The sequence below is a fragment of the Helianthus annuus genome, chromosome 4 (genome assembly GCF_002127325.2).
Source record: "Helianthus annuus cultivar XRQ/B chromosome 4, HanXRQr2.0-SUNRISE, whole genome shotgun sequence".
NCBI classification, from domain to species: Eukaryota; Viridiplantae; Streptophyta; class Magnoliopsida; order Asterales; family Asteraceae; genus Helianthus; species Helianthus annuus.
The window spans coordinates 13,109,472-13,181,560 of record NC_035436.2 but is presented as its reverse complement, the minus strand read 5'-3'; the positions used below and the strand labels follow the sequence as shown (position 1 = coordinate 13,181,560).

Here is a 72,089-nt window from a genome sequence, read left to right as displayed (position 1 = left end):
AAAAAAAATACGGGTTTGCTAAAACTTTTACAGTTTAAAAGTAGTACTACAAAATGTAATTGTGTTCGTCGTTTAAAAGTTACGACGTAACGTCGTGCGAAAGCTTTAATCCCGTGTGTTTAGTCCTTCGTTGAGCTTGATCTTCATCCGAGAATTCCTTAACATTTACCTATGACCAAAACCAACATAAAAGTTAGCTTTGGTAGTTAAATACATGTTTAAACAAGTCATATGGGTCAAAACAACAAAATTCAACAATTTTCGTAATTTAGGGCGCCGCCGTACCCTAAGGGGCGTCGCGCTACACCTAGGGGCGTCGCCGTACGCAAAGGGGCGTCGCGCTACACCTAGGGGCTTCGCCGTACGGTAAGGGGCGTCACGCTACACCTAGCCCCATTTTTGACAGAATGTTGCTTAATTGCAGCTGCAGATTTGCCCAGCTATGATTTTAACCGAAATATAAACTTCAAAGTTTCATAACTTTTTATCTACAAGCCCGTTTTACGCGATTCTTTTTCCTACGCGTTTGTAATTTAATTCTCCATCTCATGGAGTAAAAACCCGACATATAAATTCAAAAAGTTTTAGATTTCAAGCTCTCAGCTTGAAATTCAATTATAACACTTTTTGACCCGTTCGTGATTTTATCAAACAAACTTGTTTATTACCTTAAAAATACCATGGACACCATGTTATATCAGTTTGCTAATTTTCAAGGTTCAAATTACGAGTTTCTTATGCAATCTTAACCCATTTTGCATATATACTTGTTTTGACTCGTTAAGGGTATTTAACATTTTCAAGCTTTAAATCACGCTTCTTTTAGTTTACATCCTATCCCCATTTTTATATGTATCCTTAGGACTCCATTTAACAAAACGCTTATCACTAAATAACTCTTAAAGGTTGTTTGCCCAATTTACCCCTTAAGGGCTTTTTGGTCAATTTTAGTCCTTCATTTTGCGACGAAGGACTTTCGCTAATAGTTGACCAGAATATCGCTTCTAACTACATCCTTATATTTGCGTACCTGGCTCGGGTCAACCTATTGACCCATTTTAATACCTTGCTTCAACAATTTTCTATTTCATAGCAACGCTAATTCATATGCCGTTTTTTCCTGTAAGCATAAAACTCGACAAATGCTTATTAGTCGTGATTTGTCAAATGGTATCACTATTGCCATTTGACCCGTTTAGTCTAAATGACCAAACATTTTGCGCTTATATTCCAATGGTATTTGTTTACCATTTTATTAAGTAAGTCATTTTGGATTCCTTACCATTTAGTTATGTCTTTTAAATCCGTTTCTTACACGTTAACCCAATATGGCTTATGATACTTGGTGTCGTTTTAAACTTCAACCCTTATCCATTTATACATGACTAAATCACCATTTTCCATTTTTTTTATTCATTTAGGCCTACTTACAAAGTAGCCATTCAAATATTCATTTTAAATGTCATGTATGACCAAATTTTCATTTCGCATCTTTTGATATATTCCGACCCGTACCACTTCGTGTCAGAACCATAGTTCGAATACAACCTTTGCCGTAATTGTAACCGAGAATTAAATGCATATCTTACAAGAGGGTGTAAGCTTTACTTACCTCGTATCCGAGCTACGCTTTTCTTTTCCTTCTTGATTCGTTGACCCGTTTCTTCCCAAGCCTCCACTTTGCTCGTTAAGTGTCAAACTATCGTCATCATTCAAATTCAAAGGTGGTTAGATTAGTCATTAATAATCACGACTATTCCACCTTACGTATTTTCTATGTCGAAACTACCATTCGACCTCATTATTTATTAATTCAACTTATCAAAAGTTAACTACTTTTGATCACATGATTTACACAATTAAGTCTAGATTAACTTTATGCTTTGAACCCTTATCGGTTCATACTTCGCATAATTTGTCATATTATTCAATTACACGTTTCTTTCAAAATTTCAACATATTAGTGTTCGTTTAGACATTTTAACAAACATCTTGTGGGCTTTCATACTTTTCATAAATCAAGTTTCCCAACTAGTTATTTGCCAAGTTTCAACATCATTCACAAGTCTCTATGTCTAGCATGCATAACAACACCTAGACTTACTTCATAGGAATCAAATAACACCCAATTTATTATCAAGATTCTAGTGTTCATTATATTTCTACAAAACCTATTAAACACCTATAATGGATAATCATGAACTTCATGATTTAAACACTAATTCAACAAGTTTTTGACTAGGGTTTACTCCTAGACTTGTTTTCCTTACTAATTTCATCTAAGCATTCATAAATCAAGCTCAGATTTCGATTTCTAGTGTTCATCAAAATTTCAAGATGTAATCAAAAGACAAAATTTAACATACCTCGTGATCCCTTCACTTAAGTGATCACTAATATAAGCTTGGATTTCGATTTGGTAGGCCTTCCAATTTGATCGATTTGAGCAAAGCTAGGGTTTGAAGTTGAGAGCTCCTGGATTCTCTGGAGAGTTCGACCAGAACACATACTTAAAGTGTGTGTTTTGGTGTTTGGTATTTTTTACTTAATAAATCTTGTTTCAAGTTTGCTACATTTGGCCCCTATACTTTACCCATGTTGCATATAACATGTTTTAACCAAAGTTTCACATAATTACAAGACTTGTAATTAACTAGGTTATTTATTTCCTAGTTATTTTATCTTGTTTGTTTTTAAGTCCCTTTAACTCAGGCCTTTTATATACTTTGTTTTCTCAAAAACTTTTATTTCCTTTTTATTTAATATTAGGTTTATTTATTTAAATCCTAATACTTACCGGGTTAATTTCACCGCTAACGGTATTTTATCCGTTCAAAATTATTAACGTGGTTTGATTACCAAACCCACTTTCGAGGTGTTACAAACGGCTATGTTTTAAAAAAAATATTTTTTCACTATAAAACTCACATTTTTCTTCCTTTTTTTACCACATTCAACCAGAATACAGTCCACATCTTCTATACTCATCTCTATTCTCATTCCCCAAACCAAAAATGCATCCTCATAATCGTGGATGACATTGCATGCAAGTTAGATACATTCAACATATTCCAACAACAAAGAACCGAAATTCGAAAGAGCAAAGAAGCTAGTGATGCCCTGAAACAAAAACGAGATGATTTGAAATTTCTATCGCAGCCCATTGATCACCTAGAGGGTGAAGATATAGGTGTACAAAAAAACTGATTATTCAACCGAAACCGAAAAAAAAAACCGGAACCGGTTTTTTTGTAACCTGCTCAGTTGGTAACCGGTTATAAAGCGGTTAGAATATTTGCTTTTGAAATCGATTTTAAAACCGGTTATTAACCGAAGGAAGTAAAAAACCGGTTAACTGGTAACGGTATAATAAAAACCGTTTTTTTTTTGGGCCCAGCGAGAAAAAACGGTCATATGACCGTTAAAGGCTGCATTTAGCCGTTTTTTTTTGACCAAAATTCATCTCAAACTTAGTATAAAAGGGTGGTGGGTTTTTAGGTTCAATCTGAATTAGTGGTCGGCGATTTTATCTGAGAGAGGTAGAGAAAAAGTGTTGTAGAGATAGAATGGTAAAGAAGAAGTGGTGGCGGATGGTCATGGGAGTTGGTGAGAGAGAGAAATAGAGAGAGAGAGAGAGAGTGAATACTTAGGGCTGTGCAACGGTTCAGAACCGCACCGAACCGAACCGAACCGGAACCGTTAATTGCTAAATTTAAGAACCAGAACCGAACCGTATTATAATGCTTCCGGTTCGGTTCTGAATCGGTTAAACGGTTCTTGAGTAAACGGTTCTCGCGGGAACCGGTTAACAAATAAATCCTAAAATTAACAATTCAATAGAAACAAATCAAACCATTTAAAACATTAACTAAGAGTTGTAACATTCAAAGTTCAAACCAACCAAAATAAAAGTAGCAAAGCAACAATAAAAAATTTCAAGCAATAAACAATCTCTAAATAAAACTATTACAACCATCGTGTTGAGAATTAAAACAAGCGATACACTATTTATATACACATTTACAATTCGATCAACATTGATTTGATTATTTTTGTTCAATTTTTATTTTCACATACAGAAAACTATATGTATCAAGAAGCAAACATTTAGAAAGAAAATATATGCAATCATAGAAAAAGGTCATGTAGAATAGCGTACCTATATTTGCAGGGTGTTGATGGAGATGAACTTGTGTGATAGCAATTAGGGTTAGGGTTGAGAGATGGAGAAGAATTAGAAGATGAAAGATGAGATCGTGGAATGAATATAATAAGAGGGAATAAGAACTAGGATGGTCGTATTATGTTGAAAAGCCCATTAATAAAATAGGGTTTTAAATATTTATAATCCCAACTGGTTCTAGTGGTTCTTTAACCGGAACCGAACCGGGAACCGTTTTTATCCAAATTTAAGAACCGGAACCGAACCCTATATCCAAAAATACGGTTTGGATCTAGTGGTTCTGGTTCGGTTCCCCGGTTCTGACGGTTCTGAACCGTATACTGCTCAGCCATAGAATACTATGTGTGTGTGTTTTGAAAGATGATCTGAATCTATTTGAAGATTGATTTTAATTAATTAAATAATAATAATAATAATAATAATAATAAATATGGGGTAAGATTACCAAAACACCCTTACCTATAAACAACCGTTGACTGTTAAGGTCCAAGATTGCAGCGTTTCACATTCGTTGAGGGGTTAAACATGAAAAATTTCGTGGTATAGGGTAAGAGTACCAATGGGATATATCTCCAATGGTAAAATTGCAGTTTACTCTTTAATTTAATAATTAAAAGTAACCCACCGCCATTATTACTGGGTTGCTTTGGAATTAGGTGGGTGGGGTGCATAAAAGTGAAAAAGGAAGGAAGACAAGTGGCTCCTTGAATCCGCGTGTGAGAATAAAGAAGATATCGCGGAAGTTGCGTCATGATTTCCTGGTAATAAACTAAAGAGAAGAGCAGCTATAATTGGATCAAAACTTATCACCGTCCCTCAACAACTTTAAGCTCAACTCAACATACTTGAAACTCACAAAGAAAGGGAAGGTCTCTGGTCTGAGTATCTGGGCGCTGTTTCTTTTGAGCAACTATTTCAAGGTTAGTTTTTTTCCTTTAAATTAATGAAGTAGTAGTGATGGTTAATTATCTGTATTTTAAGTCCATCGATCGATCGATCGATCTACAGACTTTGGATAATGGTGCTTCAAACATCGTCACCAATTTCTTGTTATTATTTATTTCGCATCTTAATTTTCAGTGTTGAATCAGAAAGTAGATCGGGGGGTTGATTAAGGGGTAAATAAGAAGATGTTATACCACAATTTCTTTCTGAAATTGGTTACTTTAGAAACTCCCTCACAGATCACCAACCGACATAAATAAATTTATAGACTGTGTGAATTGTTAAACCCAATTTCTGAGACATATATGCAGGTCATAACATGCTTTCCTTTGTTTGTCAAAGGTTTGAAGTTTATTTATTACTATATTTTGACTTTTTTAAGAAAGTCAAATCTTGGTTCTAAATCTCATCAAACGCTTGAGTGAATGTCGAGTATCATCAAACATTAAACGGTCAAAGTCAAAGACATCATCTGAAATCATATAGACTGACATATCATTAGGTCCCAAGATCACCATTCTGTAACTATGTGCGATTGGTTTATCTGTATTGTAAGTCCATCGATTGATCTACAGACTTTGGATAATGGTGCTTCAAACGTCGTCACCAATTTCTTGTTATTATTTATTTCGCATCTTAATTTTTAGTGTTGAATCGGTAAAAAGAAAGTAGATCGGGTTTGATTAAGGGGTAAATAAGAAGATGTTGTACCACAATTTCTTTCTCATATAAATGTATAGACTATGTCAATTGTTAAACCCAATTTCTGAGACATATATGCAGGTCATAACATGCTTTCCTTTGTATGTCAAAGGTTTGAAGTTTATTTCTTACTATATTTTGACTTTTTTAAGAAAGTCAAATCTTGGTTCTAAATCTCATCAAACGCTTGAGTGAACGTCGAGTATCATCAAACATTAAACCGTCAAAGACATCATTTGAATTCATATAGACTGACATATCATTAGGTCCCAAGATCACCATTCTGTAACTATGTGCGATTGGTTTGACTTTAAGAAAGTCAAACTTTTGCATTTCTCTTGTGCTTTGCTTTCTTATTACACGAATTTCATAACTTTTTAGAGACATTTGAGGTGTTTGTTGCAACAAAACCAACTTGTAAAGTTAGTTAACTGTATAAATATCAAACCACTCAAAATATTATCATTTTGTTATAACTCAGTTAGCTTTGTGTGATAATCTTTTTATTAAAACCCCTTATAAATGTTGGATTCCTAAAGAATACTTTTAAGTGGAAATTACTAGTTCCTTATCACAAGATACACTTAAACGTGAGATCTTTTGTTTCTTTGCAGTCATCTTCGACAAAACATACCTCCAATGGCGTCGTCTTCTTCAACATAATCAATTAAGAAGAGCTATCAGTATGATGTGTTTTTGAGTTTCCGTGGTGAAGACACGCGTAAGAACTTTGTGGATCACCTTTATGAGGCTCTTCACCGACACGGTATTCACACTTTCAAGGACGACGAGAGACTCAAACAAGGAGAAGGCATCAATAACCAGCTTTTGAAAGCTATTGAAAATTCCAAGTTTTTCATCATAGTTTTCTCAAAGAAATACGCATCTTCGTCTTGGTGCTTAAACGAACTTGTAAAGATTATGGAATGCCAAAAGTCGAACGACCAAATTGCTTACCCTGTTTTTTATGATGTGGATCCCTCTGAAGTTCGCAAACAACGTGGGCCGGTTGGAGAAGCCCTTGCCGAACATACAAATAAAGACATTAGGAAATGGAGAGAAGCTCTGACAGAAGCAGCCAATCTGTCTGGGTGGGATTTAGAGAAAACTGCTGATGGGTAATTTTTCTTCATTATTTTCAAGATTGCACATTCTTTTCTAGAATAATTCCTAATTTGAGAAAAGCATGAATCGTATCAAAAGATTCAACATGAATTATATGTATTTTTCTGAATGGCCAACGAAATATATTATTACTCGCCAAATGGCTAGAGAGGCTACTAGCCTGCTGTACACAATGATACCAAAACATACACCAAATTTCCCAGTTAAGACCAGCGTGTTTCGACCTCCCTTTGACCCATAAGAGGCTTAGTGTCTTGACATTGCCCATTATCTTCTCCAATGACAATCTATTCTGCTTAAATACACATTCGTTTCGCGCTTCCCATATACACCAGATTGCCGATAAACACACCGCATGCACCGCCTTCTTAAACTTAGGAGACGAGCCAACAATATGCAACTCCAAAATATCTTTTAACCCCAAAGCATAGATAGGAGGTACCTTGCACCATGACGATATCGCCTTATCGGCCTGAGCGAGGCCGCAAGACACAAACAAATGCTCCGACGATTCATTCACTTCCCCACACATCGGCGAGCCCACGTTTGTATTTCGTCTCCTCAAAGCATATTTAGTCGGAAGCTTATCCAATTCAGCCCTCCAAACTAATATTTCTACCTTTTTCGGAACCCATTTATTTCGTTTCGGGACGTATAGAGCAGGAATGTGTTGTTGCCTTATAAGTGCAGCCTTGACACTCGGAACAGTGAACACTTCTGCACCATCTAACTACCATGACAACTTGTCTGACCCGCTCGTAGTCTCGGCAGCCCCAGAAGAGCATTTAGCTGCTGAAACTCAGCCGATTCAACCCCATTCCTCATATCCATCTTCCAATCCCACACCCAAGTCGTTCCATCTGCATCAACCTGCTCCCTAACCGCTGCATGTTTATGTTTTTCCAACCCAAACAGAGATGGGAATAGAAGGAATAAGGGCTGCTCTGTAACCCAACTATCCAGCCAAAATAATATATTTGACCCGTTACCTAGGATACCTTTTATCGCCTTCCGTATCTCGACACCATTACTTTCGACCTGCTCGATTGACTTGGCAACTTGTTTGGAGGGACTGGGTAAAGAAAGCTTAGTGGGGATAAAGTTCCAATTCCTAGAATTATTGTGTATAGCCCATATCACTCTCCTCCATAACCCATTTTCATCGTTTTTGTAACGCCACCACCATTTTGTCAACATGGCCAAATTCGCATCCCGAAGCGATCCAAACCCGAGCCCCCCATATTCAGTCGGAACAATTACTTTTTGCCCCGCAACCCAGTTCATTTTAGCTTTCTCATCCCGTCCGAGCCACCCTAAAAGAAAACACGCCTTATCCGGTCTAACGATTCTATAACGTTCTCTGGTGCTCTATATAATGTAAAGAAATAAGTGGGCAAGGAATTTAATACCGACTTGATTAGCGGCATCCAGCCGCCAAATGACAATTGTTTCGCCTTCCAAATCAATAATCTATTCTTGAATGTTTCTACAACGGAGTCCCAATTCCTACTAACATTCATGTTGGCTCCCACTTTCAATCCCTAAGTACTTGCACAGGAAGGACTCTATCTTGCATTTCAACTCATTTGCCATATTGACTTTTAACCCTGACACGAGATAAAAGCATCTAAGTAGTTTCCTTAAATTCTTTGCATTTGTAGCGGACCACTCCCCAAGAAAAACGACATCATCCGCGTACATAAGATGAGACAAGGTGGGGTCGGTGTTACCACATTGGATCCAATGAAATAAGCCCACTGAACACGCTTTTTTCATGATCCCAGACAAAGCCTCCATAGCAATGACAAAGAGAAATGGTGATATCGGGTCCCCTTGTCTAAGGCCCCGATGACAAGCAAACTCATTCGTAGGTGAACCGTTTATCAATACCGAAGCTTGAACCAAAGTTACAATAGCCCTCATCAACATCCTCCACCAATCTGGAAAATGCATTTGATCAAGAATAGTCTCCAAAAACCCCCCAACTAACAGAATGGTATGCTTTGTCAATGTCGTCTTAAACATCAACACCTTCCTCTTCATTTTCTTCATCCAGCTAATCAACTCATTCAACAATAATGGCCCATCCATTATACTTCTACCCATGGTTGCAAAAGTCGCTAGGCGCTCCCTAGTCGGATCCTGGAGTACTCGGGAAGTACTCGGCCTAGGCGGAGATTACTCGGGGAGTAATGGGCCTAGGTGAACGGTAATCGGGCCTCGACAGCCTACCTTGTAGCGAGTACTCGGGGAGTACTCGGAGCTTAGGCGGGACTTTTACAACCGTGCTTCTACCCGCCAAGAACGCCGACTGCTCGAAAGACACAAGTTTCCTGATCACCTACTTTTATCTAGCAACGAGTACCTTAGAAAGGACTTTATTTATGCAACCAGTTAGGCTAATCGGGAAATCTGAGAACTCCATGGGATCTTTTACCTTGGGTATAAAAGCAATAAATGAGGATGTGCATCTGTGTCTCAACGTCGCCGGCTATAAAAACCCTCAAATAAAGCCATAAACTCCTTTTCAACACCACCCCAACATCGTTTCAGAAATTTGAAGTTAAACCCATCCGGTCCCGGTGCCTTATCCCCATCACAGGATCAAACCGCATCCTTAATTTCACGCAAAGGGAACAATTTGACCAATTCATTTGCCTCTGAGTCTGATAACGTAGCTAAATTTGGGCAAGTTATAGGAGGTCTTGTCACTATTGGTTCCATAAATTTCTCAGAAAAGAACCAAAACGCCTTATCTTTGATAATAATCGGGTTAGTGGTCCACTCTCCATCCACCGCAATTCCACTAATCTTATTATTCGACGTGTTTGAATTTATAATACCATGGAAAAAACCTGTGTTTTCATCCCCCTCCAGCACCAATCTAACCCTCGCTTTTTGTCTAGCATCCAATTGTTTGACTCTATCAAAATCTAGGATAAACGCCTTACCCTCATTTCTCTGTTGGAACTCATTCGGCAATAACGGTCTTGATTCAGCCACCACTTCTAGACTTTCCAGCTCCACCTTCTTATTCTTATACACCTCCTCCAGCCTCGCTTTCTCATTGGCCACCCAAACTGCAATTCGGTTTTTGAGGAATTTAAATTTGGTGGCAATGGCTAAATCTGGTGGCCCGTGGAACACAAAAGAGTTGCATAAACCCATTACATACCATGTGTTATAAAAGCGAAACGGAATGTGGCCAAAATCATGTGCAGTGGTAGAAAGAATAATAGGACAATGGGCCGAAATATATCTAGACAAGGCTGTAACAGTTGCGTTTGGCCATCTCCCCATAAAATCACTACAAACCAGATATCTATCCAATTTGCTTAGTTTCTCAACATTGTCCGACATATATGTGTATTTGTGGCCGGTGGCCCCCCATTATTATGTTCTTGCAGACCCGCTATACGTATGAAATCATTAAAAATCCCAGCATTCAAAGGCATAAATTCTGAATTCAACCGTTCTGTACATCGGACTTCGTTAAAGTCACCTAGAAAAACCCACATACCCTGTATCAAACCTTTTAACTGACAAAGCTCCCTCCACAGATCCAATAATAGAACCTGAAACCACTAAAAAGCTCCTACTTTTGATAACCCCCAACTGTCGGGTCCCAAAGACTGACCAAACCCCCCGACTGCCCTTCCGAACCAACTTCTTCAGACGCAACTATAGTTCTGCCCCAGAAAGTGCTGAAATTAAAAGAGGTCCTTACCCCAACTTTGGGGTCTTGCATAGCCAGAAAATGAATCCCATTGCTGGTCTCCAATCCCCGAATCCAGGTCTGCTTCCTCGCATCCCTGACGCCCATGATATTTATCGCCAAAAAAATTCATTGCTGAACATTAGTTTCACCATCCCCATCTACCATGTTGTGCACCTCTTCTTCAAACACTAAGGCTAATTCCGACTACTGCCCCAACCGCAACCGTGTCAGTCACTTCTGGATCCCGATTTAAAATTTCAGTCGCCGGTGTTTCGGGTGCCAAACACGTCGGCGTCTCGTTGACCAAAACCGTCCCCTTGTCCTACGTCGTACTATCTTGTCCATCCTTGGAATTCCGACATGGATTGTTTAGGTCGATAGATCGATTTGCTCTTGTGCTGGGGAAGGTAAAGTTCCACTGTTTGGTTTTTTTATTTGAGTTATCAGATTCAGGAGACCTTAGTCCCCGAGTCCTCTTCCTGGGTCTAATTGGAGGCGATGGGTCCACCATATCATTTAAGCCCACCCTAGACTGGTCCACTTTACTCCTTAGGCCCACATTAGGAGTCCATCTGTCACAACCTTGGGTGGGGTCCCTGTGCTTTATTGTTTCTTCCAGAAGAAAAGTCCCCAGCTGTTTTTTCACCATCCCCATGCACACGTGCCTCCACTTCCCCGGTTTCCAGTGGCGGAGCCACACTTTGAACAACGGTGTCGTCCGACACCATTGTGTTGAAAATAATTTAATCAAACAATTAATTTATTAATTACCGAGTTATCAGCCAAACCAGTTTGTTCCAACTTGAGCAAACTGATTAAAGAAAGGTAGAAGGAGACTGTCCTGTTGTCGGACGAATTAAAAGAACACGCAAAATTAAAACCAACCTGGCGATTGAGATCGAAGATCTTTAAACGAGAAACTTGAACTGCACGGATGATTCCTGTCCTTAAAGGATTTTACGCGCTCGTATTGCTGTGAGCTGCAGCGTAAACTCCCAGGATTTAATGCAGAACTGATCTGGTATTCCAACAGCAATGGAAACCAGAAAACGCAGAAGCTGGAACGAAAACAGAATCACACAATAGAGAGAGAGAGAGCTGCGAATTTGAGGTGTGTAAATGGGTAGCAGGAAGCCTTTATTTATAGGTGTGGGTTATACCTGAGAATGAGAAAAATAGGGAATGATATATCAATCCCATACGAATTCGTAATTCTGTATACATATCCTATACGAATTCGATTTTCTATAGGATAACCCCCACTGTTTTCGAATCCATCCCTATCTCTTTCTTATCTCATCTCATTCGGTTTACAGATCTGACCCACCTGAAACCGAACCTTAGCTAAAAATAAAAGCTCCTCAGCTCCTAGCGACGATGCGTACGTGCAAAGTGCAAAGTGCGCCTCAAACGCGCCCATTCGCGCCTCAAACGCGACCATTCGCGAGCTCGCGGCTCGGCTCGGCTCGGCGCGCGTGTGGGCTTCATCCACTACTCAACCCATTTAACACTTTGGAGGCCCATAAGGGGTAATCCCTTATAAACCACTCAAGCTTCAATCACTCCACCAATGTGGGATGGAGGAAACATACCAACTTGTATGCTTCCTCTTTAATATTTCCAACACATTGAATTTTGTGTAGCAAATATAACGTATAATAGGAAAAATTCGAGCGACACCATTGTTTTTTTACGAGCGACACCATTGTCTTTTTTTACAAACGAGACCATTGTTTTGTTTCTTCTAAAAGAATTACATAATAAACAAATTTATATTTCAAAAATTAAACCCAGTTACTTGAATTTAATTAGTATACTTTAAATCATTGAAAGTCCATGCTTAATTTTTATTTTTTCTAATCCAGTAAGCATTATAATCCCATGTCTAATTGGTTTTGTTTCAATTGTTTAACCTAATAAGATATTTGATGATCATTTGAATGATACGTGCACTAGTTTGTTATAATGAAAAAGAGGTTTTTTTTTTTTTTTTTTTTTTTTTTTTTTTTTTTTGCAAGTTGGCATTGAAACATTATGAATCGTTTCCAAAACATGAAAATGCGTACAGAGCAACTATAAAATGCATTTTTTATATATTTGAAATGACTTTGTAATTTTATTATGTGTTTTTATTCAATGAAATTGTACTTCTACTATGATATTTGCTTTTATTATGTGATTTGACCCGACTAGATCCGAACCGATCCAAAAAGTTCGACTCCGGGTTGCTATAAAACGGAGTATCCGTAAAAAATGACACCATAAGAAAAAATTTCTAGCTCCGCCACTGCCGGTTTCGTACTTTCGTTACCCGATTCCCCCTGGCCAACGGACTTCTCATATACCATCCCCTGACTTACACACCACTTTGCCGAATAGTCCCCCAATTTCATCATATACCATATTATCTCGCATCTGTATCAGAACATCCATAATTTTAACCCATGCAAGTCGGTCGAAGTCAAGCATTTGGCCTTCCCCCAATACCACCGAGTTAAACACTACACCACACAACTCCCCCCTTGCCATGAATTCAAGAGCCGTGCTTTTATCTTTGAAGACCACTATGAACTTTAGACCACCAATATCACTGACGGGGATACTCACCTTTTTCTAACATTGGTTTTATTTCATCCGCCTCCTTTACCCCTTTAACTGTCATCATAACCGACCGCATCATACAATGATCCGGGTACAGGTTGTCTCGCTGCTGGAGATGGATAACCTTCCATGAGGATGCCTCCTTCTTTCCAACCAATGCTTCGCTGTACAGTACACCATCCCCCTTTCGACGAACCGGAACATATATGGGTGGTGGCTTATATTGATTCTGGTATTGCATCGCCTGTTTTTGTTGCATCTGCTGAACGAGCCCGCTTGCTACTTGTTGGTTTGTAAATCCCTGATGGTTTCTGTCATACTTTGCTAGTGAAACATTTAATCGTATCTTCACCGTATTCATGCCTCGCAACACCTCCATCACATCCGTGACCCCTTCATATCTGATAAAGCCAAAGTAGTTCCCCATCGAATCTCTTTTCTTTGCCACATACGCGTCTTTCACCACTCCAAAAGGCTGAAAAGCTCTACCTAGCATCGTGTTTGAGACCCCATCTGGTAGATTGGTAACATAGAAGGTTGTTTGTTGCAGTCCCCTCCTATCTTTCCAATAAGTCACGTCCGTCCATTGCTCTTCTCTCCCCTTCCTCTCCCCATAATAAACTCGTTAGTAGGTATGTTATTATATCTTACACTTTGTATATTATAGACCTGAAAAGTAACTTTTCATGTGGGTTCTTGAGCAAGCTAATTAAACCTTATATATAATTTACAGGCACGAGGCCAAAGTCATCAAGTTAATTGTTCAGCATATTTCACTTGAGTTGCGGTCAATCAATGTGAACCTTGATGATAAATTAGTAGGCATGGAACCCCGGCTACAGGACCTTGAGGAGTCTTTAGATATAGCGTCCAACGAGGTTCGCATGATAGGGATCAAAGGGATGGGAGGTGCTGGTAAGACAACACTAGCCAGAGCGGTGTTTGATAGAATATCGGTTCACTTTGAAGCTAAAAGCTTTGTTGAGAATGTCAGAGAAGTTTCAAAGGCGTCATTGTCCGGTTTGTTGTCACTGCAACAAAAGATCCTTTCAGAACTGCTAAATGGTCAAGGAAACAACGTAGGTAGTGTCCATGAAGGGACAAAGATGTTGAAAACAAAGCTGTGTAGTAAAAAGGTTCTTTTGGTTTTAGATGATGTGGATCTTCAAGAGCAACTTGAGTCATTAGCTGGTGACCTTAGTTGGTTCAAGCCTGGAAGTAGAATTATCATTACAACAAGAGATGAGCACGTGTTGACAGCACATAGAGTGAAATGGATTCGTGATGTCACTCTATTATCGGATGAGGAAGCGATTGGCCTCTTTTGTAAGCACGCATTTGGGAAAGATCTTCCAATTCAAGAGTATGAAAAGGAATCACTACAAGTTGTACGATATGCTGCTGGCCTTCCCTTAACAAACAAAGTTTTGGGTTCATTTTTGTGTGGTAAAGACAAGGATGAATGGAAAGACGCATTAGAAAGACTCAAAAGAATTCCGTTGAAAGAGACTCTTGACAAGTTGGAATTAAGCTATGAAAGTTTGGAGGATGATTACAAGGAAATATTCCTAGATGTTGCATGCATATTGAAGGGGTGGAAGAAAAACAAAGTAATAAGTATGCTTGAAAGTTGTGGATTTCAGGCTAGAATTGGTTTAAGAGTTCTTGAGCAGAGATCTCTAATAACTTTTCATGATTATGGTTTGGGCCCTTTCTTGAGCATGCATGACCATATTGAAGAAATGGGCAAGAATATCGTACGTCGTTTGCACCCAGATGAGCCCAACAAACACAGCAGATTATGGATTCAGGAAGAAATTGAAAATGTATTGGATACTGACTTGGTAAGAATCAGATTTACTTGTAACATAGGGATGAGACAAACACATTTTTTTTTACTTATGACATGAACTACTGTTGAATTACAGGGTTCTGAATCGACAAGGTGTATACGTCTAAAGCTCACCCCTAATACTGTTTTGGAAAGTCTTGGAAACATGAAGAATCTAAGATGCCTTATTGTCGATCATATTCATAATGTTCGTCGTCATGACCTTGTGAAGATTGATGAAGTTGGTCAATACTTTCCAAATGCATTACGATACTTGAATTGGCAATATTACCCTCATGGGTGTTTACCCAAAACCTTTCAAGCAAATAATCTTGTTGAGCTTCACATGCCTAACAGCAGAATCGAACAACTTTGGGTGGGGGGAAAGGTAGGATGATTGATTAATGATTTTAATTTATTTATTGATCAGTTATTAGTGTATTACATTCTTTTTGGTGTGATATTAGGTTCTTAAGAAGCTCAAATCCATTACACTGTCCCGCTCAAAGTTGAAGACCCTTGACCTTGGGTTGACTCCGAATCTTGTGAGGTTAGATCTTCAACTTTGTGATGCTTTGGTAGAACTTCATGTGCCAGTTGGATGTTTAAAAAGGCTTACGTACCTAAACCTTCGGTATTGTACGAGGTTGAAATCTGTTTTGTTTATCAAGGATTTAGAATCACTTGAGGTTCTTAATGTAAGCTTCTTACATCTAAAGGAGTTCGAGGATATAATCCCGAGCCACTCCAACAGTAATCTGCAACAGCTTTATTTCAGTGGCAATGATGTAGAAAACCTGCCTTCATCAATTGGAAATCTTCATAAGCTTGTTAATCTATCATTCAGTTGGTGTGTAAAGCTCAAAAGTCTTCCGGGAAGCATTTGTAGTTTACAACATTTAAGATTTCTTTCCCTTGATGGTTGTGGGATAGAGGAATTGCCTGAGGACATTGGCCAGTTGGAGTGTTTAGAAAAGCTAGATTTAACATGTTCAAAAATTAAACATCTCCCGGATAGCATTTGTAAGTTGAAACATCTTAAAACTCTCATTCTAGATAGATTCATTGAATAGACTAGATCTAAGATATTGCAAGATAAGAGATATTCCACCCACCATCTGTAAGCTAAAGCATCTCAAATATCTTAACCTTTCTAATTGTTCTGAACTTGAGAAACTACCAGAGAACCTAGGAGATTTAGAAAGTTTGAATACACTAGATCTAACATCAACCAAGATAAGAGATGTTCCATCCAGCATCTGTAAGCTAAAGCATCTCAAATATCTTCAGCTTTCTAATTGTTCTGGACTTGAGAAACTACCGCAGAACCTAGGAGAATTAGAATGTTTGGAATATTTATATCTAGATGATACTCCTATAAGTCATCTTCCCGATAGCATTTCTTTGTTGAAAGATCTTAAAATTACTGGATACGAAAGAAGGATTGATCCAGATGCAATTCTATTTTAAGAACAACATATTACATTTGCTCCCAAAAGGAGAAGGGCCAATACTGAAGCAACAACAAGCGATGCAGGTTTTTGTTGAAATATATAATGTTATAATTTTACTAAATAACATATATATTCTAGTGAGACATGTACTTGAAATATATTTATGGTTTTGTAGATGACAAGGTTAAAGAACGAAAGCTGGAGGATGAGATATGAAACTTTGTGAAAGACTAGAGCGGGATCAAGTGGAAGCTGGAGGGGCATAATGAAACGAGTCTTAAATCCGTGTTCAAAACATATAACAGTCATTCTACTGCTGGATGTTTGTAGTGTTGGTTGTGGATTTATGAAGATGATACCGAGCTTCAAGAGCAGATAAAAAGGATGAATGATGAGCTAGAAGCAAAGATGAATGATTTGGAGACTATGAATTAAACCCATGCGGTTAAGGAATGGCAAAGTACTGTTGGCTGGAAATCATGAAGTAATGCATCCTCCTGTACCTTTTGAACTTGTTTTTAGACCTGTGTAGCAGACTATCATGGCTACTTGTTTACTATGCCCCTGACGGGTATAATGGCTTGCTAGAAGTTAATGTTTTGCAACGTAATATCATCACGCTTGTAGTGCTAATCTCAGTATCTCACTTATGTTTGTTTCTATAAATACTGCATTAATTTCCTTTAGTGATTGCTAGAATCAGAAACAAACGAATTTTGACTTTCAAAGTCAACCTTAGAATTTGCATATCGTCACAAACATTTCTTATAACTATTTATGCTATAAAATTACATAAATCATATGAAAACTGAAGTTGGAATGTAGTTATATTGACCTTATGAGTCAAGTCAAACATACATATATGGATGATGGATGCCAACTTTTAGTTTCTTTCTTTCTTTCTGCATCTAGGTTAGACTTTTAAGGTCAAAACTACACTTTTTTGGTTACAAACTGAAATACATATTACACATTTACTATTAGCATTTATGCAAGGTTTATACAATTTGTCTCCAATTTGAATTATACTAAATACGTAATCAAAATTGTGTTTGTTTGATCTTTAATGCAAGAAAACAACTGAAAACAAATCTAAAAAAGTTAAAAGCCAAAAAGTTAAACTCAACAGACAACAATAATTACTATTAAAATTACATAAAACAGGTTGGATCACATGATTATATTTCCTTTCAAAAAAAAACATGATTATATTGAGTTGAAAAGATCTCCATGTACTTGATTAAAATTACATAAAACAATTTGTGCCATATATTGAAAATGACTCATTACCCATCATTGCCAAGAGGGGTGAAACCCGCATAAAGAACAAAGTTATTGTTTATGAATGGAGAAAACCATAACACTTTTTTTAAGAGAGTAATTTACCCTTAAAACCATTTTAAGATAAGGTTGGTAGCTAAAAGTACCTCAAATGAAATCTAAAATGAAAGAGTAATAAAATTCACGCCACAGTTTACAAGTAGTATAATTTTATTGGTTGAGAATCAAATAGGAAGTTTATTTTGGTTAGGAAGGTTAAGAAGCAATAGGATTATGACATGTGCCAAAATTTAAATAAAGAGGAAGGGTATTTTAGTTAATCATATCCTTTCTTCTTCCTTTTTCTCCCCAATAACTTCAAAACCCACAATCTTCAACATTTCTTCACTTTCTATCTTAATAATCACTACATTATAGTGCGATTTTCATCACCAATCAATGATTCAAACACCCGATCAACGTGTTCTTCATCTTTTTTTTTTTTGAAGAAAACTCAGTTTAATTTCATTCAAATTCTCGTTTTTCCCGTGATTTTGAAGATAATCACTCAATCCGTTCGATTCGGTCGCTCATAAGTGTTTCTATGATTCAAATTTCGTCAATCGTTGAAGAAATCGGCTTCGATCCATGTAACAAATTCTTTAATTTCATTTTTACGATCTGGGTTTTTGATTTAATCATTGCGTTCTAGGATCTTGGCGGGGTCCGGGGGCGGTAGCCCCTGGTAGCAGGGTCTAAGGGGCGGCAGCCCCTGGTGGGGTCCAAGGGGCAGAGAAAATTAAATTTTCTGTAAATTTGCCTCTGGAAAACAACATTCGTAATTCAGACAATTCACAGACAAATTTTCTGGAAAACTGCCTCTAGAAAACTGTAAATTTTCTGTAAGTTTTATGCCATTGCGTTTTAGAACTACATTCCTGGTTCAGACAATTCACAGACAAAACTATTGTCCTGGTTCAATGCGTTTTAGAGAGAACACTTTCTTTGGTGTTTTTAGGCCATTGCGTTTTAGAACTAAGACATTTTTATGTGTTTTCTGGCATTTGCGTTTTAGAAAAACACATTTTTTAAGTGTTTTTAGTCATTGCGTTTTAGGTAAAACACATTTTTAGGTGTTTTCAGTCCATTGCGTTTTACAGAGAACACTTTATTTTGTTTTTTTAGGCCATTGCGTTTTAGAAATGAGACATTGTTAAGTGTTTTCTGGCCATTGCGTTTTATAAATAAGACATTTCTTTGTGTTTTTTGTACATTGCGTTTTAGGTAAAACACTTTTTATGTGTTTTCAGTCTATTGCGTTTTAGAAAACAGACATTTTAAGTGTTTTCTGGCCATTGCGTTTTAGGAATAAGACATTTGTTTGTGTTTTTGGTGCATTGCGTTTTAGGTAAAACACATTTTTATGTGTTTTCAGTCAATTGCGTTTTAGAAACTACACTTTCTTTTGTGTTTTTATGCTATTGCGTTTTAGAATTAAGACATTTATTTGTGTTTTCTGGCCATTGTGTTTTACAAACAAGACATTTCTTTGTGTTTTTTGTGCATTGCGTTTTAGAAAAATATCATTTTTTAGGTTTTTTTCCATTGCGTTTTACGCAACTAGGTTTTTTCCATTGCGTTTTACGCAACTGGGTTTTCAAAAAAAAAATTCGAAAATATAGCAATAGTATACTCGTTTTAAAGATAAAAAACGATCGTTTTTTTGTGCAATTTTTATAAAAAAAATAATGTCGTATAAAAGAGTTATTAACGTTTAAAAATGTGGGGGGGGGGGGAAATTGGAGGAGAGAGAAACTATTGTGGTGGAGTGACTAGAATACCCTTATACAACCCACGCGCCTCTTTTTTTATCTTCAATTTCACTCATTTAATATAGCACTTGATTAAATCTATTGATGGTCAAGATTACTTCCTAGTCTTCCTAGCCAAATAAACTTCCTATTATATCCTAACTCTTATTTTATTACTTTCGTATAATTTTTTTTATAGGATTATTATTACACTGCAATAAAACGAAGAGTAATAAGATTTAGAGGGTGTTTGGGGTTGAGTTTTGAAAATAGATTATGTTGGAGAAAGATAGTGTTTGGATTTGATTATGTTGTTTGATATCACAATAATTAGATAATCAACTATTTGAGTGTTTGGCAAATATATATATTTTAACATTTTGATCTCTACAAAACGTAAAAAATCAGTTTTTATGGAATCCCGTTTTCCTGCAGTAAGGGGTGACATACTTTTGAATTATCACGTTTTGATCTCTACAAAACATAAAAAATTAGTTTTTATTAATTTTTTACCAAGCACTCAAAATAGATTTCTTTGCGATTTCAAAACACAATAATCAAAAAATTAGATTGAAAAAGCAATTCCAAACACCCCAATAGTCCAACCAAACTATGGAAGGTGTATGGAAAATTCTAAAAAACAATTTATGTGGACGTAATGAGTGACATATTTGAATGAATAAATAAACCATATTAGGTAAAGGTGAATTGATAATCCAATTTATCTTTCTATACTAATAAACAAAAATCCTTTTTGGACACGTGTCATTCTCTGCTAATTTCTCACCCTTTAATTTTTATTTATCTCTTTTATTATAATATAATAATAATAATAATAATAATAATAATAATAATAATAATAATAATAATAATAATAATAATAATAATAATTATACTAAACATCAATTTAACTAAATTTATTTATCTCTTTTGTTTTCATAATTTGAAATTGATTTCTTTTTTAACTCTAAAGTTTCAATCTTTACAAATTTAAATTTAAAGTTTCAATCTTTGGTATTTTAACCCCTTGATTAATTTGCTTTTTCACTTCTAATTTCAAAAGTTTTCATCTTTTGCAATTTAACACCTTCAATTTTTTTACTTTCAACCCAAAGCTTTTCATCTTTTGCAATTTAATCACAAGTAGTTCAAAAGGAGCAAAAAAAAAAAATATTTGTTGTTAATTCCTCTGTTACTACTATACTAACCTAATCAAATATGAAAGTAAAACTATAACATCATATTAGGGTTATCTTCCAATCAATCACAAGTAGTTCAAAAGGAGCAAAAAAAATTATTTGTTGTTAATTCCTCTGCTACTACTATAGTAACCTAATCAAATATGAAAGTAAAACTATAACATCATACATGAAAATTAAAAAAAAAACATTTTTTTCTTTTAACGTTTTCTTTTACTTTTTCCGTTTGTTAATAACTATTTAATTGAAAATTTAATCGATTTAACCATGCGTAATACTTAAGTTTCTAATCTATTAATACATAAATAAATAATAAAGTAAAAATGTTAACTTGTGTAATACACAAGTTTCTAACATAACAATAAATAAATAAAAAACAAAGTAAAATGTTACAATACACCAAAGTTCATTTTTTTTCAAAAACATATTTTGACGACCATATGTGTTAAAAAATTATATCATATTTAATCAACCCGTGTAATACACGTGTTTATTTAACCCATACAATACACGTTTTTAAAGATGTAATTTTTTATAAAGTTATATTTATTCAACCCGTGTAAAGACGGGGTTCTAACCTAGTATCTATACTATATAATAAAAGAAACCTGTTTTGGGACACTTGTCATTCTCTCATTTAACTGATTAAAATTATTAATAATACTAAAAATAATAATATTTAATCGAAATTAATACAAATTCTTATTATTAACAATATTTAATCAAATCTAAAATCTAATCTAATACAAATTTTTATTATCAACAATATTTAATCATATCTAATAAAAACGATGTTACCGTACGTAGAAAATAGAGAATACATTATTTTATATAAAATAATATAATAATTAAAATTGAGAATGTTGCATGAAACGAATTGTTGGAAACAGGAAAAAGGAATATATATATATATATATATATATATATATATATATATATATATATATATATATATATATATATATATACACACACACTAGGTTATAACCCCGTGTATTATATGGGTTGAATAAAGAAACTTTATATACCAAATAATAAAACATTATCTTTTTAAAAGTCTCCTTTATTTCATACGAATTTCAAAGTTCATATTAACTTCAAATAATTAAAAAAATCCGCCTAACATCACAAATGTTTCTGTTAAATTCGATTAATTAATTTGTTTAACAATCACTATTATCTTTATCATTCAGTACGGTCAACCGATTTATCATAATACAACCTCCCACCTATTCAATCATATGATTTTTCAATCTTATATTAACTAAATAAATAAAGATTAATATTTAATCTTATCCAACTTTAAATATAAAAAAATCTGTTAGTTCAGATTAATATTCAATCTTATCCTACTATAATATAAAAAATATCCCTTAGTTTTTTAAATATATTTTTTTATTATTTGGTATATAAAATCATATTTATTCAATCCATGTAATACATGGGGATTTTTAAAAATATAACTTTTTTTGTTATTTGGTAAACAATGTTACATTTATTCAACCCGTGTAATACAATAGTTTTAAAGATATAATTTTTTTATTATTTGGTATATAATATTACATTTATTCAAGCCGTACAATACATATAGTTCTTATAGATATAACTTAGGGTAAATTACTTTTTGAGTCCCTGTGTTTTATGGGTTTTAAGCACTTGAGTCCAAAAGCAAAAAGTTTAACGACTTGAGTCCCCATAAGCATTTTTCTTAACCATTTGAGTCCAAATTTCTAACACTGTTAGAAATTTTTGGTTAAGTATTGTTAAATGACCAAAATACCATTATAATTAAAAAAAAATAATAAATGACCCTGTATTAAAAAATAGAAAAATAAATACCCCTATATCACTGCCCCACATTCGACACCATCAAAAACCCACCTCCGACTGCCTAAAATCATATCATTTCTCATTTACCGTAAAACAACAACCACCTCCGATCATCTCCACCACCAGCCACGGGCGGTTCTCTCCGATTTCGACGATCACGAAGAAGAACACACTCACAATCAGAATTAGAAGACGACAACAAGTATGAAGATGCACCAGAAGATCACAAAACAGTTTCGATCAAAGCCGTAGATGATCTCAATTCGAAGCTCAAACCACTCAAGCTGAAATATTCCAATAACCCTGTTATGAACATACTTTAAACCCTGTGAAAGTATTTCCATTCTTCTTAAACTTCCCTTTTCTACTATTGTCCATTTGGAACCACAAAGTGTCTCCTTTGTTTAATTCTACTTCATTTAACCATTCAAATACATCTTTTAGTTATGTAGCTATTCCTTTTATATGAAAACTAACATCTATATTTGAAGACATGACTGCAAAAATCATTTTCAAAAGATTTTGCCCTGTATAACACAAACACAACAAATTTGCTCAAATTCACATCTTATAACCAATGTGCCAAAATCAAAACTTCTCTCAAACACATTACTAACATAAATCTCTTGTTGCTAACCTGTCTTTTAACTCTTTCCGGCTTGTTTTTCTTTAGATTTTGAAAGTAGGATCTAAAATTAGGGCTAGGGTTTCAACAGATACGCAATTGAAAATGTTTGGGGATGATCGGCGTGTTGATGTTGTTAACTCTGGAGTATGGGCTATGAGGTTTTTTAGTGATGAGGAGTACAGAGAGTTGCAGGTGGTGCAGTGGTGGTTGACGATGGAGAAGGTGGTGATAGTGGTGGAGGTGCGGTTTGCAGGCGGTGACAGTGGTGGTTGACGGTGGTGATAGTGGTAGAGGTGCGGGGGATGGTGGTGGTGCGGTGGTGTTAATGGTGGTGGTGCGGTGGTGTTAATGGTGGTGGTAGGGGTCCAGAGAGAGAGAAAGGAGAGACACTGAATTGTGCTAGATACTCAAGTGTGCAAGTATGTTTAATAATATATATAATTTATTTTTATTAATTTTATTAAAATCTTTATGCATTAGACACTTGTTCTTTATACTCTTGTGCATATAAGAGTTGTACTTTGTGTGCAAATGACTAAAATGCCCTTGTAGTTAACAGACTTTGTGGATGGTGTTAAAAATTTGGACTCAAATGGTTAAGGAAAATGCTTATGGGGACTCAAATCGTTAAACTTTTTCCTTTTGGACTCAAGTAGTTAAAACCCATAAAACACAGGGACTCAAAAAGTAAACAAGAGGAGTAGGCTAGGCTCGGATTAAGGGTGTTCATCGAATCGAATATCGAATTTCGAATCGAATTATTCGAATAATTTTTATTATTACTTGAATTCGTATTCGATTCGAATTCAATTAAAACCTATCGAATTCGATTCGAATTCGTATTCGAATAAAAAACCCAATTCGTATTCGATTAAAATTTCGAATTCGAATAAATTCGATTTAATTCAGATTCTTTAAAACATGTAAAAAACTATCAAAATAAAACATAAATTTTAAAGCAGCCATAAAGCACGATATCGCATTAAAAAGTTTCAAATAAAGTACTACAAGTCTAAAATTCAAAACGAGAAGTCTGGAATAATCACTCTGTAGGTCCGGCTAGGAGGATCTAGTCGCCTAATCCTTGTATACAAACCAACCCGGTTGTGCGGAATCCAACCGGAAAGGCAAACCTAGATCGAACACGCAAATATACAAAAGATTCACCGATTAACACCTCTGTATTAATACGAATGAAAGGATCAGTTACAAGCTCAATGTTTACAAATGTATTTTGCAAACTCTCTCAAAGTGTGTGTGTGTTCTGTGCTCTCACTTGTGTCTCTGTGTTCTCTCTCGTTCTTCTGTCTTGAGACTTCCTATTTATATCATCAGACACCACGAATCAGAATCATGGCGAAACACAAATATCATTGACGAAATGCAGCCAAGGTCGACGAAAAGGGAACATGGTCGACGAAACTCCTTGTTTCGTCGACTTCCGTTTTGTTTCGTCGGCTTATGGGCTTTGGCCCAGTCTTCAGGCCCAATGACTTGTTTCGTGCACTTGTTGAAGCCCAAAGTATTAATTTCGCCGATTCCTTTTAGCCCAAGAACTAATTCATAGTCCTTCTTGTTTTCTTGGGCCATGAAGTCCTTACACACGACGGAGGAAAGTCGTTTGCAAAGATGAGTCGCGCCACGTCGAGTCGCGTCCACAATCATGTATCAACAAACTCCCCCTTGGACGCTACTCGCGAGATTCGCCTTTCATGTCTTCTATGCCGGAGGATCTTCAAGGTCTTCACGTCTTAAAAGCAGAAAGTGTATCAACAAACTACCCGCGTCATGTAGGAAGTGTGTTGACAAACTCCCCCTTAACATAAGCTCCCCCTTGAGTTATGCTTGTGAATGACTTGATCATTAATGCTTGAGATCCTTGTGATGTTGATGATGGTCAGCAGCAACTCGATCATCTTCATCATTTGAGTGCCTTCACGTCGTGTCTTCATTCCAAAGCTTGTCATCGACCATGCTCTCCTTGCCTTTAGAATCTGCACATGCAAGAAATCTAAACGCGTAATGAGAACAACTGCTTGTAATATAGTTAGTATAAACAGATGACACACGTATGACCATGTTTCAATCAAACACCGTCCGACAGTTTGAAAGTTTAACAAATTTATCAATTTTAGTCTTTAACTTTCAAAAACTTGCAAATTTCGACCGTTTATGAAGATTTAGTCAATTCGGTTTTCGTTCAGGTTTCAGGTAACGAAGACTCGAGCTCCAACATCGTACGATCGAAAATAAGATAGAAATAAAATCTTTTTGTATTTTATAAAGTTTATATTAAAACACACCTAAAATCTTTTTGGAATTTTTGAATATTTCGAATATAAAGACTGAAAGCAGTAAATAAATATATACATACATTCTTTTTGCGAGTTTCGAGGGTAAGAGAATCATATCAGTGTACGGTCGTGCCAAAACGCTCTTGTTGTTCAATTAGTTAACATTAAGATAAGCATCTGTCACACCCCAGTTTCCACGTGTCTCACCGGTGGGCCCGGTGGGGGATTACCGTGACGTAGTTGGCAACAATATAGTCAAACCACACAATATATAAATGCACAGCGGAAGCATAAAGATAAATATATTCCAACGTTTAATGTAATATCAAAGTATCACCATTGTTGAAATAAAATCCACAGTGGATCAAAATAGAAATAAAAGTATTGTTCAACGGACGAAGGCATCGTAAGCTTGCGAGACTCTTTAAGATGCTAAGGAGCTATAGCCAGTCAATTACGTTTAGTACCTGCATTTAATCTTTTTGGGGAAATACGTCAGTTTACACTGGTAAATACATTCAACTGACTCATTTTGGAAAAATGATTGAAAATTGGTTTGAATGCACATGGCACAAAATATCTTTTGATTAAAATGCACAGAGGCAAGATTAACCTTTTATAACTTGGGAGAATTATTTAATATTATAATCTTGTGAACGAATTACATGTTACTCGTGCGTTCAGTAGCCCGGATCTAGTCCGGGTTAAAGATCAATTGACACACCACAGCGATCTATTTATGCACTAACGAGTGTATGCCTACACTCCGCGCTTAGGTCGTGGCCATTTCGTAAAATGATGCCAGGGATATCCGGGACATGGTCATTAACCCCCCAAAGGCTTTAAGTAATCAAGACTGTTTAAACGAGCCGATCAAATTATTCAATTATCCACTCAACTGTGGAGATTTGATGCTCGATCAAGCGGTATGCTATATACCGTAACCCAAGCCCGTATAACGGAAAATAAGTTAAAAGTATTTACCTTTGCAAGTATAAATCCTTAATCGAAATAAATTGCAGATAGCTTTTACTGGTCTCCTATTCTGGAACGGAGGTTTAAAATAACCTATTAGAATCCTAACGGGTCTTTAATTTAGCCGTAGCTTAGACCGATCAGTTTCAACGGATAGTTACGGTTTAATCGCGTGAAAGGCGAAAACCGTGAATGGATGTGATTTTGACCCAACAAGTTTGAAGAATTATTTTATATGGGTATAATAATCACACTCTGGATTTTGGGGTCAAAACAATATGGTTTGACCCGTTTCGGCTAGTTTATGTAAACTAGTTACATAAGCCGAACCGTGCGCGCAAAAAGCGTAACGGGTAATCGTAAGAGTCCTACACTGGTTTCCTAAGTCAATGTGCTTTAAAGAGGTTGTGGTATCAGTAGGATACCTTCCATAATGCCCGTAACGAGTTTAAGTTCATATTATGCCCCGTAGGGGTATTTCGGGCATTTTAAAGATTTATTAAGAGGTTTCGGAGTTCTACAGTAAATCTGAGTTTCCCGAATAGTTTATAAAGTCTAAAATACTTTATTTATTATTTAAAATCAGTAGCAACTGGAATCGGGTCAAAAGACCTTGTAGAACTCAAGTTATGGCCGAAAAGGGTATATTCGGTATTAACCGAACCGACGCTATAACCGCAGGTTATGAGCAGGTTAAAAATAATTAAAAATCTTTAAAAATCCCATAATATTATTTTACATCAGTGAGTAAAAGGTTTGGTGTCGAAATCCGGGTTTAGATAGGCGTTATGCTAATTGCGCCATTTAATTACTAAAGTTTCCGTAATTACGCTATTTAGCATAACTCCTATTCTAGACCTCGGATTGTCGTGAAATTATAGGGACATGCTTAGAAATCAGTAACCAAGGTTATGGTCCTTTCACATGTCCGAAATTCTCGTTTTAATTTAAAAAGGGCGTTACGGTCAACTTTTAAGCATTTAACGGAAATGTGTAAAAGACTTGGACAAACAACGAACCGGTCACAGAGGGTTATACCATCATGTAACCTGGTCCTAAGAGAGTCCTAAGGCATATCTAAATCATACTTTAACGGGTCAGAACTGAAGTCAAAGCAAAAGTCAAAGTTTTGCGACTTTCGGCTCCGAACCGGGTCAAAATAGTAAATGGTCGGATCAAACAAGCTTAGACTAGTTAATATACTTATTATCATGTTTTATGAGTGCTTAAACAGGTTACACACCATCTACATTACAGATTATTCGTAAAATCGCAAAATAGCTTTCTGTTGACTTTTTCTAAGCAAGTTTGACTCGTCATTTGAACTAGTTAGAGTGGGAATCAGAGGGTGCCCTTTTAAGGGTTCCCTTTTAAGGGTTTAATGCCCACATGAATACCAACATATAACTACCTTTGATTCGGTTAATCACTGGACCATTTGTGATTTATCGCTACGTCAACCGTTATTTACGACGGATTGACTTTTAAGCTAAACTATGCAAAAACTAAACCGCAAAGGGTTAGGCAAACTTACAGAAGCTTAGTGAACGACCAGAGATATTAGAAGAATGCTCTTGAGCTCCAGAAGTGATCAAGAAGGCAGGTTTGAGGTGTGTTTCAAATGTGTGCACTACCTTGCCTTTTATAGTGAAAATGGGAGCACAAGATAATCACAACTAAGGCTAAAGTGTTCTTGGATGATCACCAAGTGTCCCTGGGTCCTAGGAGATGTTTAGGGGTCGTCCATGTCCCCCAAAATATCTTACCAAGCTGTTTTACCGTTTACAACAGCCAACAGCCAAGCTGCTGTCGCTGGGCGTCGCTTACGGACCGTATGGCATGGCCCTTGCAGTCCGTAAGCCTATGGCGGAAAATGTTTTACCCTTTCACCCCCTTACACTCCGTAAGGCAGGACCCTTACGGTCCGTAAGCGGTTGTCAGAGGCAAAAAAAATTAACCTTTCAAGCATTGAACGGTCAACTTGCAATGAATAATTTTATAACTTGCCTTTAACCCATACTTGATCAGATGCCTACCCCATTATGCAGTGTAAGGGATTGATCAAGGGTAGGATACATGAACCTAGATTTAAATTGCATTATTTTCTTAGGTTCCAATATTAGTAACTTGGACACTTTCGATTATTAGTAATGACCGGATTAAGATATATTAGATGCTTATAAATTTTTCTTAGGGTCTCGGGATTTATAATGACGAAGTCGCTCAGAGGTATAAAATTAACATGTCGACATATTCGAAAATCCTACCGCATATCTTAATTAAATCCGGGTTTATATTATTTTTGTCGTATTCGACACGTGTCATTTATTTATTGGACACGAAATTTCGAGGTGTTACATCCTCACCCCCTTAAAATAAATCTCGACCCGAGATTTACTGAAACAAATAAGGGTATTTTTCTTTCATCGTGGATTCAACCTCCCACGTGAATTCGGGACCTCTACGGGCATCCCACTTGACCTTTACTATAGGTACATGCTTCCTTCGAAGCTTCTTTACCTGTCGATCTTCAATCGACAAGGGTTTTTCCACAAATTTTAAGCTCTCATCTATATGCACATCTGTATGTGGTATTACCAGTGATTCATCGGCGAAGCACTTCTTTAGATTGCAGATGTGGAACACATTGTGAATTCCATTGAGCTCTTCAGGTAAGTTTAACTTATAGGCAACCGACCCGACACGTTCGATAACCTCGAAAGGTCCTATGTACCTCGGGCTTAGCTTGCCTTTCTTACCGAAACGCATCACCCCTTTCCAGGGTGATACTTTAAGTAACACTTTATCACCTACTTCGAAGTGAAAATCTTTACGCTTTGGATCTGCGTAACTTTTCTGCCTATCTCGGGCAGCCTTGAGACGGTCTCGAATCTGGACAATCTTGTCCGTCGTTTCGAAGACTATCTCTGGTCCTGATAACTGGACATCTCCAACTTCCACCCAACAAACAGGCGATCTACACTTTCTACCGTATAATGCCTCGAAGGGCGCAACCTTTATGCTGGTGTGGTAGCTATTGTTGTAGGAGAATTCGATTAATGGTAGGTTCTTATCCCAATTACCACCAAAATCGATAGCACATGCACGTAGCATGTCTTCCAACGTCTGAATAGTACGCTCACTCTGACCGTCTGTCTGAGGATGGTAAGCCGTACTAAAATTCAAACGTGTGCCCAAAGATTGCTGGAAGCTTTTCCAGAAATGGGACGTGTATCTAGTATCTCGGTCAGAGATAATAGACACAGGTATGCCATGCAAGGCTACAATCTTATCAACATATAACTGGGCCAACATATCGGAGCTATAAGTCTCCTTGATGGGTAAGAAATGTGCTGACTTAGTCAGCCTATCAACTATAACCCATATTGTATCATTTCCTTTCCTCGTCTTGGGTAAATTGGTAATAAAATCCATAGTTACACATTCCCACTTCCATTCGGGAAGTTCAGGCTGTTGTAGCAAGCCTGACGGCTTTTGATGCTCGGCTTTGACTTGCGCACAAGTCAAGCATTTGGCTACATAAGCTGCTACAGACTTTTTCAAGCCTATCCACCAATAATTTGCCTTAAGATCCTGATACATCTTATCAGCTCCCGGGTGAACAAAATATTTGGAACTATGGGTTTCCTGGAGGATAACATCTCGTAGTCCTCCATAAATTGGAACCCATATTCGTCCATTTAATCGTAAAATTCCGTCCTTGCTAAGAGTTAACTGCTCCTCAGTTACTCCTAACTTTTCTTTAGGATAGTTAGCTTCCAACACAACTTCTCTCTGTGCAGCTAACAACCTTTCAATCAAATTATTCTTCACTTCAATGCTCTTGGCATTGATTCGGATGAGTTTCACCCTTTCCTTTCTACTTAAGGCATCAGCGACTACATTCGCCTTGTCGGGATGATATCTGATTTCACAATTATAATCATTTAAAGTCTCCATCCAACGGCGCTGCCTCATGTTTAATTCCTTCTGATTAAACAGATGTTGAAGGCTCTTATGATCCGAATAGATCACAAACTTGATACCATACAGATAATGCCTCCACAGTTTTAGTGCGAACACAACGACACCCAGCTCCAAGTCATGGGTGGTGTAATTCTTCTCATGCACCTTTAACTGTCTTGAAGCATAGGCAATAACTTTGCCTTTCTGCATGAGCACACATCCCATGCCCATGTGTGATGCATCGCAGTAAACTACGAACTCTTCGGTACCTTCCGGTAGCGTCAGCACAGGAGCGTTGCTCAACTTCTGCTTCAAAATATCAAAGGACTCTAGTTGCTTAGGCCCCCAAACAAGCTTTTCCTTCTTCTTGGTCAAGGAAGGTAAGGGCGCAACAATCCTTGAAAAATTTTCAATGAAGCGCCTGTAATATCCTGTTAACCCCAGGAAACTACGAATCTCTGTAGGCGTCTTTGGCTCCTGCCAATTCATAACAACTTCAACTTTTGCGGGATCCACTTGGATACCACGCTCACTCACCACATGTCCAAGAAATTGGACTTCACGTAGCCAGAATTCGCATTTAGAGAATTTGGCATAGAGTTTCTCATGATGCAGGAGTTTGAGAATACAACGAAGGTGTTTCTCATGGTCAGCTCGGTTCTTCGAGTAGATAAGAATATCGTCGATGAAAACGATGACGAATTTGTCTAAGTACGGCTTGCAAACGCGATTCATGAGATCCATGAATGCGGCCGGTGCATTAGTGAGCCCAAAAGGCATCACTAGGAACTCATAATGACCATAGCGAGTCCTAAATGCGGTTTTATGTACGTCTTCATCTCTGACTTTCAGTTGATGGTAGCCTGACCTCAAGTCAATCTTCGAGAAATAACTTGCCCCTTGTAACTGATCGAATAAATCATCGATCCTCGGCAAAGGATACCTATTCTTTATCGTGACTTTATTAAGCTCGCGATAATCGATGCATAGACGCATCGATCCGTCCTTCTTCTTGACAAACAGGACTGGTGCTCCCCAGGGAGACGAACTAGGTTTGATGAAACATTTAGCTAGCAGTTCATCCAGTTGGTTCCTCAACTCCTTCATTTCGGTTGGTGCTAACCTGTAAGGTGCTCTAGCAATAGGTGCTGCTCCAGGGATGATATCGATCCTGAATTCCACTTGCCTATCTGGTGGCAGACCAGGTGGATCCTCAGGGAAAACTTCTGGATATTCCGAAATGACGGGAATGTCTTCTATCTTCGGTTTAGGCTCATCAAAAATCACCTGTGCCATGTAGATGACACAACCCTTCTTTAGACATCTTGAAGCCCTGAGCATAGTCACTTGCTCAGGTAATCCGTACTGGGTATCTCCCCGAATGGTAAGCGATTCACCAGACGGAGTTTTTATCACCACCTGCTTTCTGTTGCAGACGATTTGGGCCTAGTTGTGAGATAACCAGTCCATACCCAATATTATGTCAAACCAGCCAATTTAAAGGGAAGTAGAGATAGAGGAAAAGAGTGGTTCTTAATGGATATCACACATCTGTCTAACACAGTGGAGACGGTTTCTACGGTACCATCTGCTAGCTCTACCTCATAATTCACATTTAAGGTTTTGACAGGCATATTCAGCAAATTGCAAAATTTTTGATCTACGAAAGACTTATCAGCGCCTGAATCAAAAAGTACTCTTGCAAAGATACCATTTACGAGGAAAGTACCTGTGATCACGTTATCGTCTAGCACTGCTTCTTTCGCATCCATTTTGAAGACTCTTGCATTGGTCTTCTTGGCCTCTTCAGGTTTCTTGGCGTATTTAGGGCAGTTGCTTTTAATGTGCCCCTTCTCATTGCAACCGTAGCAAGTTGCATCCTTTATCTTTTTGCAATCCAAGATCTTGTGCTCCTTGGACTTGCATAACCCGCAAGCAAACGACTTCGACTGAGTCTGCGAGTTCGATTCGAGTCTACACTTTCCATAATGGTGTCTCTTGCAATTCTTGCACTTGGGCTTCTCACCAGATTGCCCATCTCTCCTTGACTCAAACCCCCTCTTGTTGTCACCGCTTCCATGGTGTTTCTTGCTCGACCTCCGTGAAGTACATCTTCACGCTTTCTCTTCTCAGCTTCTTTGTTCCTCAGCGATCTTTGTCGGACCGCATCCAGAGTGAGGGACAAAGAAATGTCAGCTACAGATCTAAAGGTCGCTGGTCGAGAGGCCTTCACGCTTGCCTTAATCTCGAGGGCTAACCCATTGATAAAACGAGCTATTCTCTTTGGCTCCGGGGTTACCAGATATGGAACCAACCGGGACATTGTGTTGAAGCTCGTGAGGTAAGCTTGACAGTCAAGGTTTGTCATCACCAGTGATAGAAAGTCGGACTCGATCTTTTCAACCTCATATTGAGGGCAGTAATTTTCCTTGACGAGAGAAATGAATTCCTCCCATGTCATGCTGTATAAAACAGCCTTCCCTGAGGCCTGAACCAGGGACCTCCACCAAGCTAGGGCCTCGCCCTTAAATGATTGTGAAACAAACTTTACCACATCCTTCTCTGCGCAACCACTGATGTCCACCATGGTGTCCATCTCGTCTAGCCACGTCATACAATCTACCGCGCCTTTCTCCCCAGTGAAATCGCGGGGTTTACAAGATACAAAATACTTGTAGGTACAGCCCCTGGCGCGAGATGCATCGGTAAACACTTTACCTGGACGCACACTGTTTTCATTAGATGAGTGATTATCATCGTCCTTTTTAGGCTTAGACGGTGGCTTGCTGTGAGAATTTGAGTGGGTTTTTGGCTTTGAGTGTGGTTTGGATATGGTTCTGCTCCGGGATTCAGTATACTCTTCGTACTGTCGATCTAGGGCTGCCTTAACAGCACCGTCGACAAGAGCTTTCAATTCCGCGCCCGTCAAATGAATCTGGGCATTATCATTTTCATCTTCCTTTGAATGGCTATCTGCTCCTCTTGGGTCAGCCATTGTAACTTGAATCTGTTACAGAAGATAACGAAAAAGTTTTTATTTAGGAGTTTATTATGGAATTGTCTTTTATGACAATTCATTAACCATGGTAACAGAGACCATATCTGGTTAATTTATTACTCACTTTTATTTAGGATTTGAATATAACCTATCCTATTTACAAACAATAATGTTAGTGGCATAAAAGCCTAGTCACGAGGACGTTTTTATAATACAGGCCGGGATTACAGAGAATCAAGGCATGAAGGTTTGAACCGTAATCCTTTTACCCTTTTCTGACAGGGAGTCATAGACTACCACTGTCTTTTGTCTCATATGACAATAAGTATGGCCCGTAGGCACTACATCACTAATGGATGCTTAATAAGCTTGGCCCGTGGGCACTACATCGCTAATGGATGTTTAATAAGCTTGGCCCGTAGGCACTACATCGCTAAATGAATGTTTAATAAGTTTGGCCCGTAGGCACTACATCACTAACGGATGTTTAATAGATGATCATCTACATTGACGATTTAACCCAAAATTTAGAAATCATTAATTTGGGCTTTGGAATCCTTAAAAGGATTCTTATATAAGAATGACGTGTGCGATTTTAACGAATCACATCTGCCAAGAACGTTAACATGATTACAGAGGTTAACTGAAAATCTGAATCTTTTAATCAGGTCTTACCATCTTGGCCAGGTCTTATAATGACACTTGGCTAGGTTTCACTCTTTAAGATTCTTTATATATTAGGCAGATCAATTTAAAAGGAATGTATTTTGATTTATTTCATACATAATAACAAAAATGAAATTCATAACGTAACATTTCATTACTTATAGCAATGATTACATGTTGCCCTAAACGGGACTTTTCAAATAAGTACATACCTACACAGAGGTTTATAGAAAAACAAGTCCACGCAGGGACCAATATAAGATAGACGTCCGCGCAGGGACTAAAAGATAAGTCCACGTAGGGACTGAAATACGATAAATGTCCACGCAGGGACTTGATTTAAAATAGACATTACATTAGAACATATATAAGGACTAATGGTCACGTTTCTTCTTCTTACCCTTCAACAGGTTCGCTAGACCCTTGAGGAATCCCCTGTGTTCTTACGTTCTTCCTCGAAATCTCGTTCCACACGACTTAACCGGTGGAGGATTTCTTCCTGTTCTGGTGGAGAAAAACGTGGCGGCTGCGATGGTTGTTAAACTGGAGGTCTAGGAGGTGCTGGATACCCATGAGCTGAGTAATCTGGTCTCCCAAGGTTTCCATAAGCACCATCGGGATAGAGGGCATTGTACCTAGCCGCTACCACTTATGGGTCGCGTTCGTAATTGTAATTGTAGTGCGCGTGCGATGGCTGTTCAAACGGGTTGTATGCCGATGGACCCGTGTATGCAGGTATTGGGTTGTCATACCCAAATGGTGGCGAAGATGGTGCAACTGGTGCGGAGTTCGCCTCTTGTACTGGACTTGAAGGTCCTTCTTCTTGCAGTGGCGGGTAGTGACTACCACTAGAGTGTCGAGGGGTGCTGAAATGGAATTCCCCTCTTCGGGTGGACATACGTGCACCCGATCTCCTACGCCTTGGCGGATCAGGAATTTCTGGTTGAACCGGTGGCGGAGGCAGCGGCGAACTGCCACGAAACGTGGATCCTCGGAGGGATCTTGTTGTTGCGGCTGCTGGTGTTGTGATGTCTAATGAGAGGGCGTAAAGTACCACTCATGCTAGTTGAATAACGCCTGGAAGCTATCTGGGCCTTGATTAGGTGTACCATGGAAAGAAGATCCATCAGAGATCTCGATAGGGTGCGTGGGAGTTCCGCGCGCAGGCTCTATGGGATCCGTATCCTCGTCCATATCTTCTACATTATCCTCGGAGAAGTGATCTCCTGGTCCCAACGGGTTAAAGCCCGCTGGTTCTTGAATGTAGTCAGCCGGGTTGAACTGACCTTGGAAGTAAGGAGTAGGATCGCCAAAGGCACGGTGCGATACCGAACGCTGGAGAGGTATATAGGAAGGTTGAGGGTTGCTGGGATCATTCTCAAAATTTGGTCCAAACGAGTGACGGTATGAAGGTGTCGAGCTATGCGAGGTAGAATGTCTCGCAGGCTCAAAGAGGTTTCTTCTTCGTCTTTGAGGTTCTTCACTCCTTGTACTCGAAGGAGCTCGCATGTTCGAAGGACTAGCCTCGTGATCATTGTGAGTGATCGGCCCTTGCCTTTTCCTCCTCTTCTAATTGCTGGCGGCATGTTTCCTGCTTAACAAACTTTTAAATCACAGTAAACAATAAAAAGACAAACTGGAATAACAATTCGAATTTTGTCCTATGTTCTTGTCTAGACTCAAGTATGTGCAATTGTGTCATTGAGATTAAACACATCAGAATAGTGTTTAATTCACTCAACGTTGGCTCTGATACCAACCTGTCACACCCCAGTTTCCACGTGTCTCACCGGTGGGCCCGGTGGGGGATTACCGTGACGTAGTTGGCAACAATATAGTCAAACCACACAATATATAAATGCACAGCGGAAGCATAAAGATAAATATATTCCAACGTTTAATGTAATATCAAAGTATCACCATTGTTGAAATAAAATCCATAGTGGATCAAAATAGTAATAAAAGTATTGTTCAACAGACGAAGGCATCGTAAGCTTGCGAGACTCTTTAAGATGCTAAGGAGCTATAGCCAGCCAACTACGTTTAGTACCTGCATTTAATCTTTTTGGGAAAATACGTCAGTTTACACTGGTAAATATATTTAACTGACTCATTTTGGAAAAATGATTGAAAATTGGTTTGAATGCACATGGCACAAAATATCTTTTGATTAAAATGCACAGAGGCAAGATTAACCTTTTATAACTTGGGAGAATTATTTAATATTATAATCTTGTGAACGAATTACATGTTACTCGTGCGTTCAGTAGCCCGGATCTAGTCCGGGTTAAAGATCAATAGACACACCACAGCGATCTATTTATGCACTGACGAGTGTACGCCTACACTCCGCGCTTAGGTCGTGGACATTTCGTAAAATGATGCCAGGGATATCCGGGACATGGTCATTAACCCCCCAAAGGCTTTAAGTAATCAAGACTGTTTAAACGAGCCGATCAAATTATTCAATTACCCACTCAACTGTGGAGATTTGATGCTCGATCAAGCAGTATGCTATATACCGTAACCCAAGCCCGTATAACGGAAAATAAGTTAAAAGTATTTACCTTTGCAAGTATAAATCCTTAATCGAAATAAATTGCAGATAGCTTTTACTGGTCTCCTATTCTGGAACGGAGGTTTAAAATAACCTATTAGAATCCTAACGGGTCTTTAATTTAGCCGTAGCTTAGACCGGTCAGTTTCAACGGATAGTTACGGTTTAATCGCATGAAAGGCGAAAACCGTGAATGGAATGTGATTTTGACCCAACAAGTTTGAAGACATGTTTTATATGGGTATAATAATCACACTCTGGATTTTGGGGTCAAAACAATATGGTTTGACCCGTTTCGGCTAGTTTATGTAAACTAGTTACATAAGCCGAACCGTGCGCGCAAAAGGCGTAATGGGTAACCGTAAGAGTCCTACACTGGTTTCCTAAGTCAATGTGCTTTAAAGAGGTTGTGGTATCAGTAGGATACCTTCCATAATGCCCGTAACGAGTTTAAGTTCATATTATGCCCCGTAGGGGTATTTCGGGCATTTTAAAGATTTATTAAGAGGTTTCGGAGTTCTATAGTAAATCTGAGTTTCCCGAATAGTTTATAAAGTCTAAAATACTTTATTTATTATTTAAAATCAGTAGCAACTGGAATCGGGTCAAAAGACCTTGTAGAACTCAAGTTATGGCCGAAAAGGGTATATTCGGTATTAACCGAACCGATGCTATAACCGCAGGTTATGAGCAGGTTAAAAATAATTAAAAATCTTTAAAAATCCCAAAATATTATTTTACATCAGTGAGTAAAAGGTTTGGTGTCGAAATCCGGGTTTAGATAGGCGTTATGCTAATTGCGCCATTTAATTACTAAAGTTTCCTTAATTGCGCTATTTAGCATAACACCTATTCTAGACCTCGGATTGTCGTGAAATTTTAGGGACATGCTTAGAAATCAGTAACCAAGGTTATGGTCCTTTCACATGTCCGAAATTCTCATTTTAATTTAAAAAGGGCGTTACGGTCAACTTTTAAGCATTTAACGGAAATGTGTAAAAGACTTGGACAAACAACGAACCGGTCACAGAGGGTTATACCATCATGTAACCTGGTCCTAAGAGAGTCCTAAGGCATATCTAAATCATACTTTAACGGGTCATAACTAAAGTCAAAGCAAAAGTCAAAGTTTTGCGACTTTCGGCTCTGAACCGGGTCAAAATACTAAATGGTCGGATCAAACAAGCTTAGACTAGTTAATATACTTATTATCATGTTTTATGAGTGCTTAAACAGGTTACACACCATCTACATTACAGATTATGCGTAAAATCACAAAATAGCTTTCTGTTGACTTTTTCTAAGCAAGTTTGACTCGTCATTTGAACTAGTTAGAGTGGGAATCAGAGGGTGCCCTTTTAAGGGTTTAATGCCCACATGAATACCAACATATAACTACCTTTGATTCGGTTAATCACTGGACCATTTGTGATTTATCGCTAAGTCAACCGTTATTTACGACGGATGGACTTTTAAGCTAAACTATGCAAAAACTAAACCGCAAGGGTTAGGCAAACTTACAGAAGTTTAGTGAACGACCAGAGATATTAGAAGAATGCTCTTGAGCTCCAGAAGTGATCAAGAAGGCAGGTTTGAGGTGTGTTTCAAATGTGTGCACTACCTTGCCTTTTATAGTGAAAATGGGAGCACAAGATCATCACAACTAAGGCTAAAGTGTTCTTGGATGATCACCAAGTGTCCCTGGGTCCTAGGAGATGTTTAGGGGTCGTCCATGTCCCCCAAAATATCTTACCAAGCTGTTTTACCGTTTACAACAGCCAACAGCCAAGCTGCTGTCGCTGGGCGTCGCTTACGGACCGTATGGCATGGCCCTTGCTGTCCGTAAGCCTATGGCGGAAAATGTTTTACCCTTTCATCCCCTTACGGTCCGTAAGGTAGGACCCTTACGGTCCGTAAGCGGTTGTCAGAGGCAAAAAAAAAAAAAAAAAAAAAAACCTTTCAAGCATTGAATGGTCAACTTGCAATGAATAATTTTATGACTTGCCTTTAACCCATACTTGATCAGATGCCTACCCCATTATGTAGTGTAAGGGATTGATCAAGGGTAGGATACATGAACCTAGATTTAAATTGCATTATTTTATTAGGTTCCAAAATTAGTAACTTGGACACTTTCGATTATTAGTAATGACCGGATTAAGATATATTAGATGCTTATAAATTTTGCTTAGGGTCTCGGGATTTATAATGACGAAGTCGCTCAGAGGTATAAAATTAACATGTTGACATATTCGAAAATCCTACCGCATATCTTAATTAAATCCGGGTTTATATTATTTTTGTCGTATTCGACACGTGTCATTTATTTATTGGACACGAAATTTCGAGGTGTTACAGCATCCTATAATGATTATCGGTATTGTTGTCCACATAAGCTCAACTTATCAGATGTAATCATGGCGAGGGGATACGTTAAGGTATGATTTATACTTACCGACCGGTGTTCATCCACATCACGACACATTCCCGTATCAAGGTATGCACGAGGGTTCATCTTACCGGTGAGTATACCAATTATCATCTGTTTGACCGTATATGATGTGAGAAACTCACTTATTTTGATTGAAAATAAGCCCTATGTGATAGAATCACTTATTGATGAGGAACTTGATTTTCGATGCATGAAGGCACAGGAGCAAGTCCGTGAACAGGTCAGTACTTTCGTACAGCAGAGAGACGAACTTGACTCCCGGATAAATGTGATATATTATCACTTATTTGTTTGGACATGTGATTGTTGATCACTTATTGAGGTCGAATGCAATATGTACACGTATGTATAGTATCATGGAAGATCTAGACTTGCGTCCCCGTTATTTTTCGGTAAAAGATACAACTATGATACCCAGATGATAAGCAGCATAAAGACCGAATATCTCAGAACCTCGACAATCTATCAAACGAAATTTCGGTACTAAGACCATATGCCAATGAATGGTTCCCATCTGGTCTTCAGTCGATTTAAGATTTATATCACCCTGCACACTTTAAAACGATCGTGAGCCTACCGATACATCTTATATAGAGCTGATTATCGTTTTTCAGTTTAGGTTTAAAGAGGTTTGGATAGACCACCGATGTACTATCATTTTCTCTTTTACTCGTCAGGAAACTCATTTTTGTTTTTCTATTGTTTTTGTGTTTTTAAATTTTTCGATGTTTTTGGATTTTCAAATTTTGGATTTACTCCCCCTAAAATCAACAAACTAAGATAAATTTAAAACACAAAGATATTTACAAAAATGATTTTTCGATGTTGGTTTTACTCTTGCTTGACCTTAATGCCGTTTACCAATAATAAAAAGTCAAATCTTGATTTGTCAAATGCTTTGGTAAAAAGGTCGGCACGTTGGTCATTAGTGTGGACCTTAACAACATCGATTAGCCTTTTCTCAAAGCAATCACGTATGAAGTGATACTTGATTTCGATGTGTTTGGTTTTTGAATGCTGCATAGGATTTCTAGTGATCTGTAAAGCCGCAGAATTATCAACGTAAATAGGAGTAGTTAGGAATTCAAAACCGTAGTCGCGTAATTGTTGTTGGATCCAAAGGACTTGGGAGCAACAACTTGAGGCAGCAATGTATTCAGCTTCGCATGTTGAAGTAGCGACACAAGTCTGCTTCTTGCACTGCGATGTGACTAGGCAATTTCCCAAAAACTGACATCCAGCCGTTGTGGATTTGCCGTCGATTTTGCATCCGCCAAAATCAGAATCACTGAAAGCGATCAAGTCAAAGTTATTATCCCTAGGGTACCATAGACCGGTGTCAGGGCAACCCTTCAAATAACGAAAAATCCTTTTTACAGTTGCAAGATGTGAGGCCTTCGGAGTGACTTGATATCTGGCCAGCAGGCACGTTGGGTACATTATATCTAGCCTTGATGCTGTGAGGTACATAAGAGATCCGATCATCGCGCGGTAGTATGAAGGGCTAACAGATTCACCCTTCAAGTCTGGAGTAATTCCGTGATTTTGCGGCAGTGGGGTACCAATGGGCGTTGCGTCAGACATCTGGAACCGGCTCAAGATGTCACCAACATATTTAGTCTGATGGATGAATATCCCAGACTCAGTTTGTTGCACATGTAGGCCCAAAAAGAAGGTCATTTCCCCCATAGCACTCATCTCGAATTTATCCTACATAATGCGCTCAAAATTCCTACACAAAACATCATTAGTAGAACCAAAAATAATATCATCAACGTATACCTGTACCAGTAGAAGATCTCCATCTTGTTCTTTGATGAAAAGAGTACAATCGATAAGACCTCTACGAAAACCATTCTCCAGCAGATAATTGGATAAGGTTGCGTACCAAGCTCGCGATGCTTGATGAAGACCATAGAGAGCTTTGTTGAGCAACCAAACCCGATCGGGATGGATAGGATCTTCAAAACCTGGAGGCTGTTTGACGTACACCTCGTCTTCAACCACACCATGTAAGAATGCAGTTTTCACGTCCATCTGGTAAACCTTGAATCCTTTGAAGGACGCGTAGGCTAGAAAGATCCGAATTGCTTCGAGACGCGCAACAGGTGCATAAACTTCGTTGTAGTCGATCCCTTCTATCTGACGAAAACCTTGAACGACTAAACGTGCTTTGTTTCGGATAACAACTCCACGGTCATCCTTTTTTCATTTGAAAACCCAACGGGTACCAATCTTCTTGTAACGAGCAGGTTTCTCTACGAGTTTCCAGACACCAAGCTTCTGGAATTGTTGTAATTCTTCCTGCATTGCTTCAACCCAAGAGTTATCTTTAATAGCTTCTTTCCAAGTTCTTGGCTCTTCCTGTGAGACATAACACGCGAAAGACCAATCATTTTGTTGCCCGGATTCTCGAATTGCTGCATACAGGCCTGCATTGTTGTTGTTCCGCAACATGTTTCTCGTTTGAATGCCACTTTGTACATTTCCGATGATGTTTTGTTGAGGATGGGTATTATGAATCCTTGTTTCAGGATTATCTCGAACTGGAATATTTATACCTAGGTTGTTGAGATTGAGATCAACAACTAAATCAATGCCCGTAATTGACGAAGAGGATGATCCAGTAGCTTCAGCTGCTCTAGGGGCATCCACTGGAGGAGTACCCTCTGAAGTACCATGAACTGCTGTTGTTGGAACTTCTTGATCTGCATCTAGGAATTCATCATCCTCTGAAGATTCGTTCAATTCGGCAGCATCGTGAAAATCCTCATTGTCGAGAGCATTGTTGTTCACTGAAGATGGTTCTTGATTGACAAGAATTGGACGAACCACTGGTGAAACTGTTGCATTGTCGCTCTCGAAAAACATCCTTGCCGCAGCATTTTCTTCAACGGCTTCAACATTGATCGAATTGAAAAAGTCATCGTACTCAAACATCCAAGGCTGACCAGGACATTTGACTGGTAAGGTGTGCCTTTGTACTCTGACCTCAGACCATTCCTCGACCCTTTTTGTCTCTAGATTCCAGACTTTTAAGTTCGGGGTGGCATACCCAAGAAAGTATCCTTCAATTGCTTTTGCCCCAAACTTTCCATTAGGATCGATTATAGTACATGGAGCTCCAAACGGTTCAAGATATGAAAAATCTGGTTTCCGTTTGTGAAGAAGCTCATAACAGGTCTTGTTGTGACTTTTGACTGTAAGGACTCGGTTCAATGTGTAACATGCAGAGGCCACAGCTTCACTCCAGAATGGAATGGCAAGTGCGACTCTACCAACATGGTCCTAGCAGTCTCGATCAATGTGCGGTTCTTACGTTCAGCGACGCCATTCTGTTGAGGAGTATAAGCTGCACTAAATTCATGAAGAATACCCTTTGAAGTGCAAAACTCCGCCATGGCATGATTTTTAAATTCAGTACCATTGTCGCTACGTATCCGCCTAACCTTCAACTTATACAAATTCTCAATCTGAATGATCAAGTTTTTGATAATACCAAAGGTTTCACTCTTGTGTGCCATGAACGTCACCCAAGAAAATCTTGAATAATCATCAGTTATCACGAGGCAGTATTGATCATTCCGAATACTTTTGTGCTTGACAGGACCGAACAAATCCATGTGCAAACGCTCAAGAGGAACTGCTACCGTGTTGATCTTCTTTGTAGGATGTCGCTTCTTCGTTTGTTTTCCTTTCTGGCACGAAACACAGACGTCTTGAAGATGGAAGTTTTTAAGAGGAACACCATTCACCAATTCATTAGACACCAAATGATTCATTTTGCATAAGTGAATGTGACCCATTCGTCTGTGCCAAGAGATTGAGTCTTTTTCTGTGGCTTTGGAAACGAAACATGTTGCTTGTGCAGACGTAGTGATAGCTTGGCTCATATCAAGGACATACAAATCATTAATCCTTGGAGCAGATAAGAGAATCCATTCTTTTGGAATTTTGAAGCCGGGCTTCAGCACATAACATCCATTAGCATCAAAGTGTACTGAGAACTGCTTATCACAGATTTGTGAAACGCTGAGAAGATTGTGATCAAGTTGTTGCACAAAGTTGATCTTATCAAAGTTAACAATCCCGTTGGATATCATTCCTTCACCCGTAATATATCCGCCCTTATCTCCAGCAAAAGCAACATACCATCCTCTAATAGATTTGACGTCGTAGAGAAGCTTCATGTCGCCTGTCATGTGCCTGGATGCCCCACTATCAATAATCCAATGACTACTGATAGTTCCTCCTGGAACACCCTGCACATGAACTCAATTGATTAGTTGGAGATGGGGACCCAAGCCATTGTGGTCTTGGGTCTTCCATTTTCATCAACAACAATAACTTCTTTTCTTTGATGATTTGTAAATTGTGATGGTCCCCCTGATTCATTAACCGTTTTTGGTTTCCAGGTCTGTTTTGTTTTACCAGTGTTATTCTTTAAAATCTTAACTTCATGGTTGTCTGAAGTTTTTGAATTGTCTGGTTTTACAGAAACAGATGTTTTGTTAACCACATCGGTTTTAATTGCCTTTTCAATTTTCTTGACCTGTTGGCGTTTCTGTTTCTTTTCTCTTTCTTTTACAAGGCGGGGATCTTGTTTTATAGAAACAGATCGCTTACGGTCAGTTTGGTCACAAGGAACATCAACTTTGCCTTTTTGTTTATGAAGATATGGACAGTTTCGAATTACATGTCCAATTGTACCACATTCAAAACATGATCTTCGTTCAACAAACCCCGAAGTATCATGTGATCGTCTTGCTAAATGATGATGAACTTTGTGATCCCGAAGTACTAGGTTTTGAACTGCTTGGTTCCTTTCTTTTTAACACAGTTGCTTTCTTAACAAAATCCAAATTAGATTTGTTTTCAAACGTTTCTATTTTGTCCGTTCCCTTTGATTTCACAAAGTTCACATTCTTGTTCTTCTTTGGATTCGGCTTGTTTTGAGTTTGAGTCATTGATTTTCCTTTGGGTTTGGTATGATTTCGCTGTTTTTGCACCGTTGGTAACTTCTGATTTCCATATTGTTTTCGAACTTCGGCCTTTGGAATAGGAGGACACTGTGTTACTGTAACATGTGATCCTGTCTTTCCCAAAAACTTACTTGTCGAATTTTCAAAGACTTTACTGATTAAAGATTGATTAACATTCTTAATAGGAAAATCTTTGTCTGAATAAATTTTATCATCACCAACAAGAGTGTACAGCAAGTTCACACTCTCCGATTCTTTTGCAGACGAGGACTCGATTGCAACAGTCTTAGTGGGTTTGGCAGGAGGATCACATAGAATGTAATTCTCAAGAGGTATGTCCTCATCATTGATTACCGCATCAGACTTTGCTGGGATAGCATCATCGGATTCATCATCAGAAGAATCAACATCCTCAATAATGACTAGAGGATCCTGATTCAGTTCAGCAGAAGACACACACGGATCTGCTGATACATCTGAATCTGATGATACCTCTTTCTTATATCCGAGTCCTGTTGCAAACTCCTTTACATCTAAAGGAACAGATGGTTCAAAGAAAGTTCTATCTTCCTCGTCAGGCATGGCATCATAATTGTGTCTCACAGGTGGTGGACATTTCTTGTAACCTATGCATGTGACATCCCATTTTTCTTTCTGAACATCAATGATGTGATCCAACACATAGCTAGAGCTCAAATAACTGTCTAGCTTAAGTTGGATCGCCTCACTTTCGGTTTTGACACAAGCCATCTCTTTTTGCATAATCTCAAGGCGAGTTATATACAAATTAATGTCAGTTTGTTTTCTGGAAACCATTTTTGTTAACTCGGTTTTATCTTTCTTCAATTTCTCAATTACCGATTTAAACTCTTTTTGATGGTTTTCATAAAACATGTTGGCTTCAGTGCACTTTGAAAGATCCACGGTCAACTTCTGATTGTGGATGAATGTCACATCATATTTCTCTTGCAAAGCCTTGTGTTTGCTTTGCAACTCACACCACTTGGCATTCAATGAAACATGTTTGTCTTGCAAGTCAAACAAACTAGCTTGTAAAGCATCATGTTTGCCTTGCAACTCAGACATGCTTGCTTCTAAATCAGCACATTTAACATTCAAACTATCACAGTTATCACAATTAACAGCAGTGGGTTCATCGACACATACCTGACTTGATGAACTGTTGACATTAGCCATAAAGGCTGAATGGAGAGAAGACGAAGAATAAGCAGCTTGATCCACCAAAATAGATCTCCTATGAGTTCCTGCTGCAGCTTCCTCCAAAAGCTCATCGATATCTGCATCAACTGACACACTTGATGTCTCACCCACATGATCATCACATGAACTCGAGGATTCTTCATCTGAACTTCTGCTGTAACCAGAAGAGTCTTCATCCTCAGAAGATTCACCACCATTGGATGAAGATTCTCCACCGCTGGTGTGAGTTAAATCCTTCACAACTTCAGCAAAACACGTTGTTCCATCTGGAGCATCACCACTCAATTGGATTGACCAATCACAACCCTCATCTACTTGAACCACAAGTACCTGGTTGGCATTTGATGGTCCTGCTTGGCTTTGGTTGTTGACAGGTATCAACGTACGCTCATTGTTCCTGTTCTGGTTCTGCTGGTTGCTTTGGTTTCTAAAGGGATTCTGGTTCCCATGCTAAGCTGGCCTTGTACATTCCCTTTTGAAGTGACCCCGTTCACCACAGTTAAAGCACTTTACAGCCTGTTTATCGAACCCATACTTGGTGTCTTTCTTGCTCTCCAAGCTGGTTCTACCTGTTCTCTCCATGAAATCCTTTGCCCTCCTCACAGCACTAGCAAAGGCCCACTTGATGTCCATCAAATCCATCTCTTCCTTGTCAATCTGTTGATAGTCTTCTTGTGTCAGATTAATGTTGCCAATCTGACCTTCCACTAACCCACAGTACGCGCTCACCAAAGTGTTTAGCAGCTCCATGTGTTCCTTAGCTACTTCCACACTGACTTTTGAAAAGCTTGATGTGTCGAGCCGTACTGTATTTGGCTTTGATTGCTGACCAGCAGATGACGTGCTTCCATAACATGCTTGTTGTTGAGCATGAAATGGATTCCCATATAGATCGGTTGCTACAGTAGATGGCCGATAGACTTGCTGCTAAGGAACTGGCTGTAGAGGATTTCCATACAAGTCTGTTGTCGGAGCTGGCTTAACAGGAACCTGTATCTGATTGCCATAAAGATCTGTGCTCGTGACAAATTCCGTCTGAAGAGGAGCATGAGAGACTGGTCTTGCAGAAGAGGTGCTGGAGGTTCCATAATACATCTCTGGATTCTGTGGAACTGGAACCTTTTTTGCCTTCAGAGTCTCTTCCTGATCTTTATTCTCCAAAAGCTGCACGAAGTCGTTGATGTTTGTTGTAGCCAAAACCCCGTTGTATTTCAGAATCTCCAAGAAACTATTCCACTGGGGTGGCAACGCATCAGCAAACTTCTTTACCACCTCTACTGGAGTTGTCACAACCCCAAAATTACCCAACTCTGTAAGCAAGTGATAGAACCGACTTGTCATGTCTCCCAACGATTCCTTATCCATACACGTGAAGCCATCGAATTCTTTCTTGAGTAGATCGTGACGCAATTGACGTGTTGCTTCATTACCTACCCCTCTGGTCTTCAACGCATCCCATAATTTCTTCGTTGTCTTGAAACTGACAAACTGATGGTAAATATCTTTGCTTAACGCCTGAGTAAGAATGGCGTATGCTTTCTTTTCCAGATCATACGTCTTTTTCTGATCTTCAGGAAGATCGATAAACGTAGCAGCAGATGAAGCGGCAACCTCTATCGTTTGATCAAAATCTGTGGTGAAACGCAACCACAACTCTGTATTTTAACCCAGCACGTATGTGTAGAACCTATCAACCCATCCCGGATATTCATTTAAATGCATCAACTTTGGAGGTCGATTCAAACTTCCGGTTTCACTCTCGCTCAATAAAATGCTTTGAATACTGGGCGTCTGATTTGATACGAAAGCCCATTGACCGGTTGATATAGCGTTTGTTTGCGAAGAAACGGATGCGGGAGATTCGGCCCATGAAGGAGATAAACTAGTATTCCTGTACTTTCCCTCATCAGGAGACGGAGTTCCCCACCAACTTGGATTCATGTTTTATGTGTAAGAATGATTATCTGAAAAACACACCTCAAACAAACAGTTAAATCACAAGTGTAAACCTTCTGTTTTAAAATTCCAAGTGTTTCGACGAAACAAGAATGTTGACGATACTGAATTTTTGTTATATGACGAAACAGAATTATGAATTTAATTTTGACGAAACAGGATGTATGATAGAATGTCGACGAAAGGCCCGACGAAATAGAAGGCCCAATTTGACTAAAGTGGCCCAAGACTATTTCAACGAAACAAGAATGAAGACAGTCCGATGAAATGAATGTCTTATGGGCTTTATAATTTACGAAACAAAGGCCCACTAATGACCATCGGCGAAACATAATTTTTTAATTTGGGCTTGAAATTGACGAAACAGAATGTTGAAGGCAGGCCGACGAAACAAGGATCCTTTGGGCCTTTAAAACAAGCCCACTATGTGATGAAGCAGACTTTGTTTCGTCGAAGAGTTGGCCCACTTTTCAGTTTCGTCAATTCTGATTTTGGCGAAATGGAAAATGTGTTTCGTTGAATGTGTGTTTCGTCGTAAAGGTGTCAGAGGTTGGTAGACTTTTCAACCTTATCTTCTACTGACACAACAGGAACTGCTTTCGGCTCAAGACATGCTTCTTTTCACCAAACAAGTAAGGTTCTCAATATTTTAATCAGACTACAACTTTCAATACACAAACAAGTTTTACAAATGGTTTTTAAAGATCAAAATGGGTAAAACTTTGAAGAACACTTTGAATGTAGCAAGAACACGATGAGTTTTCCGGTGACACTTAACCTTTCGAACACAATATTTTGCTTAAAAACTTCACTAAAAACCTACTTTTAGCATGTAAAAAATGATAAACACAAGGTTTTTATAAGAACTTTTAGCAAACAATAAAGATTTTGAAGATTTCAAACAGATTTTCAACAAGAACACAAACTTCAATAACCCGGAAAACACCCGAAAACACTAGGTTTTAACAAGGAGAAGAGCCAAGGCTCTGATACCACTTGTAGGTCCGGCTAGGAGGATCTAGTCGCCTAATCCTTGTATACAAACCAACCCGGTTGTGCGGAATCCAACCGGAAAGGCAAACCGAGATCGAACACACAAATATACAAACACACAAGATTCACCGATTAATACCTATACAAATGAAAGGATCAGTTACAAGCTCATTGTTTACAAATGTATTTTGCAAACTCTCTCAAAGTGTGTGTGTGTTATGTGCTCTCACTTGTGTCTCTGTGTTCTCTCTCGTTCTTCTGTCTTGAGACTTCCTATTTATAGCATCAGACACCACGAAACGGACTTGACGAATCAGAATCATGATGAAACACAAATATCATTGACGAAATGCAGCCAAGGTCGATGAAAGGGGAACATGGTCGACGAAACTCCTTGTTTCGTCGACTTCCTTTTTGTTTCGCCGGCTTATGGGCTTTGGCCCAGTCTTCAGGCCCAATGACTTGTTTCGTGCACTTGTTTGAAGCCCAAAGTATTGATTTCGCCGATTCCTTTTAGCCCAAGGACTAATTCATAGTCCTTCTTGTTTTCTTGGGCCACTTGAAGTCCTTACACACGACGGAGGAAAGTCGTTTGCAAAGACGAGTCGTGTCACGTCGAGTCGCGTCCACAATCATGTATCAACACACTCCACATTACAAGTTAATATTTTTATGGTTAGAAATCTATCCATAGATTTGTTACTTAGTTTTTACTTATGGGTCATGTAGTGGGTTCGGTAATGGGTAATTTTAATACTTGGAAAAATTTTGAAAATAATTTATAGTATACCTTAATAAAAGTTATATATGTATTATATATAAAAATATATAATTTTTATTGGAATTTCGAATCGAATCGAATTTGAAATTATAAATTCGTATTCGATTCGTATTCGATTTACTTGATTCGAATTGAATCGAATTCGAATTCAAATTCTTATAATCGAAACGAATTCTTGATAATCGAATAGAATTTAAACGAATTTCTAATTTTTCGAATTCGAAACGAATCCTGAACACCCCTACTAGCTCGTTTATATTAATAAGCTAAAATGTTAGAGCTCAAACTTAATTCGTAAAAAGTGTAAGTCCACTCATTTATTTTTTTAAATTATTTTTTAACAAATTAATCTATACATATAATAAAGTAAATGATGATGATGATTTAACATGTATTTACCATTCCATCCTGTTACAAAATTCTTACCAATGGTAATTTTGTTTAGTTCAACTGTAATTTTGAAATGTGAACAAAACTATTATTTGTCAGGACCAATGAACAAGTGCCAACCATCTATCTGCCACGAATAAAAATTAAGTCGACTCAACCAATACTTTTGATAAAGGAAAATAACTAATGCAATGACAAGACTTTAATTTTATATTGAGGGAGTCAGGACCAATGAGGTAATGCAAGGAAATGCTAAGCAACTGCCTAATACTAACGATGCCAAACTTGTAAAATCGTATTTTTGGGTAACTAATTTTCTTTGGTGTAATAATCGTTCTGATAAGGAATATATAAAACCCTTGTAACTGTTATGTTGACATCACAGAAATATTTGGTATTCATCTAGGCCCATTTTGTGCTTGCAAATTATAGTGAAATGATTGTGACTCAATGTCGACCTTAATAGTACTTTATTAACCCTGGTAATTAAGCTGTAATGTGTGATTAACAGCTTAATCCTTATCATAAAATATGTTCGTGGGGGTTGAAAGTGTGATCTGTTGTTTCTTTCAGTAATATTCAGAACTGTTTGCCAGGAAAAGATTTGATTAAGCTCTCGGACCCGTAAAGCATACCTTCAATGGCATCGTCTTCAACTTCATTTATCAAGGCGACCTATCAGTTTGATGTGTTTTTAAGCTTCAGTGGTGAAGACACACGTAACAACTTTGTTGATCACCTTTATGATGCTCTTTAGCGACATGGTATTCACACTTTCAAGGATGACGTGAGACTTGAAAAAGGAAAACGCATCAGTGACCAGCTATTGGAATCTATTAAAGAGTCGAAGTTGTTCATCATAGTTTTCTCGAAGAATTATGCATCTTCGTCTTGGTGCTTAAACGAACTTGTAAAAATTATGGAGTGCCAAAAGTCGGACGAGCATATTGCTTATCCTGTTTTCTACGATGTGGATCCCTCTGATGTTCGCAAACAACGTGGGCCAGTTGGAAAAGCTCTCGCCAAATATACCACTAAAGAGATCGGGAAATGGAGAGAAGCTCTGACAGAAGCAGCCGATCTGTCCAGGTGGGATTTAAAGAAAACAGCTGATGGGTAATTCCTTCATCATTTCTCTGAAATATACATTCTTTTTTAGTTTCTTTCTTATTTTGAGGAAAGCTCGAATGTTGTCAAAAGATGCAATATGAATTATCATTTTGTTACATATTATTGATCCAAAAAGTAATTTTTTGTGTGGGATCTTGAGCAAGCTAATTGAATCTTTTATAATTCGCAGACATGAATCCAAAGTCATCAAGTCAATTGTTGAGCGGATTTCACTTGAGTTACGGCCAACTAATGTGAACCTTGATGATAATTTAGTAGGCATGGAACACCGGCTACAGGACCTTGAGAAGTCTTTAGGTATTGGTTCGGACGATGTCCGCATGATAGGGATCAAGGGGATGGGAGGTGCTGGGAAGACAACTTTAGCTAGAGCTACCTTTGATAGACTATCAGATGACTTTAAAGCTAAAATCTTTGTTGATGATGTAAGGGAAAATTCAAAAGCTTTGTTGTCCGGCGGTTTGTTGTCTTTGCAAATAAAGATCCTTTCAAAGTTGCTAAATTATGACAGCAACCACATATGTAGTGTTCATGAGGGGACAAACATGCTGAAAACAAAGCTGCGTGGTAGAAAGGTTCTTGTGGTTTTAGATGATGTGGATCATAAAGACTAGCTTGAGGCCTTAACTGGTGATCTTAATTGGTTCAAGTCCGGAAATAGAATTATCATCACAACAAGAGATGAGCAAGTTTTGATAGCACATAGAGTGAACTTGATTCATGATGTCAACTTATTATCAGCTAAGGAAGCGATTGGCCTCTTTAGTAGGCACGCATTTGGGAAAGATATTCGAGTTCAAGAGTATGAAAAACAATCACTACAAGTTGTACGTTATGCTGCTGGTCTTCCCTTAACAATCAAAGTTTTGTGTTCATTTTTGTGTGGTAAAGATAAGCCTGAATGGATAGATGCATTAGCAAGACTCAAAACAATACCATTGAAGGAAACTCTTGAAAAACTGGAATTAAGCTTTAAAAATCTTGAGGATGATTACAAGGAAATATTTTTAGATATTGCATGCTTTCTCAAAGGGCGGTCGGTAAAAGATGCAATAGAAATACTTGAAAGCTGTGGATTTCATGCTATAAATGGTTTAAGATTTCTTAAACAGAGATCTCTCATAACTTATAGTGAGCGTGGTTTTACTGTTTTCTTGAGCATGCATGACCATATAGAAGAAATGGGCAGGAATATTGTGCGTCATTTGCACCCAGACGAACCTAACAAACATAGCCGATTGTGGATTCAGGAGGAAATTGAAGATGTATTGGGTAATGACTTGGTAAGAATCAAGTTTATTTTTAAAGTAGATATCAAACTAACACCCCATGTTCTTTACTTATGGCACAAACCATACTTGAATTACAGGGTACTGAAGCTACAAGATGTATAAAGCTAAGACTCACTCCTGAGGTTGTGCTCAAAGGTCTTGGAACATGAAGAAACTTAGGACTCAAGACATATCAAATTGGATCGTGATGACCCTGTAAAATTGATGATGTTAGTCAATACTTGCCGAATTCATTACGATACTTGTGGTGGCGCGGCTATCCACATTGGTGTTTACCCAAAACCTTTCAAGCAAATAATCTTGTTACATTGAATATGAGCTGCAGCAGAATCGAACAACTTTGAGTAGAGGAAGACGTATGAGGATTGATTGGCTATTTTGATTGATTGGTTATTACCACATTACCTTCTTTTTGGTGCAACAGGTGAAGAAGCTCAAATCCATTCATCTCTGTTCTACAAAGTTGAGGACTCTTGACCTTGGGTTGACTCCAAATCTTGTGAAGCTAGTTCTTCAAAGCTGTAATGATTTGGTAGAACTTCATGTGCCTGTTGGAAGTTTAAAAAGGCTTGTGCACCTAGAGCTCTTTGTAGGTCCCTTTTCGCGGAGGATTACGAACCTAAACCTTGTTATACAAACCTACTAGCAAGTGCGGAATCCAAGCTAGCAAGCAAACCGAGTTAGTAGCAAGTAGAGAAACAAACACACAAGTTCACCGATTAACACAACTTGTATTAATGCAATGAGGGTTCGGTTACAAGCACAATGTTTACAATCTGTTTGCAAACTCTCTAAAGTGTGTGTGTGTGTGTGTGTTTTTCAGCAGAGTTTCTCTAACTCTCTATGTGTGCATCTATCTAACACTAACACACTGCATGAGTATATATACCCATACACAGCAGGTCCTTTCCGAAGGATCCGATAGATGGTCCGAAGGATCATCTATCTATCGATGACAACAAGCTCGAATGATCAACATGTACCTCGAAGGATCATCCTTCGAGGACTAATGGTCGAACCATATCTTTCGAGCACCCCGAAGGATCAACAGTATCCTTCGAGGCTATCCTTCGAGACAGACACTTATCTTTCTAACTGTTTGACCAAGTCAATCCGGAGGATGGTTGACTTAGTCAACTTACAGACTTAGGACATCGTTTACATACAGACCGAATACAGACAAAGTACAGACACAAGTGCACCAACAAACTCCCCCTTGGCTGTAGCTTTGTCTTTATCTTGTCTTGATCTTCTATAGATGTAGACCCGTCTTGAACATTGACGGTCTTTGGTCTTCGAGTTCCCAAAACTCTGATGTCCTTTCAAGTCTTCATGGTCGGAAGATCTTCAAAGTCTTCACGTCTTGAAAGCAGAGAGTGTATCAACAAACTACCCGTATCGTGTAGGAAGTGTGTTGACAAACTCCCCCTTAACATAAGCTCCCCCTTGAGTTATGCTCGTGAAAGGACTTTATCTTTATGAAGTGAGATCCTTGTGGTGTTGATGATGGCCAGCGGCAACTCGATCATCTTCATCTTTTGAGCGCCTTCTCGTCGTGTCTTCATTCCAGAGCTTGTCATCGACCATGTTCTCCTAGCCTTTAGAATCTGCACATACAAGAAATCTAAACGCGTAATGAGAACAACTGCTTGGAATATAGTATAAACAAATGACACACGAATGACCATGTCATAATCAAACACCGTCCGACAGTTTGAAAGTTTAATAAATTTGTCAATTTTAGCCTTTAACTTTCAAAACTTGCAAATTTCGACCGTTTATGAAGAATTAGTCAATTCGGTTTTCGTTCAGGTTTCAGGCAACGAAGACTTGAGCTCCAACATCGTACGATCGAAAATAAAACAGAAATAAAATCTTTTTGGCTTTTATAAAGTTTATATTAAAACAAGCCTAAAATCTTTTTGGTATTTTTGAAATTAAAAGGAAACAATTTTAATATCCTTTGAGTGTTATCAAACGACATCACCGCTAATGTCGTGCTGATATGCACCAAACGACGAAACTGTTTAAAAGAAACATACTAAAAATTAAGCAGTAAATAAATATATACAGACATTCTCTTTGCGAGTTTCGAGGGTAAGAGAATCATATCAGTGTACGGTCATGCCAAAACACTCTTGTTGTTCAGTTAGTTAATATTAAGATAAGCATCCTATAACAATTATCGGTATTGTTGTCCACTTAAGCTCAACTTACCAGATGTAATCATGGCGAGGGGATACGTTAAGGTATGATTTATACTTACCGACCGGTGTTCATCCACATCACGACACATTCCCGTATCAAGGTATGCACGAGAGTTCATCTTACCGGTGAGTATACCGATTATCATCTGTTTGACCGTATAAATTGTGAGATACTCACTTATTTTGATTTGAAAACAAGTCCTATGTGATATAATCACTTATTGATGAGGAACTTGATTTTCGTATGCATGAGGGCACAGGTGCAAGTCCGTGAACAGGTCAGTACTTCCGTACAGCAGAGAGACGAACTTGACACCCGGATAAATGTGATATTTTTATCACTTATTTGTTTTGGACATGTGATTGTTTATCACTTATTGAGGTCGAATGCAGTATGCAATATGTACACGTATGTATAGTATCATGGAAGATCTAGACTTGCGTCCCCGTTATTTTTCGGTAAAAGATACAACCATGATACCCAGATGATAAGCAGCATAAAGACCGAATATCTCAGAACCTCGGCAATCTATCAAACGAAATTTCGGTACTGAGACCATATGCCAATGAATGGTTCCCACCTGATCTTCAGTCGATTAAGATTTATATCACCCTGCACACTTTAAAATGATTGTGAGCCTACCGATACATCTTATATAGAGCTGCTTATCGTTTTGCATTTAAGGTTTAAAGAGGTTTGGATAGACCACTGATGTACTATCATTTTCTCTTTTGCTCTCCAGGAAACTCATTTTTGTTTTTCGATTGTTTTTGTGTTTTTGAAATTTTTCGATGTTTTTGGATTTTCAGATTTTTGGATATACTCCCCCTAAAATCAACAAACTAAGATAAATTTAAAAACACACAAAGATATTTACAAAAATGATTTTCCGATGTTGGTTTTACTCTTGCTTGACCTTAATGCCGTTTACCAATAATAAAAAGTCAAATCTAGATTTGTCAAAAGCTTTGGTAAATAAGTCGGCACGTTGGTCATCGGTGTGGACCTTAACAACATCGATTAGCCTTTTCTCAAAGCAATCACGTATGAAGTGATATTTGATTTCGATGTGTTTGGTCTTTGAATGCTGCACAGGATTTTTAGTGATATCTAAAGCAGCAGAATTATCAACGTAAATAGGAGTAGTTAGGAATTCAAAACCGTAGTCCCGCAATTGTTGTTGGATCCAAAGAACTTGTGAGCAACAACTTGAGGCAGCAATGTATTCAGCTTCGCATGTTGATGTAGCGACACACGTCTGCTTCTTGCACTGCCAGGTGACTAGGCGATTTCCTAAAAACTGACATCCAGCCGTTGTGGATTTGCCGTCGATTTTACATCCGCCAAAATCAGAATCACTGAATGCGACCAAGTCAAAGTTATTATCCCTAGGATACCACAGACCGGTGTCGGGGTAAGCCTTCAAATAACGAAAAATCCTTTTGACAGCTGCAAGATGTGAGGCCTTCGGGTTAACTTGATATCTGGCAAGTAGGCATGTTGGGTACATTATATCTGGCCTTGATGCTGTGAGGTACATAAGGGATCCGATCATCGCGCGATAGTATGAAGGGCTAACAGGTTCACCCTTCAAGTCAGGAGTTATTCCGTGATTAGTTGGCAGTGGGGTACCAATGGGCGTTGCATCGGACATCTGGAACCGGCTCAAGATGTCTCCAACATATTTAGTCTGATGGATGAATATCCCAGACTCCGTTTGTTGCACTTGTAGGCCCAAGAAGAAATTCATTTCCCCCATAGCACTCATCTCGAACTTATCCTGCATGATGCGCTCGAAATTCCTACACAAAACATCATTAGTAGAACCAAAAATAATATCATCAACATATACCTGTACCAGAAGAAGATCTCCATCTTGTTCTTTGATAAAGAGAGTACAATCGATAAGACCTCTTCGAAAACCGTTCTCCAGCAGATATGTAGATAAGGTTGCATACCAAGCTCGTGGCGCTTGATGAAGACCATAGAGAGCTTTGTTGAGCAACCAAACCCGATCGGGATGAACAGGATCTTCAAAACCTGGAGGCTGTTCGACATATACCTCTTCTTCAACCACACCATGTAGAAATGCACTTTTGACGTCCATCTGGTAAACTTTGAATCCCTTGAATGAGGCATAAGCCAGAAAGATCCGAATAGCTTCCAGACGTGCAACTGGTGCATAGACTTCGTTGTAGTCGATCCCCTCTATCTGACGAAAACCTTGAACGACTAAACGAGCTTTGTTCCGAATAACCACTCCACGGTCGTCTTTCTTGCATTTGAAGACCCATCGAGTGCCAATCTTCTTGTAGTTCTCAGGCTTTTCAACAAGCTTCCAAACACCCAGCTTGTGAAATTGCTGTAATTCTTCCTGCATGGCTTCAACCCAAGCACTATCTTTCAATGCTTCTTTCCACGACTTTGGTTCTTCTTGTGACACGTAACACGTGAAGGACCAGTCATTTTGTTGACCAGATTCTCTTATAGCTGAATACAAACCAGCATTCCGGTTGTTTCTCAGCTGATTACGCGTCTGCACACCGCGATGGACATCTCCTATTATGTTCTGCTGGGGATGGGTATCGTGAATCCTCATTTCAGGATTATCCGGTACACGAGCATTGATACCCAAATTATTCAAATTAAGATCAACAACCAGCTCCACACCTGGAATGTGGGTAGAGGTGGATGCATTCCCTTCAGCAGTATCTATATTCTGCGTATGAGGTGTATCTACAGAAGCACCTTGAACAGGAGCAGCTGGAGCTGAAGATCCTTCGGCTGCATCATGATATTCATCATCTTCAGAAGAGTCATTATAGTCAGCAGCATCTTCATAAACCTCATTTTGAACCATATTGTTGACCGACGAAGAAGCTTGAGGATCAACCACAATAGGTCTAACCAAAGGCGAGACAGCAGCGTTGTCACTTTCCAACAACATCCGAGCCGCTGCTGATTCTTCGTCAAAGGTTGGCAGATTGAAGGAGTCAAATAGCCCATCATAATCGAACATCCACGGATCACCCGGAGCCCTAACAGGACTCGTGTACCTTTGAACCCTAACTTCGCTCCATAGCTCAATCTTTTTGGTAGCCAGATTCCAAACACGAAAATTCGGAGTTGCATATCCAAGGAAGAAACCCTCGATAGCTCTTGCACCAAACTTTCCATCTGGCTCAATCATAGTACACGGAGCACCAAACGGTTCAAGGTAAGAAAGATCCGGTTTCCTTTTCTGAAGGAGTTCGAAGCAAGTCTTGCCATGTCTCTTTACTGTAAGAACTCTGTTTAACGTGTAGCATGCAGCCGATACAGCCTCTCCCCAGAATTGAATAGGGAGTTCCGACTCTACTAACATTGTTCTTGCAGTTTCTATAATAGTTCGATTCTTCCTCTCAGCGACACCATTTTGTTGTGGAGTATAACGAGAACTGTACTCATGAAGAATGCCTTTAGAAGTACAAAACTCATCCATAACTTGATTCTTGAATTCGGTACCATTGTCGCTTCGGATCCTTTTCACTTTCAACGTATAGAGATTTTCCAACATTGTAAGAAGATCCTTGAGGATGCCAGGAGTTTCACTCTTGTGTGCCATAAAAGATACCCAAGAAAATCTAGAGTAGTCATCAGTAACTACTAAACAATAAGCATCACCAAACGTTGTCTTGTGCTTCATAGGTCCAAAAAGGTCCATATGAAGACGTTCGAGAGGCATGCTGACAGTGTTGATTTTCTTCAAAGGGTGAGACTTCTTTGTTTGCTTCCCCTTTTGGCACGAGACACAGATATCTTGCAGATGAAAACTTCTTACAGGCACACCATTCACAAGATTATTTTTCACCAAATGGTTCATCTTTCTCAAGTGAATGTGTCCCATTCTTCTGTGCCAAGATATAGACTCCTTTTCTGTGGCTTTTGAGACAAAGCAAGTGACTTGTGCAGATGTAGTAATCGCCTGGCTCATGTCGAGAATATAAAGATCATTAACTCTCGGAGCCGATAAGAGAATCCATTCTTGTGGAATTTTGAATCCAGGCTTCAGCACATAACAGCCAGCATCATCAAAAATCACTGAGAACTTTTTATCGCAGATTTGCGACACACTGAGAAGATTGTGATCAATTTGCTTCACATAATTGATCTTATCAAAGCACACGATACCATTGGAGATACTTCCTTCTCCAGTGATGTACCCACCTTTATCACCCGCAAAGGCAACATACCCTCCTCTAATATTTCTCACGTCATACAGGAGCCGTAAGTCGCCAGTCATGTGCCTGGATGCTCCACTATCAACAATCCAATGACTATTAATAGTTCCTCCTAGAACATCCTGCACATGTCATTCGAACACATTAGTTGAGGATGGGGACCCAAGCCTTAGTGGTCTTGGGTCGTCCCTGAGCATCTCGAATAATGAGCTCGATTTGCTGATGGTTTTCAAACACATTTACTCCCCCTGAACTAGCACCCCTTTTAGGTCTCCTAGCTTGTTTTTGTTTACCAGATTGTGTATTATGTACAGTTTCTGATTTTAAAGGTTGTGACAAACTAGGTTTCCTTTTAACTGTTTTGACTTCAGATTTCAAAGCCTTTTCAACAGTTTTAATGTTATGACGTCGTTGTTTTGTTTCTTGTTCCTTAACAGTTCGTTTATCATGTTTTGGAGGAACAGGACGACGTTGTGGGTGAGACTGTTCAGATGGGGCTCGCTCAACGAAATTTGGTTTGGGCAAGTTGGTGCAATCCTTAATGATGTGCCCAACCTTCCCACATTTGAAACAAGTTCTCCTTTCAACAAACTTAGGAGAGCTTGATCGACTGACAGATGTTGAACCTGTAGAACCTGAGGTACTTGCTCGTTCATCACACCCATTTGTATGTTGGGTGTAATTGTTATCACTGTTACGTTTCAAAATTTTGACTTGTTGCACAAAATCATTGTTTGATTTGTTTTCAAAAGTCTCAATTTTATCAGTACCTTTTGATGCTACAAATTTAACATCTTTTCCTTTCTTCATGTAACGAGCTCCTTTTGATTCAACTTTAGCCTTTGGCTTTGGAGCTCGTTGAGGTTGTTTACCCTTAGAAGCAGTAGGTTGTCGAGTGGTTGGAGATTTTTGATTACCAAACTGTTTCCTAATCTCAGCCTTAGGAATTGGATCACATTGTGTTACCACAATTCCCGGAAGTGTTTTTCCCAAAAATTTGTTTGTATTGTCTTCAAAGACTTTGTCAATCAAAGATTTATTTACATTTTTAATTGGAAAAACATGATCTGAGTAGATTTTATTATCTCCAACCAAAGTGTACAACACATTACTGCTTTTAACAGTAGACACACCTGTTTTATCAACTTTGACAGGATCAATCACTTGCTCCTTAACAGATGGAACATCAGGAGTATCAGGATCACAAAGGATGTGATTCTCTGGTGGAATGACTACTCCTTTCATCTTGCTAAGTGATTTATCCTGATCACCTACATCCAATTCCGGTTCATCATCCGATGACTCACAGTCCTCGATGATTGGAGGACTTTGTTTCACGGATGTTGAAGCTTCCTGTTGCTTTGTGGATGTATTTTCAGAATTCTCCGGTTTGAACCCTAGGCCAGTAGAAAATTCCTCAAAGTTCAAAGGCACACTGGGTTCATACCGAGGCATTTCTTCTTCATCAGGCATCTTGGTATAGTTGCTCATCAAAGGAGGTGGACATGCCTTATACCCAACTCCTTTCACGTTCCCTTTCAGTTGTTGAACGTCAATTATGTGATCAAGCACAAATTGGGAGTTAGAATAACTATCCAATTTCTGTTTGATCGCATCATGCTTGCATTGGGCAATGGCTAATTGCTTCTTAGTTTCTTCCACAAGGTTAATGTATTCGTTTATACTTACTTGTTTGTGGTAAACTACTTTGTTAACCTCGGACACATTTTTCTTTAATGTTTCTATTACAGATTTAAATTCTTTTTCATTCCGGGTTAAAGCCATGTTTGCCTCTTGGCATTTTGACAGTTCAATAACCAAATTCTGATTATGACTATGAAGCTTTTCTGATTCAAGCTTCATATCTGCACATGATTTACAAATACTAGGAGCAGGAGGTTCAGAAGTTACCTGACTAGTAGAGGCTGAACCATTTGCCATAAAGGCAGTTTGAAAAGAAAAAGCTCCATCTTCAGAAAACAGTTTTTCCATTTCCGTTGATGTAGCAGCAGCCTTCCTAATCAGAATTGATTTCTGACATTTAAGCTCATCAGCTTCATTCAGAAGATCCAGATCCTGAATATCTTCACCTTCTTCCTCCTCATCAGGCTCTGAGTGATTATCCCCAGAAACAGAGCCTTCTTCATCTGAACTTCCAGAATAACCAGAACTGTCATCACTTCCAGAAGATTCTTCTTTATGAACCTGCTCGATGACTTTAGCGTACAAAGCAGTTCCACTTCCCTGATCACCTTCACCAAACTGCACTGACCAGTCACAGCCTTCATCAGCTTGAACAGCCAAAGCCCGATTGTGATTTGCAGTTCCAGGCTGTCCCTGATTGTTGTTCACTGCCACCATCCTCCGTTCACGGTTTTCTTGTTGGGCATTCACATTCGTCTGGTTTCTGAAAGGATTGTGATTGCCGTGTTTTGTTGGTCGAGTGCACTCACGTTTAAAGTGCCCTCTCTCGCCACAGTTAAAGCACGTGACGGCATTAATATCAAACCCATACTTCGTGTTTTTCTTTCCTTCCAACGAAGTTCTTCCAGTTCGTGCCATGAAATCTTTTGCCCTTCTAACCGCACTAGCAAAAGCCCATTTAATATCCATCAACTCCATTTCTTCCTTGTCGATCTGATCATAATCTTCATTGGTCATGTTGATGTTTCCAAGCTGACCAGCTACCAAACCACAGTATGCACTGACCATGGTGTTGATAATCTCCATATGTTCTTTAGCAACTTCAATGCTAAGGTGTGAGAGATTTGAGTTGTCGACTCGGATTGTGTGATGACTTTGGGATTGAGGTTGAGGATTGCTTGTATAGTGAGCTTGCTGTTGTTGTTGTTGAGGTTGTGGTTGTGGCTGTGTTGGAACAGGAATGTAAGACCTCGGATCGAATTGAGGTTGTGGTGGAGCAGCTGTTGATTGAGGAAATGGAAATGAACTTGAACTTGTATTGGACACAAATGCAGTCTGCAGCTTAGGTTGCTGTTGCTGAGCTGCAGCGGATCTTGCCAAAGCATCGAATCCTGGAAGATACATTTCTGTATTCTGAGGAGCTGGAGCACGCCTTGCTTTCCTAATTTCTTCATCATTTTTATGTTCCAGCTTCTGAATGAACTCGTAGATGTTGATTTCATCTAGAGCTTTAGTATGCTTCAACAACTCAATAAACGAACTCCATTTTGGGGGTAGGGCGTCAGCAAACCTATTCACCATGTCTTGTTGAGTAGCTGCCACCCCATAAGCACACATTTCACTAATCAAATGATAGAAACGTGTGGTCATATCATTCAGAGTCTCGTTTTCCAAAAACTGAAAGGATTCAAACTCTTTCTTCAACAAATCATGCCGAGATTTTCGAGCAGCTGCATTGCCTTCTCCTCTAGCAACTAAGGCATCCCACAATGCTTTCGTGGTCTTGCAATATGAAAACTGATGGTAGATGTCTTTGTTGAGTGCTTGAGTAAGTGTGGCATAGGCCTTTTTCTCCAATTCATAAGCCTTCTTGTCATTTTCAAGCATGTTGGCGTAACCTTCTGAAGTGGATGCTCTACTTTCAAGGCTTTCATTGAATGCATTGACAAAACACATCCAAAGGTCGGTGCTTTGTCCTTGAACATATGTGTGAAAGCGGCCTTTCCATGACGGAAAGTCGTTCATGTGGTTCAGCTTTGGTGGACGATTGTTACTGCCTGTTTCACTCTCACTAATCAGAAGATTCTGAAGACTTTGACTTTGATTGGATACCAAAGCCCATTGACATGAACTTATTGACTGTTGTTGTTTAGGTATGGCACTCGTCATATATTCAGCCATCGACATCTGTTTCAGATCTGGTTGTGGATCCGTACTCCAATCCCAAGGACTTGTGCAACTCATTTTGATCAAAAATTAACAAATAACCTACACACCACAAACTGTTAACAACAAACAGACAACAATCTGAAAGATACAATCTGATCGAAAGATCAAGACTTGTTCGAAGGATCAACAGTGATCGAAAGATTACTGTTGAGTTTCGAGCAAAGTCTTCGAAAGATTCTTAATGAAAGATCCTTATCTTTCGACTGATTATCACGAAAGATTCACAGTTCGAAAGATCTATATCTTTCGAATACTGATCTCGAAAGATTCACAATGAAAGATCCTTATCTTTCGAGATGAATCCTTATCTTTCGGACAACCAACTTTCGAAAAGATTCCAACTACGAAGGATACTTCTCAGACTTCGAAAGACTACTCGAAGGATGCTAATCTTTCGAGCTGTCTCCAATCGAAAGATGATCTTTCGAAATCGAAAGATATCCTTCGAAAGCTTACTGACACACTGACACGAAAGGACAGGTTGGTGAGAAAGGTGATAGGTTGGTGAGGTACTTTCGGCTGAAAGGATGGTCTGCCAACTACTTTTCACCAAACAATTTGACTTTCAAAACTTTTACCAAAATAGGCAACCTTATCCTCAAGTTCAGTCACCGGAGACAAACCGGAAGTATGGCCGGAAAGTTCAAAGTTTCACAAAAATGATTTTTATGTTACCCAAACCGACCCCGAACACTCCCGATAGGTTTAGTAGCCGTTTTTCAGTTTCAAAATGCAAGGAAACTACCAAAAACGAGTGCTAAACCAAGTGTCCAAACACACCAAAGAACTCGAACAAACCGGTTTTAAACAAGGTAAAGAGCGAGGCTCTGATACCACTTGTAGGTCCCTTTTCGCGGAGGATTACGAACCTAAACCTTGTTATACAAACCTACTAGCAAGTGCGGAATCCAAGCTAGCAAGCAAACCGAGTTAGTAGCAAGTAGAGAAACAAACACACAAGTTCACCGATTAACACAACTTGTATTAATGCAATGAGGGTTCGGTTACAAGCACAATGTTTACAATCTGTTTGCAAACTCTCTAAAGTGTGTGTGTGTGTGTGTTTTTCAGCAGAGTTTCTCTAACTCTCTATGTGTGCATCTATCTAGCACTAACACACTGCATGAGTATATATACCCATACACAGCAGGTCCTTTCCGAAGGATCCGATAGATGGTCCGAAGGATCATCTATCGATGACAACAAGCTCGAATGATCAACATGTACCTCGAAGGATCATCCTTCGAGGACTAATGGTCGAACCATATCTTTCGAGCACCCCGAAGGATCAACAGTATCCTTCGAGGCTATCCTTCGAGACAGACACTTATCTTTCTAACTGTTTGACCAAGTCAATCCAGAGGATGGTTGACTTAGTCAACTTACAGACTTAGGACATCGTTTACATACAGACCGAATACAGACAAAGTACAGACACAAGTGCACCAACACTCTTTGATTGTAAAAGGTTGAAATCTTTTTCATTTATCAAGGAGTTGGAATCACTTGAGGTTCTTACTCTAGGTATGTTACATCTAGAGGAGTTCCCGGATATATTCCCGAGCCACTCCAATAGTAGTTTGCGGCTGCTTTGTTTTGATTTTAGTAATATAGAAAACCTACCTTCATCAATTGAAAATCTTCATAAGCTTGGTAGTCTATCTCTCACATTTTGCACAAAACTCAAATGTCTTCCAGAAAGCATTTGTAGTTTACAACATTTAACAGCTCTTTACCTTGGTATATGTGGCATAGAGAAATTGCCTGAGGACTTTGGCGAGTTGGAGTGTTTAGAATGGCTAAATTTATCAAATACAAAAATTAAACATTTCCCGGATAAGTTAAAAAAATCTTAAAACACTCTTTCTAGAAGGTTGTGAAGATAGTCAGTTACCTGAGGATTTTGGCCAATTTGAATCATTAAATAAACTAAGCCTAAGATCAAGCAAGATAAGAGATATTCCATCCAGCATTCTTAAGTTAAGACATATCAAAGAGCTTGACCTTTCCAAATGTTCTAAACTCAAGCAACTACCTGAGAACCTAGGAGATTTCGAATGTTTGGAAAAGTTAAATCTAGCGCATGCTCCTATAAGCCATCTTCCCGATAGCATCTCATCTTTGGAAGGTCTTGAAATTATTGGATACGAAGGAAGGATTGATCCAGATGCACTTATATCTCAGGAACAACAACATATTACGCGTGTTCCTAAAAGGAAAAACACCAATATTGAAGCAACATCTGATGCTGTTGTGAATGAGTCTCAACCAATGGATTTGAATGAGCAGATGGTGGATCAGGCTTCCATGACATGTCACGCAGGTGCTAAAGAAGTTATAACTTAAGGAATATGTTAAAATTCATAAGTCCAATTTCATAATCCACATTTTTACTCTATTTGTTTTCTTCTTTTTTGCATGTGGGCTAGGCTGCTTGTCAACAGGTTCATGGGCTTTGCTGGCTTTGCTTGTGGCTGTATCTTTTTGGTATTTGGCAAATAGTGTCTAGAGTTTTGGTGGTCTTCTCGCTCTCGCTGCTGATTACGGTTCATAAGAAAGTCACCTTTCCTTTGGTGCGTTCCGTCTCCAGCTGGCTATGGTTCATCATCTCGCAATTAGGATTATATTTGTAACAAAACTGTAACACAATTAGGATTATTTTTGTTTTTGTTACTATTGTATCACAATTTTGTTTACAAAACTTGGGGGTTTCTTTAGTCAAAAACGCGTTGCAAAGGTGTCGGAATTTGTGACGCATTTTTTGCATTGAAAATTTCCGTAACAAATAACCATTTTTCTAGTAGTGGTGATAACAACAAAGATCCCATGACCAGACAAGTGTGTTATTATACCTTTGTTATACAGGCCTTCCGTAATCCGTGTAGTTAATCCCAATTGGTCTTAACTTTTAAGTATGTATACGACATCTTTAACATCATTGATCGATGGTAAATAAATTAGCATGCAATAGATCTGGGACGGAATTCTCATCAAAACCCGTGCAAAGTTGCCTTTGCCAATACCATTGCTAATATCTTGTTGCGAACATGTTGTGTTGAACAAACCGTTGCTCATAATATTTTGTGCAAAATGATTTGAGGGGTTTTGTGCTTTTTGATTTAGATTACCCTATAGAGACGACATGTTGTTTCTAGAAGGGTTTAGTGCTTTTTGAGTTAGGGGGTGTTTGGGTTAGCTTATTTTGGAGCAACTTATGACTTATTGAGTTATAAAAGTTAATAAGTTGTTTTTGTAGTGTTTGGATTAACTTATTTAAGAAGATTTTGTGTGTTGAGAATTTATTTTTGAGAAGTTAGAATTTCTAAATTGAGAAGGAATCCCAAACAACCCCTTAGATTACCCTGTAGGGACGACATGTCCTCTCTATAGGGTGAAAATATAGTTTTTTTTTATTTTTTTTATATTCTCTAGTTTAATGAATTAGAAACCTTAAAAATGTTTCAACTTATAGAGACGACATCTCGTCTCTATAATTTTAATTTTTTATTATCTTTTGTTAATGATCAATAAATATTGAAAATTAAAAAATAATTTATTCTCGTCTCTAAAACGTGTGACTGGTTTCATTTAGGCGGCAAAATTTCTCACCATCCGACAAAAAATTGGAAAAGAAATAATCTAACATATAGGGACGACTTTGTTTTGTTTTTTATTCCAAATTAATAAATAATTAAAAAAACACACTTGTAAAGACAACATGTCGCCCTATAAGCTATTTTAATTTTCTTTTATTTTTTTAAGGATAAACCTATAGAGAGAACATGTCGTCTCTATAGGGATTAAACAAGTTTTTCTTTTATTTTCTAAAGAAAAACTTATAGAGACGACATATCCTTTTTTTTAGGTAATTTTTTTTTTTTTTTTAAATCCATAGGGACGACAAATCGTCTCTATAGTTAAAAAGATTTTTAAGGAAAAAATACAAGTTTTGTTCTTTATCTTAATACCATTTATCAAACGGTGTCATTTTTAAGGAATTTTAACAAGTTTTGCCCTTTACAAGGAATTTTGTTGCACGTTTTGTCTTTTAGTCTTAACCCAGTTAGATTTTCTTGTTAAATCTTATCACCAAAGGGTATTTTAGTCTTTTTACCCATTTATTTCAAGAGTCAACCCTAAAATATTTTGTTTTATTCTTTTAAATAATATTAAATAAATAGGTAAAAAGTGTGAATGCAGTATGTCTATCGCTTGTGTCAATCACGGAACGTAGCTGGAACGAGTGAAACAAGACTGGTGCAGCATTGAAGGAATCAAGTAATAAGCAAAAGTAGCTTCGTACGAAGCCACCCACATATTGATTAGTTTGAACCTACATCTCTATAAATAGGAGTCTTGGGTTCTAACGAAACTAGACTTTGAGTGTTTTGATGCGAAACTCTGTCTGTTTGTTTTCATGGTGTAAACTTTGTCAAATCTTTAAAGAAAACATTAGTATTTACATCTTTGTGTTCATTCCATACACATGTTTGGATTCCGCACATTACACGTGTCGGTACGCATTCAAGGTCAACGAATTCATCACGATGTTGAATTCACAAGTGGTATCAGAGCGAGTGCTTGATTGGTAGGACAGAGAATCATGCTTCTACATCAGATTCAGAGCTGATTTGATCTTCTTCATCATACTTCTACTTCTTCTCCTTTTCATCTTATTCTAGTTGAACTTTAAAATCAGATTCAAGGTGTTTTCACGGTTAAAATCAACTGGATTTTAAAAATAATGTGTGGAAAACTGTTTTAAACAATCCTACAAAGTTTCATATCAAATTCGAACAAAATCAGATTCAAATCACTAAAAATCATGAAACACTTGAACATGCTCTTCGTCAGTTCAGCTTCGAACGAAGTCACATTTTAGCAGCCTTCGTTCGAACCCAAGTTATTGTTGGAAATTTGTTTCAGAAGTATTGTACGAAGCCACTATTGTAGCCTTGTACGAATACGTATTTCAAGAATATTGTATTTCCGAACGAACACAAACTCGTTCGAACCTACCTTTGTTTGAACAAATTGGTTTCTGGCTTCGTACAAACTGAGATTTACTGAGTTTGTCTTTCAGATTTGATCAAGTGTTTGTGTGATTGTTTGTGCAGGAATCATGGCGGAATAGTTTTATAACACATTTTACAATGCGTTTACTTCCGAGACATCAGAAATTCCATTAACTCCAAAGACTGCTACAACAATGATTTCTGAAAGTTTGAATTATGACAATGTTTATGGAAATCATCAAAGACCACCAAAACTTATAAATACTGAAGATTATCACTGGTGGAGTACAAGATTTGAAAACTGGGTGCAAGCCTATGCTTATGAAAGTTGGATCATGTTAACTATGGGATCATTCAAGTGAATTAGAATGATAACTTTAATTCAACAATCTGTTAGAGAGGATATTCTTTCACTGCTTCAGCATGGTGAAACGTCCAAGTCAATGTGGGAAGCATTAAAGGTGAAAGCTAAAGGCGGGAAAGATATCAAGAAGAACAAGATATCGTTGTTAAAGAATGAGTTTGACTTGTTTAGCTGCATGAAGGGTGAAACAGTTCGGCAAATGATTGAAAGGTTTTATCATCTGAAGATTGAGTTAGAAAGGTTTGGAATTTTCAAAGACATAGAAGAAATTGTTGACAAACTTGTCGAGGCATTACCGAATGAAGAAGACTGGAAGACATTTATGATTGTATTGAAAACTGATATCAAATTTGATGAGATGACATTAGATAGTTTGATTGAAAAGCTGGAGGGACATGATTTGTTGCTGCAAAAACAAAACAAAATGTCCAGTTCTAGTTATCAACAGAATGTTGATCTGTATTTCAGAAGAGGTATGTCGCAAAACAACGAATCAGCAAAGATCAGAACAACATTCAGTGCAGATAAAACTGGTGATTCTTTAAACAACAAATCTTCAAGCTATGATCGAGGATATCATTCTTCTTCCGCTTTATCCAAATCAGGTCCAAGTCAAGACTGGAAAAATTCTCCACATTTGAACAATGAGTTTGTTCAACAGCACATGAGTTTCTTAGCATCTATTCTAGTATCTTATGAAGGTTTAATTGCAGGTAAGATCGGTAATCCGAACATGACGAAGGAGGATTACGATCAGGTCGATCCAGAAGAGATAGAGCTCATGGACATTCGCTGGTGCATGGCTAGTGTGATTTGGAGAGCTCAAAGGTTTATGGAGATAACTGGCAGGAAGCGCTTGGAAGGCCCAGACATGAAGATAGGTTTTGATAAGAACAAGGTCACTTGCTTCAAGTGTAAACAAAAAGGGCACTTCAAAAGAGAATGTTCGAACAATAAAGCTGATGATAGCGTGAATCCTTTTCATGAGGATTATTACAAAAAGGCTATTTATCATCAGAATAACGAGCAACCAACAAGAAAACAGATTGATGAAGGATCTTCTAAAGAAAAGAAACGTGTTGTATTTGTTGGGATTCAGTGGTGTCAACTTTACTTTTCATCAAAAAAAGGTTTGATATATTTTATTAACTAAATATATAATTAATAAAAACGCAGCGGGATAAATATAAATAACGACACCAAAAGTGAACCGAACAGGATCATGGTTACAAACATGCAAATACGATATATAAAATGATTAATCTACTGATGAGAATAAATATACCCTTTTGGTTAATAATAACCGTGTGAGACACCGAGGTACAACGTACGAGTGCTAGACACAAACAAGAACCGACCGGCGGCGGCTTTGGCTTGGCCAGTAAACTGTCGTAAGATGAGAATCAAAAGTGGCACCAACCTTTTGATGAAGGTGGTGGCTGTTCTCTTTTCTTTTGTGATTGTCTCACACAAACAAAGGCTAATTCCTTTTTCTTTTTTCTTACGGCAGAAGACTTACACATTAGAAGATGATTGAAAACAAAAAATATATATAGTAATATTTAGGTTAACTACAATCATCCCTAATTATTTCTTAGGCCCCCAAGCCCAATATAATAAGTTCAAGCCCAGACATGATACGAAGCCCGAAAAGCAAAGTTTAATTAAAAAAGTAATTAAACGTTATATTATTTATAACCCGTATAAATAATAAATTCCGTTTCTCGTGGATATATAATTATTCTAGATAATTATATATTTCGTTCCGTTAATTGTTCGTGATCACCCATTAATCAAGTTAAGTGGATTTAATGTTTGTTGCCCAAGGTGTAACTCTTACGGGTCATAGCTCAGCTCGGTCAGCAGTGTTGACTTATCGAACCCGTACATATAAATCCAACAATCTCCCACTTGGACGGCCTTCGATAAAATCCTTAACGCAGACAGTCAGTGGCGCTCTAGCTGCACATGGTTGTCCCCAACAAGGTATGACACTTTAAAGTCATTAACCAAAACACCTTGCTATTAGTAACAACTTACTATTGCAAGAAAATAGACTTATGGTAATTGTTGTCATTCATCCTTTTTGTAAAAGACATAAATTGAATCAATAAGACATGGATTAAGTTTATTCTCATATGGTGTTCAATTATTATTGTTCTCGATCAAGAGTCAAAGTGGTCCGAACAAACACACAGTAAGTTTGGGTAAGGCCTTACACTTCACCAGTTTGAATCAACGAGGGCGCCACAATGTCTAACTGTTACATATCATGTAAGAGTACAGAATCCCATATCGACTACATACAACTCCCACTGAACTTCAAAACTATTCCTAATTAAAGCCTTTATGACTGGCAGTTATGCGACAGCTGTTGACAGTAATCAAAGAATAATCCTTGGTAAACGAAAGTTCTAATATGTATCTCAGGTCAAAGGATACTAAATGAGTATACCAATATCAAAGCATCTTATGACTAAGATCCATGAAGATGATTTGATGCGAGTTACATCCAACGTCATTCTTAATGAGGTCTGTGAATTTGGAAGTCAACTCCTTGAGTCCAAAGTCAGAGTAGTCTTAATTCAGAATCGTTCCCACGAGTCTGAGCGACTACGGATAGTTTAGAATGCAAGATTCATGGATTAAACGTATTAAAATCGAACACAGTTATAAGATTCAGAATTGCATTTAAGCAGTAAATCAACAATGCATTTAAAAAGTACAACTGCTAAAAGTTCGTACATCCAAATACTAAATCAAAACATACTGCTAGCTAATCTAAGCCCGATAGCACCCATGTGCTGACCATGCTTGTCCTGAGTCATGGGCTTAGTAAACGGGTCTGGTAGGTTTTGATCTGTGTCCACTTTGCTTATCACGATGTCTCCACGTTCTACAATTTCCTGTATGTAGTGGAACTTTCTTAGAATGTGCTTGGCCCTGTGATGAGTGATGGAGAGGGTGAAACCCGAGCTATAAAGTGTTTATTTTGTGTATTTCATTTTGTTTTAAGTGATTTTACGTGTTGAATAAGATAACTATGAGAAATTGTGGTTTGTGCAGGTTAATTGATTAATTCGAGCAAGTTAACACATTTAGAGTTGATGTGGAATGTTCGATGTTCGCGAATGTAGCAAACGAAAGCACCCGGGAATGTTTCGGATCGAACAATAGCTCGGATATGCAAGAAATACGAGGAATAGAAGTCCAGGGGGTGAAAGTGCTATTACATCAAAGTTAATTGTGAATGGTAGCAACCAACCCAAAAGTGTGAGTTGTTATGTGTGTTGCAAATAAAGTTGTCACGGTTTAGTCGTTTGTTTGTTTGCCACATAAAAATATAAATATAAGCCAAAAATTTCCTACCCTTAGCCTAAGCCCAAAACCGAAAGTTCTTTTGATATGTGCCGTGTTATATGATACAGTGGATGCATGATTATTATACAAGCTTATGATTACAGGATTTCATGGTTGGTTTTGAGTGGTATAAATACTAGCACATTACACGCTAGTTTAGTTGTTAAACCGAGTGGAGAGTATATTGTGAGGGGTGTGTAGCATATGCATAATCCTAAGCATGTTAGTTCTGAATAAACAAGTCTTAAGGTTTAGAAATTGCACCAATTGCTTGTCGGACTGTTAATCTTGATTGTGTCAGTCTATGGAACGGGTATGACTTGGGACTTAAACTGTTACATTGGTTTAGGGGTTTAGGGGTGTTGTCACTATGGTGAGTAGTTCCATATCGGTTTGCTTGAGGACAATCAAAGGTAAGTGTGGGGATGTGATGGAGAGGGTGAAACCCGAGCTATAAAGTGTTTATTTTGTGTATTTCGTTCTGTTTTAAGTGATTATACGTGTTGAATAAGATAACTATGAGAAATTGTGGTTTGTGCAGGTTAATTGATTAATTCGAGCAAGTTAACACATTTAGAGTTGATGTGGAATGTTCGATGTTGGCGAATGTAGCAAACGAAAGCACTCGGGAATGTTTCGGATCGAACAATAACTCGGATATGCAAGAAATACGAGGAATAGAAGTCCAGGGGGTGAAAGTGCTATTACATCAAAGTTAATTGTGAATGGTAGCTGGGTTTCAATTATGCGTGGTGGCTTACGGTTTCGTAACCGTAGGGTACGGTTGGTTTATTCATGTTCATAAAAGAAACAGCAAGGTGGACATGTGGTTTACGGGTGATTATTGGAGCTTACGGTTGAGGAGGGGTCAAAATGTAACTTCAAGTGTGAACACACTAAATTCAGTTCACTTTTTGGCAGCCTCATTCACGACATTGGGAGACCTCCATATGATCGAGGATGACAGCAACCTTCATTGACTTTTGGGGCTCCATAAACCCATCTCATCAACATCATTAATAATGCAAAAAAAAAAATCATCATCGATCTTGGGGACACTTCTTCGAGGATCGATCATTAGCAGCCAACAGATTATTGAGAGACATCA

At 38.3% G+C, this 72,089-nt stretch overlaps 1 protein-coding gene and 1 pseudogene across 1 annotated transcript; both read left to right on the top strand.

The window, feature by feature from the left end:
- The first annotated feature begins 4,933 nt into the window (after positions 1-4,933).
- On the top strand, positions 4,934-16,627 carry LOC110883529 (disease resistance protein RPV1-like). Its single transcript, XM_022131254.2, has 5 exons — positions 4,934-5,103; positions 6,445-6,948; positions 14,008-15,118; positions 15,203-15,493; positions 15,573-16,627. The coding sequence occupies exons 2-5, from the start codon at positions 6,752-6,754 to the stop codon at positions 16,176-16,178; spliced, it is 2,205 nt and encodes a 734-aa protein (XP_021986946.2). The 5' UTR covers positions 4,934-5,103; positions 6,445-6,751; the 3' UTR covers positions 16,179-16,627.
- A 6,762-nt stretch (positions 16,628-23,389) lies between these two features.
- Positions 23,390-66,159, top strand: LOC110883530 (annotated as a pseudogene).
- Positions 66,160-72,089: the final 5,930 nt, after the last annotated feature.

Excerpts from the sequence above, each read along its gene's own strand:
- LOC110883529 (XM_022131254.2), top strand. The coding sequence starts at position 6,752 with ATGGAATGCCAAAAGTCGAACGACCAAATTGCTTACCCTGTTTTTTAT. Across the intron at positions 6,949-14,007 it reads TTAGAGAAAACTGCTGATGG|GCACGAGGCCAAAGTCATCA; the intron begins GTAATTTTTCTT and ends TATAATTTACAG. Across the intron at positions 15,119-15,202 it reads ATGTATTGGATACTGACTTG|GGTTCTGAATCGACAAGGTG; the intron begins GTAAGAATCAGA and ends GTTGAATTACAG.